The following is a 70,525-nucleotide window of genomic DNA, read 5'->3' on the forward strand; positions in this document are numbered from 1 at the left end:
GACGGCTCTTCTGCTTCCTATGTATAGAAGCCAAGGCCCAGAGAGGGAGAGAAGCTCGCCCGAGTTCACAGAGCTGGGGGTAGCAAAGACAAGGTGGGAACCCAGGCAGGTTCGACCTTTCACTAAGCACCTAGGTAAGTGCTAGGAATGCAGAGATGAATCAGACAGACCCAGTCCCTGTCCTCAGGAGCTCCTGGTCTGTTGATGGAGACAGGCACATAAACTGATGGCAGGAGAGGAACAAGGAGGCATACCCTGCGGAGGGGCAGGGAAAGCTTCCCAGAGGAGGTGGCACCTGGTCCTGGGGAGAAGGGGAACCGCATTCAGATAGTGGGCCCATGGAGGCCAGCAGGCAGGGTCATGCATGAGCAGCCCTCATAGTCTCAGCCATGACCCCATCCTGAGTCTCAAACCTTCAGCTGGCCAAGCAGGATGGCCGCCTCGGCAGTCACCTCTCCCAGACCTATTTTTAGATGCAATTGAGCATTAAAACCAAACACATTGTCAAGATAGTGGCCAACTTGGATCTCTTCCATGAACAGGCCCTCTTTGCTACACCAAAATAGAAGAAAATTGCTCTCTTTGTGGATGACATGGACTTCTGGCAGCAGCTTTGACTTCCAGTGGACGGAGGCCAGATCACGACCCAGCCCTTGGATGACCTGGGCGCATCAGTGCTTTCTACCAAATACAGCATAAAAATGCATGCAGAAAGGCGTTGCAGTTCATCTCATAAAAAGGCAGCTTCCTCCTGGGGCAGGCCATGGTGCCAGGCATGTGTGAGCAGGCTGACCTCAGAGAGGAAGCAGAGATCCTACTTGCTACAGTGAGTATGCTCAAGATAGTTTGTTATTGTAATTATTACTAAGTTGAAAGCCACTAGATCTAAGGCCTGGGAAGACTTTTTGGACCATCTTAGCAATACACAAGTTATCATAGACCCCAAGTTACTTATCATGAGCTCACCATGTGCAGATACTGCACTGAACGCTTACATTTTAGGCATTACCCCCACATAACCACTCATGAGATGGATAATTTATTATTCCATTTCATGCATGACAGTATTGAGGCTCAAAAGGGGTAAGTAATTTGTCCGACTAGTTGGTAAGTAGGTGGTTTGGAAAGTGAATTCAAATCTGTTGAACCCAAAGACTATGAGCTTAATTTCTCCATGACATTGTTCCTCTGTCTTACAGTTCATCCTCCTCTTATTCATCCCCAAAGCCCAGCTCAAATGTCACCTCCTCCAGGAAGCACACCCTGTCTGCTAGATTGGATTGGATGCTTCCTCTCTCAGAGCAGTGATCACACTAAGATGCTTTCTCTGCCAGATGGAGATCCCCTTGAGGTCAGGGACTGTGTGTGGCCATCTCTGTTAGCCTTCAAGCCCAGACCAGGCAACTCCCTCTGGAAAGGTCTGTGATGCCGACTTGGAAGGATCAACAAAGCTTTTCATTCTATAGGAAAGGAAACCGAGGTCTAAGGGGAGGGGGAGTGAGCTGCGTAGTGTGGTGATCAGAGTCTTAGATTCCATGGTCAGAGTGGCATGGATTGCAATTCACACACTGCCACATTTTACTTGACTTTATTTTGAGACAGGGTCTGGCTCTGTCGCTCAGGCTGGAGTGCAGTGGCGCGATCTTGGCTCACTGCAGCCTCGACCTCCTGGGCTCAAGCAATCCTCCCATCTCAGCCTCCCAAGTAGCCGGACCACAGGCATGTGCTACCATGCCAGCTAATTTTTTGATTTTTTTATAGAGACAGGGTTTCCCTATTTTTCTCAGGCTGGTCTTGAACTCCTGGACTCAAGCAATCCTCCTGCTTTGGCCTCCCAAATTGCTGGGATTACAGACGTGAGCCACCACACCGGGCCTCTGCCATGTTTTAGACACACTGGTATGGACAAGCTACCTGAGCTGTCGGAGCCTTCATTTTCTAATGCACTTTGTTAGGATGCAGACACACTGCTCTTATCCCAGGGTTACCGTGAATGTGGAACCAAAAATCAAGCCTTTCAAGCCCTTAGCATGGTATCTGGTGAACACTCAGGGTTCCACAAGTGATCGTTTCTATTGACATGAAAAAACAAAACCAAACCAGACTTCATTGCCACACAGACTAGGGACAAAACAGATGTGTCTCCTTGTTTTATCTACAAAAAGCCCATATCAGTGTGCCCCAGGAGTAATCTTTTTCACTTTTAAAGTTTGTGGCAAGATATATATATATATATGTATCTTTAATATATATATATCATATATATATGTATCTTTAATATATATATATCATATATATATATCCTATATGTATCTGTTATATATATCTTATATATATCTCATATATCATATATATCTTATATATAACTCATATATAACATATATCACATAAAATTTACCATTTAACCATTTAAAAACATATTTTATTGTGGTAAAATACACATAGCATAACATTCAGCATCAGAATCCTTTTCCAGTGTAGAAGTCAGTGGTGTGAAGTGCATTCACTTTCTTGTGCAGCCATCACCACCATCCACTCCAGAGCCCTCTCATCTCCTAAACGGAGATGAGTGTCCTCGTTGAACACTCACTCCCCGTCCCCAGCCCCCTAGCCCCTGGCGCCCACCATTCTACCTTCTGTGTCTGCATCTGAGGACTCTAGCGTTCCTGTGAGTGGAATCATGCAGTACTTGTCCTTTTGTGAGTGGCTTATCTCACTGACGCGGTGTTTCGAGGGTCAGCTGCGCAGTGGTATATGTCCGTACATCCTTCGTTTCCATGGCCAAGTACCATTTCACTATATGCATAGGCCGTGCCTTGTTTATTCACTCATCTGTCAATGGACACCTCTGTTGTTTCTAGGATATGACTTTGTGAATCTGCAGGGATTGATCAGCTGACTATGGCCATCATATGATCACAGGATCATATATGATCAGCTGACTCTAGTGAATCAACAAATCCCACTGAACACTGACGCTGTGCCTTGGCACAGGTGTATTCTATCTGCACTGTGTATACAGAGATACGGCACACGGTTCACAGTCCATCGGTGTGCATGTCCCAGATGTGCATGTGAATTCGTGAACATGCACATGTATGTACGTGCAGTGGACACAGTTGTCTGCGTGAGTGGACATGGGGCTGGATGGAAGGAGGGCTAGACAGCTGCTGGGGGCACCAACACTACTGGAAATGAAGCAAAAAGACCACTGCATTGGTTGGCGCTCTTTTTTTTTTTATTTTTATACTTTAAGTTCTAGGGTACATGTGCACAACGTGCAGCTTTGTTACATATGTATACATGTGCCATATTGGTGTGCTGCACCCATTAACTTGTCATTTACATTAGGTATATCTCTTAATGCTATCCCTCCCCACTCCCCCTACCCCATGACAGGCTCCAGTGTGTGATGTTCCCCACCCTGTGTCCAAGTGTTCTTCTTGTTCTATTCCCACCTATGAGTGAGAACATGCAGTGTTTGGTTTTCTGTCCTTGCGATAGTTTGCTCAGAATGACGGTTTCCACCTTCATCCATGTCCCTACAAAGGACATTAACTCATCCTTTTTTATGGCTGCATAGTGTTCCATGATGTATATATGCCACATTTTCTTAATCCAGTCTATCATTGATGGACATTTGGGTTGGTTCCAAGTCTTTTCTATTGTGAATAGTGCCACAAGAAACATACGTGCGCATGTGTCTTTATAGCAGCATGATTTATACTCCTTTGGGTATGTACCCAGTAATGGGATGGCTGGGTCAAATGGTATTTCTAGTTCTAGATCCTTGAGGAATCACCACACTGTCTTCCACAATGGTTGAACTAGTTTACAGTCCCACCAACAGTGTAAAAGTGTTCCTATTTCTCCACATCCCCTCCAGCACCTGTTGTTTCCTGACTTTTTAATGATCACCATTCTAACTGGTGTGAGACAGTATCTCATTGTGGTTTTGATTTGCATTTCTCTGATGGCCAGTGGTGATGAGCATTTTTTCATGTCTTTTGGCTGCATAAATGTCTTCTTTTGAGAAGTGTCTGTTCATATCCTTTGCCCACTTTTTGATGGGGTTGTTTGATTTTTTCTTGTAAATTTGTTTAAGTTCTTTGTAGATTCTGGATATTAGCCCTTTGTCAGATGGGTAGCTTGTAAAAATGTTCTCTCGTTCTGTAGGTTGCCTATTCACTCTGATAGTAATTTCTTTTGCTGTGCAGAAGCTCTTTAGTTTAATTGGATCCCATTTGTCAATTTTGGCTTTTGTTGCCATTGCTTTTGGTGTTTTAGTCATGAAGTCCTTGCCCATGCCTATGTCCTGAATGGTATTGCCTAGGTTTTCTTCTAGGGTTTTTATGGTTTTAGGTCTAACATTTAAGTCTTTAATCCATCTTGAATTAATTTTTATATAAGGTGTGAGGAAGGGATCCTGTTTCAGCTTTCTACATATGGCTAGCCAGTTTTCCCAGCATCATTTATTAAATAGGGAATCCTTTCCCCATTTCTTGTTTTTGTCAGGTTTGTCAAAGATCAGATGGTTGTAGATGTGTGGTGTTATTTCTGAGGCCTCTGTTCTGTTCCATTGGTCTATATCTGTTTTGGTACCAGTACCATGCTGTTTTGGTTACTGTAGCCTTGTAGTATAGTTTGAAGTCAGATAGTGTGATGCCTCCAGCTTTGTTCTTTTGGCTTAGGATTGTCTTGGCAATGCAGGCTATTTTTTGGTTCCATATGAACTTTAAAGTAGTTTTTTCCAATTCTGTGAAGAAAGTCATTGGTAGCTTGATGGAGATTGCATTGAATCTATAAATTACCTTGGGCAGTATGGCCATTTTCACAATATTGATTCTTCCTATCCATGAGCATGGAACGTTCTTCCATTTGTTTGATTGTTAAGCAGTGGTTTGTAGTTCTCCTTGAAAAGGTCCTTCACATCCCTTGTAAGTTGGATTCCTAGGTGTTTTATTCTCTTTGAAGCAATTGTGAATGGGAGTTCACTCATGATTTGGCTCTCTGTTTGTGTGTTATTGGTGTATAGGAATGCTTGTGATTTTTGCACATTGATTTTGTATCCTGAGACTTTGCTGAAGTTGCTTATCAGATTAAGGAGATTTTGGGCTGAGACGATAGGGTTTTCTAAATATACAATCATGTCATCTGCAAACAGGGATGATTTGACTTCCTCTTTTCCTAATTGAATACCCTTTCTTTCTTTCTCCTGCCTGATTGCCCTGGCCAGAACTTCCAACACTATGTTGAAGAGGAGTGGTGAGAGAGGGCATTCCTGTCTTGTTGGCACTCTTTTTGGGAAGACATGGAAGGATGCGTGGAAGGATGCTGCCAAGGTGTTTGATGAGGACAGTCAGAGCCCTAGAGTGGCCCTTCTGCAAACAGCCGGATGGAACATGTGTCAGACCGTGAGGTTTTTGTCCAGCCTCTGCCAATATTCTTCTCTTTCTTCTTCCCCTCCCCCTCCCCTTCTGCCTCTCCATCTTCTACCTCCACTTTCTCCTCCTCCTCCTTCTTTTAACAAACTTTTAAACATATAGAAACCAGTCTTATCTTCTGGGCCATATAAAAACAGGCTGTGTGCTGGATGTGGTCTGCAGGCTGCAGTTTGCAGACATCTGCCCCGGAGAATTGGCTGGCCTGGGGAATCCCTTCTGAGGAGGATGAGGTCTGTCATGTGTATGTAACATTGGGGTCTGTTACATGTATGTACTATGATGTATTTAACATGAGGATAAGTCATATTAAAAGGACAATAACCAAACATTTTTCAGAACAAATGAAAGCCATAAATAATCACATTGTGACAAAGCTGAAACACCGAAGACAGAGAATCTTTTTTTTTTTTTTTTTTCTTTGAGACAGGGTCTCGTTGTTGCCCTGGCTGGAGTGCAGTGGTGCAATCACAGCTCACTGCAACCTCTGCCTTCTGGGCTCAAGTGATCCTCCCACCTCAGCCTCCCGAGTAGCTGGGACTACAGGCTCATGCCTAATTTTTAAATCTTTCTGTAGAGACGAGATCTCCCTATATTATCCAGACTGGTCTCCAACTCCTGGGCTCAGGTGATCCTCTCGCCTCGGCCTCCCAAAGTGCTGGGATTATAGGCGTGAGCCACTGTGCCAGCCTAACGAGAGAACTGTAAAAGCTGCTAGAGAGAAAAGACCATTTGCCTAAAAGGCTGACAGTTATACTTTGGCATACTTCTGACCCCACCACAATAGGACCCGCTGGCTGAACCAATGGCAGGTGACAGAAATCAGAACCAAGGCTGTGGTGTATTTTAGATATTTCATGATCAGAATGCAACAGTGTGACAGGCCGGATGATAGATTCATAGGTTAACTACATTTTCTACTTGCTATGTGCTTGAAATATTTCATGGTCTTAAAATGTTCCTATCTAAAATATAAACAAGGCAAAAAGAGGTTAAACCGTGGGCTCTGAGGGCTGCACAACACCTAATGCACTGAAGCATCTCAGGTGTGCGTCCCCACAGGTGTGTCCTGTGCCACAGATGCTGCCTGTGGGGTTTCCACACCCCCCATCACCCCACCCTGCTGACCGTGTCTTATTGTAAGTGCCGGTAGCTCTTTGCCTGAGTCCTCCTCCTCTGCGCTCACCCAGGGCCTGCTGGAGGGGCCGGGCCGGCCACGTTTTCTAGAGCAGCCCTTGGCCAGGGATGACAGGAGTGGAGAAGGAACACCCAGCTCCCTCTCCCCTTGGTGGGCCAGGCTGCCGTGTGTCCCACACGCTACCACAGAGGTCACAGAAGGGTGGTGCCTGGGCACCCACCAGGGCAGCCTGAAGAAGGCACGTGGGCTCCTTTCCCTCCCTGTCTCGCTTCCCCATTGTCCCATAGGGCTCCCAGGGATCACCTGTCAACAAACCACTCACACTTGAATCCTTGATTCAGGCCCGGCTTGGGGCCCTGGCCCTAGACAGCGTGCGTACAAATGCTCACACGTGTGTGCCTGGCCCTCAGCTCCCGCCAGGTCTTCTTTCCCCAAGATTCCACAACATGGCATTTATTCTGCACACCTGTCGGCCCACAACAAGACTAGCATTACTGTTGAGCATAAGGAGGAAGAGGGTCCCGCGTGGTGATATAACCTGCAGGGAAAGCTGACGGTGGGCAGGAGGAGAGATGGCGAAGGGGCTCAGAAGAATGCAGGGGGCCTGGTCACGGCCGGGGGTGGGAGGCCTCGTCCCAGGCGGGCCTGGTTGCAGGCCGGGGCATTGCAGGGGGCCTGGTTGCAGGCAGAAGACTGTCGCAGGAGGCCCTGGTTGCAGCAGGGGTCGGGGGGCGTCACAGGAGGCCTGGTTGCAGGGAGGGGGCCGTCGCAGTTGTCCTGGTTGCAGAGGTGCTGGCTACAGCAGGGCATGGTCGCAGGAGTTCTGGTCGCAGGAATTCTGGTCACAGGGGGCTCTGGTCCTGGAATGACAGAAGGAAGCCAGGCATGAGGAGAAGGAGCTGGGCAGGTGCCTGGGCCAGATGAGGCCTGGCTGGGGATGCACGAATCCTGGGCACTGACTGTGGAGGGGACTCTAAAATTAGCTGGCCCATGAAGCTGAGCTGAGGAAGAAATTTACCCAAAGTTTCTGAAGCCCCTCACTGTCTCCGGGGCTCCAGTGGGCCTGAGGCAGGGTGAGGAAGGCTGCATCTGGAGGTGTGGGGGGGGGGGGTGGGGGCACACACAGCAAGGAGCATTCCTTGGTCTCTGAGTCAGCATCGGAGCAGGGCTGAACTGGAAGGAAGGCGGAGGCATAGCACAGACGCAATGGGAAATGTTTGGAAAGACTCGGTAACCTTGCAATCACGTTTCGGGTCACGAACTCTCTAAAAGCAGGCTTTGCTTCATTTCAGTGAATGTGAAAATACACAAAGGGCCTTGCTGGCCACCCTTGGCTGGAGTTGCCCCCAGCTTCCTGAGCTTCTCACATTGCCGGGCGCTGGCACAGAGCCCAGCCTTGCAGGTGGCGAGGAGGCCCTGCAGGGGCACATTCTGTCCGCACGTGTGTGGCGGGAACCTTCCATGCCTACACTCTGCCACCCAGAGACTCAGGTGTGGCCAACCAAACATGGAGCGTGGTGTCCCCTGCGCCTTTGCTTAAGGGCCAGGAGTCCCCGGGAACGCCGTCAGCCAGGGGAGAGTGGAGGAGCAGAACGGGTCTGTTTGGAAAGGGTTTCTCTCCTGAAGCAGGAGTGGGGACAGCAGCTCTGCAGTGCCTGCTGTGGCTGGGTCCTCAGACATGTCCACGTCCGTCACATCCAGGAAGCCCTCCCTAGACTGTGCCATTCACGTTCAAGGTCAGAGCATGCTGTACATCTGCCACTGCAATCTCCTCAGCAATGGCAGGAAGGTGTGTTGGGGAACAGGAGGCTTTTTCTAGTTTCACCAAGACATACATCAGGCCAGAGGGGAGGAGGATCAGATAATTGTTGTAATGACTCTGTGGGATGCATATTAAACACTCCATTTTACAGATAGGGAAACTGAGGCTCAGAGAGATTGCCAAACTTGACAGAGCCAGGGTTTGACTCTGAACGGGGGCTTACACCAACTGAAGATTCTGACAATTTCTGTAAGATGCGTCTCAGCTGAGAGTGCAGGAGCCTCAGCTGAAGGACCAGGGAAAGAAGGCTATAGAGGCACCGGGAGACCAGCACCACAGGAGGGCCTCCTGGGGTTTACAGGTTTGGAGCATGGAGTGGGAAGAGGGAAAGAGAACCCACAGGTGGATTTGAGACTTGTTTGCAGATGAGCTGAACTGGGTGGTGGCAAGAAGCTCTCCAGCAATTCTGGAGATGCCAGGTCTCAAGGCAGGGGTCAGCATTCCAAAGGAAGGCGCTCCTCATCGGGGATTGGAAGGCAGCCTCCCTGCCCTCTCCCCTCAGTGCCCCCTCAAGTGAAGCCTGCTGGTAGACACACCTGCCCGGCACCCACAGGTCAAGGCCAGCTTCTCTTTCAGGACAGATACTGGAGATGTCCGAGAAAACCCACACCGGTGCTTAGCTGAATCCGCCGGGTCCTCCAGCCATATGTTCAAACAGACACACAGGACCAGCAGACCCTAGAGTAAGACCAGTGGCCAGGAGGCAGTCTGGGGTAGACAAGAACTGTAGAGAAAACAGAGCCCACCATGCTTTCTGACAAGTTGTATTAAAAACATATTAATTACTATCCCCAGAGAGATTTCAGATTTTGCATCCATAAAACGAGAATAGGCTACTACAAAGAAAGAAGCAATCTGAGTATAAGAAGGAGTTCATGAAAAAAATAAAATAGAAGGAAAAGTCAAGGTAATCTTTCTGAATTTATATAGCCAAAGACAAAGAGGTAGAAAACTCAGAGTAATAAAATGGTAATAGCTAACAGCGTATTTTGAGTGGGTATCTATACTGTTTAATCATTTACTCTCCAAGGGAGAATGATAATGGTCTCCGTTTCACAGATGAGAAAACTGAGGAAAGAGAAATTAACTAACTTGGCAATGGTCACATAGTTAGAAAGTTTCAGAGCTGAAATTCAAATGCAGATTGTGTGGTTCCAGATTTCTGTGCTCTAAACATAATATGATATTGATTCTGGAACAATCAAGGAGGGCAACATTTGTCGAGTAGTTCAGAAAAACCCAATGAGTGATACCGCTGAAGCTGTGCTAGAGGGTAGTTTATACTTTTCAGCATATGTATTAAAGTTCTTCTTGAGAGGCAAATTAAACCCAAAGTAGAAAGTAGAAGACAAGAAATAATAAAGGTAAGAGCAGAAGTTAATGAAATAGAAAGCAAATATACAATGAAAAGGATCAACACAGCCAAATTTGGTTCTTTAAAGAGCAATAAAATTTATCACCTCCTGATAAAGCTAGAGAGAGAGAGAGAACAAATAGCAAAGTCAAAAATGAAAATAGAGACATCATTGGAGAAACTGATGACATCAAAGAAATAAAAAGAGGAAATTATAAACAACTTTATGTTGATACATTTGACTTTTTTTTTTGAGATGGAGTCTTGCTTTGTCGCCCAGGCTGGAGTGCAGTGGCGCAATCTCTGCTCTGCCTCCTGGGTTCACGTCATTCTCCTGCCTCAGCCTCCCGAGTAGCTGGGACTACAGGCGCCGCCAGCACGTCCGGCTAATCTTTTTGTATTTTTAGTAGAGACAGGGTTTCACTGTGTTAGCCAGGATGGTCTCAATCTCCTGAACTTGTGATCCGCCCACTTCGGCCTCCCAAAGTGCTGGGATTACAGGTGTGAGCCACTGCATCCAGCCTACATTTGACATTTTAGATGAAATAAACACATTCCCAGAGAAATACAACTTACCTAAACAGACACAAGAAGAAATGGAAAATCTAAATAGTCCTATAACTATTCAAACAATTAAGTCCATAATTTAAACCATTCCACAAAGAAGATTCTAAGAACAGATATCAATTCTATTGCCATTTAAGAAAGAAAGAATGCCAAACTTATATAAACTCTCCCACAGAACAGAAAATAAATCTACCCTCTTAACAAAATTTTAAGTATACAATACCATATAGCTGACTATAGAAAGCATGTTGAACAATAGATCACTAGAACTTACTTATCTTGTGTAACTGTAATTTTATAACCATTGAACAGCAATTCCTCATATCTCTCTCTTCCCATCCCATGGTAACCACCATTATATTGTCTACTTCTATACTTTTAACTGTTTTAGATGCCTCATATAAGAGGAAGCATGCAGTATTTGTCCTTCTGTGGCTGACTTGTTTCACTTAGCATAATGTTTTCCAGATATATCCACAAGAGAAGGAATTTTATATACATAAAACAAAGAGTTCATTTCTACAGTATATAAAAGAACTCCTGCCGCACAGTAAGAAGAACGCAACTCAACAGAATAATGGGCAAGACTCAAACAGGTACTGCTCCAGAGAGGACATCTAAATTACCAATAAATACAGTACTTGAGAAGTTGCCAGACCTCCCTCATTAAGAATCATGGAATTGCAAATTGAAATCCGTGAGTTACCGCTGCATGCCCACAAAATGCCTCGCATCCAAGAATGGCAACATCAAGTGTTGGTGAGGATGTGGAGCAACAGGAACTCACACACACTGCTGTTGGGAGTGCAAGATAGTTAAACTACTTTAAAAGTTTGCATTCCTACCAAAACTGAATATATGTATACTATATGGCCCATCAGCTTCAGTCCTAGAAATACGCCCAACAGAGATGCTTCCACAAGTCACAAGACACATGTATGAGGATGTTATGTCATGATGTGCCATAGCCCCAAGTTAGAAACACCCCAAGTGGCCATCAATGGGAGACCAGGTAAAGGAATTGCCATATGTTCCCAGAGCAGATACTATACAATGGTGGACATTGGTAGCCTTCAGCTGTACACATCAACATGGATGAATCTCACAAATGTAATGTTGAGCAGAAGCCAGATGCAAGTGAGTACATCAGTGTAATTTCATGTGAAAAATGCAGGCAGCATGCAACTGTGCTTAGCAACGCATGCTTAGGTGGCAAAACTATAAAGGGAAGGAGGTGATCACCTCAAGAGGCAGGACATCAGTGACCTTTGTGGGAAGAGGGCTGTTGATGGGATGGGCTGGAGGGAAGTTCTGGGGAGTCAGGACTTGGGGGCTGGTCATGTGGGGTTTGCTTTTTGATAGTGCATTGGACTGTTTAGATTTGTGGCACATTGTTATATGTGCCACACTTGACAGTAAAAAATGATTTTGAAAAAATAAAAGTGTTTCAAGCATGTCTGTCAGCTCCCAGAAAACCCACCCCATGTGTGCTGTGCCCATGCACACATGCATGAACTCATGTGAGCTGTGAGTGTACATACTCACATGTGCTGTGGCACGCACACATGCATCTGTGTGTGCAAATTCATGTGAGCTGGAAGTGTATACACTTACATGTGCTATGCCATGCACATGTATCTGAGTGTGTGTACTCATGTGAGCTATGTTTGCACACTCACACCTACTGTGCCATGCATACATGCATCTGGGTGTGCACACACGTGAGCTGTGAGTTCACATACTCATGTGTGCTGTGGACATCCTTCTGACATTTGCCTGGCCTGGGTTTGAAGGGCCAGGCTTGCTGGTCTGGGAGGATTTGCAGAGAAACCTAACAGTCCAATGCACTATCACAAAACAAACCCCAGATGACCAGCACCCAAGTCTTGACTCCCCAGAACGTCCCTCCAGCCCATCCCGTCAGCAGCCCTCTCCCCAAAGATCACTGACGTCCTGCCTCTTGAGGTGATCGCCTCCTTCCCTGGCATTTTTGGGCAGACACAGGAGGTCAAGAACGTGATCTGAGCTCAGGTGTCAGGGCCTGTCCCCTGCAAAATGTGAACAGTTGTCAAAGGAGAACAGTCGGTTAGGGAGTGTTTTGCAGATGGCCGACCTCCGAACTCTCCTCTGGACCCCAGAAGGCAAAAGGGAGCTCTTTGGGGACAGGAGGATGAGTGCGGATTGTGGCCACTGTGTGGGGTGATGATAAAACATCAGAGGAGAGGACTTGGGCAGCTCAGGAAGAGGGCAGCTCTCAGTTGGTGAGAGGTGAGATAAGGGCTCCTCTCCTCTAAGGAGCCACGGAGGGTGGCTCCAAAGCCCAGGGAGGAGGGGTCCCTTCTGAAGTGAGAGGAGGGAGTGGGACAGAGGCAGGAACTGGCAAGGTGAGGAGGAGAGGGGATTTCCCCTTGAAGGCTCTCCTGCCTGGGGTGTCCCTGGAGCCTAGAGAGGTCCTGGGAGAGGGGCTCAGTGGTGGCTGCATTGGGTGCAGGGGCTCAGGGGCGGCTGCCTGGGTGCAGTGCTCAGTGACGGCTGCATGGGTGCAGGGCTCAGTGGCGGCTGTGTGGGTGCAGGGCTTAGTGGCGCTGCATGGGTGCAGGGGCTCAGTGGCTGCTGTGTGAGTGTAGGGCTCAGTGATGGCTGTGTGGGTGCAGGGCTTAGTGGCGGCTGCATGGGTGCAGGGGCTCAGTGGCGGCTGCGTGGTTGCAGGGCTCAGTGATGGCTGCGTGGGTGCAGGGCTCAGTGATGGCTGTGTGGGTGCAGGGCTTAGTGGCGGCTGCATGGGTGCAGGGGCTCAGTGGCGGCTGCGTGGTTGCAGGGCTCAGTGATGGCTGCGTGGTTGCAGGGCTCAGTGATGGCCGTGTGGGTGCAGGGCAGCACGTGGGCTGCTCCTTTGGAGGGGATATCTGCAGAGTGAAGATTGCTCCTCCACTTTCAGAGAGGATCCTGAGGCTCAGAGGATCAGTAGCTATGAGGAGAGTGGGGCCATTTTCCTCTCACCCCCACGTCTTGTCCCTGCATCTTCCCATCCCTGACATCCTGGCCTTCCTGGATATTGGATTTTGGGGTTTGCTTGGAGTGACACGGCAACATGGGCCCCAGAGTTATAGAGCTGAGATGAACTTTCAAGCCCACGAGTCCCATTCACTGAGCACCTGCTCTGCCCCGGCACTGGGGTTGGCTCTGGGGACATGGCTGTGGCTTAAGCAAAGTTCATGAGCTCCTGGAGCCAGTGTTTCTAAGAGGTGGGGAAGCAAGGAGCAGTCAACATCCAGAGGAACAAGGAAATAAGACAGAAACCAGAGACCACGAGGGCTCTAAAGGGTCCCCAGGCCCTCAGTGTGGGCAGGGTGGGGGTTCCCGGAGGGAGTGAAGTTGGAGGCCAGCTTGAAGAGTGGGTGCAGTTCCTGCGGCTGCTGTTAACATAGGACCATGAACCTCACCGACTAACACAGCACACACTCCTTCTCTCACAGTCCTGGAGGCCAGAGTCTACAGTCAGTCTGTCCAGGGTAAAGTCAAGGAGTCAGTGGGGTGGCTCCTTCTGGGGGCTCTGAAGGGACCATTTCCTTTCTTTCCTTGCCTTTCCAGCTTCTGGAAGTCCTCTGCATTCTCAGCCTCTCCCCACAGAGCCCCCACCTGTCGCTCCATCATCCCACTTTCTAACTTCTGCTGACCCTTTCTGCGTCCCTGTTATAAGGACCCTTGTGTCACATCAGGCCCACCCTACAATCAAGATCATGTCCCCACTTTAGAGTCTGCCTTGATCACATGTGCTAAGTCCCTTTTGCCATACAAGATATTCCGGGGCTCCGAGGGTCATGACATGGATGCCTTTGGGGGCCATTCTTCGGCCCATCATAGAGGGAATGGGCAGTAGGAATGAAGCAGGTGTGGGTGACAGCCCCGGGTACTCCTCTTCTCCTTCAACTCTGACCCATTCTGAAATTTCCAACTGTGCTCATCTGTTCTGAACACACTCACCCAGAGGGAGCAGGCAGGGACTCTGGAAGGAAGATGTGTGACCCACGAGTGAGCAGTGGGAGGCAGGGGCTGCCCTCCTGGAGGCACTGGCTGGGCCCCACGTCAGGGCAGTGGAGGTCTGTCCTGCAGAAGTTGCACCACAGCTGCCTGAAGGGACAGACGGGAGCCTGATGCTGGTCACCTGGAGCCCAGCCACTGGCTCACGTGTGACCTGGAACAGGTCCTCGCCCTCTCCAGGCCTCAGTTTCTGCCTCTGTCACATGGGGTGTTGGGACATGGGGACCTGTGCCTGTGAGATTCCAGGTGTTCACTGAGGACCCAGCCTGGGGCAGGGTGCTCCTCCTGGCAGGCGCTGGCCTTGTGAGCACCCTGTTTACATCTTCATGGGACACGCGGAGGGGTGGGTGGCGGCCCAGCAGCTGGGGCTGCACAGGAGCCAGAGGGTTGCACAATGGCGGGGCAGCAGCCGGCAGCCTCTGCAAAGGTTGTTTTTTTACCGAGTGCAGCTGGAAGGGCAGCCAGGGAGGCGGCTCCTCCCGGAGGGAACAGTCAGGTCTCGGGGGCTGGGAGGACAGAGGTCTCAACCTCCCACTACGACAGGGCCAGCCAGGGTGGGCGAGAGGGTGACCCCCCTCAGGGGAGGGCTGAGTGCCACTGTCCCTCTTCCTCTGGAGGTGGCAGCCACAGGCATCCTGGATGCAGAAGCCCAGAGCTGAAGGCCCCCACAGAGGTCAGTTCAAGGGTGTCAGAACTGGGACCACAGCCCGGGCCCGCTCACTCCCAAGCTCAGAGACCCCCGTCCCACCTCCCTGCTGCACAGATGGGCATCCGGAGGCCACCCCGCTGCACAGATGGGCATCCGGAGGCCACCCCGCTGCACAGATGGGCATCCGGAGGCCACCCCGCTGCACAGATGGGCATCCGGAGGCCCAGGGCAGGGAGAAGGAAGGTGGTGGGTGGCAACATCTCGGGGGCACATTCTGGCCTGGAGTGTGAGTAGGATCCTCCTCACGAATTCAGTGCTCACACAGCCAGTTTATATCCTTCAATGGAACCCAAACTGTTAAGGAAACATTATCGGCCAGGCACGTTGGCTCACACCTGTAATCCCAGCAGTTTGGGAGGCCGAGGCAGGCGGATCACAAGGTCACCTGGCAATATGGTAAAACCCCGTCCCTACTAAAAATACAAAAATTAGCTGGGCGTGGTGGCGGGCACCTGTAGTCCCAGCTACTTGGGAGGCTGAGGCAGGAGAATTGCTTGAAACAGGGAGGTGGAGGTTGCAGTAAGCAGAGATCACACCACTGGGCGACAGAGTGAAACTCCATCTCAAAAAAAAAAAAAAAAAAAGAAAGAAAGAAAGAAAACAACATTATCTCCATTTGACAGGTGGAGGAACCGAGACTCAGAGGCTCAGAGGGTCATCTGAGCTTAGCCTCCTGACCTCACAGCCCTGCTGTGTTCCTCAGGCCCCTGCAAGGGATCTTGGGACTCCAAAGCCAAGCTGCAAGGTGAACGCGACCCAGACAGCGACAGGAGAGCACAGCCCATCTGTGAGTGAGCGGGTGGGTTTGTGATCCGCTCTCCCCTGAGCCAGAGCATGGCCCATCTGTGAGTGAGCGGGTGGATTTGGGATTTGTGATCCGCTCTCCCCTGAGGCATTTGCAGGGCAGACACAAGGGGTTGAGAAGGTGGTCTGAGCTGGGGTATCAAGACTTGTCCCCCGCAAGGTGGGAACAGTCGTCAAGGGAGAAGTGGCTTCATGTGGTGGACACTGATGCAGGGACAGTGTGAATGGGAGAATCTCCAGACCCAGTTCCCCCAGAACCCACAGGACCCCAGAAATCACTACAATGACCGCTGACCCTTCCGATTTGGGAGAGTTGTGGGAATGGGGGTCGTGGTTTCCCTGGGGGCCCTCAACGCTCCCCCAAGTGCTCACCTCTCCAATAATTGGTAAGGTCACAGCTCTCCATGTCCTCTTCCTGACCTCAGCCCCCCAACACCCAATAGGCTCCTCTCAGCCAGGGCCCAAAGACTGAGGGGCAACGGCCTACTCTCCAGGGCCACTGTGTGTGTGGAGAGCCCAGGCTGCAGGTGGGAGTGAGAGCAGGGCCTGGAGGGTGGACATGGCTGCCTGAGCCTGGCAGGTGGATGGAAGCCTAGACAGGGCCAGAATGGCTCGGGGCCTGGTGGGGGTGGCCCACTCTGGGTGGAGCAGAGGGTTGGGGGCAAGTTCACAGCTCCCAGTGCTCCACTTCCAGCTACTCTGGGTGGTGGCCCTGGACCTCCTGCTCATTGAAATTGCTCTCTGCCTCAGTTTCCCCATTGCTGGGTGGGTGGCAGGGAGAGTGAAATAGATGTGAGAAAGGGTTCTTCATGTGACCAGACATGCACAGTGGGGCTTAGTGGGAGCTCCCCATAAGCTAGGTGGCTTCCCAAGTGCTGCACCTGTCACCTCACGTCCCAGGGCATCCAGGAGGTCAGCGCAGCAGAGCCAGCCTTCCTGCTGGACAGAGGCAGAGGCCAAGGCAGGGAGGGGGACATCTCTTGCCCAAGACCATGAAGCTGGAAGTAAGTGGAGGAGCCAGGACTTGAGCCGGGCTGCCTGACTCGGAGCCGGCCCTCCACAGTGCCACATGACCCTGAGACCTGGTGTGCCCTAATGCTCGGCTGTCATAGAAACTCTTTAAAGGCCCGTGTCTTTGCAGGTATGCCCAGTCATGTGTTAGATGGATCCCCAGGAAGAACCCTGGCCAGTGGTGGGTACGCTGCCCCAGTGGCCTGCTGGCTGAGAACCGTGTGCTTGTAAACTTTATTTTCCATACAGTAGAGAAACATACAGTACAAGCAACACTGGGAATCCGTTTTACAGCAAAGCTCACAAATGCCCCTTGAGACACACTTGTTCCCTGGATGAGTGGGTGATGCCCAGGAGCCCGCTTGCCTCTGGGCGGCACTTCCATGCGAGCGGCTGCTGCATCCCAGAGCTGCGTGGGAAGGGGAAGCCGGCTCAGTCCTCACATCCCGTAGCTCCACGTCCACTGTCCTCTGCATGCCGCCCCATGACTGCCTTGGGGAGGAGAAGCTTCCCCAGGCAGCAGCCAACTTTCCACGTGCTCCCCGCGGCCTCCTGCCTGCCTGGGGAGGAAAACCTCACGGCAGGGCGGGGCTCAGCTCTGCAGCCAGGGGGCATTCACTCAGTGCCTGCTCCGGGCTGGATCCCCCCACCTTGAAGGGATCAGATGTGACCTGTCCTCCAGGGACCCCAGGCTGGCAGGTAGCACCCCTGGCCCTACAGCTTGGTAAGTCCTGGGGCAGAGGGAAGCTGGAGCCTCAGGTCAGGTGGGCGTTTGTCGGGGGGAAGAAGCTTGGCAGCCCAGACCTGCAGTAGGAGTGGCAGGAGCAGGGGATACTGCAGACGGTGTTCACAGGGGCAGAGGCGGGAAGCGAGGAGAGGAGGGGACCTCCATGGAAGGCAGTTTTGTGACTATCCCGAGAACTTGGAAGTGACTTTCAGGAGCATCTGTACAAGGGGACGTTGGGCTTCCCTCCCTGGCACTAGGATGTGGATCAACACTCCCCAGGCAGAAATTTGGGCCCCTGGCCAAGCCCAGCCTCCGCTCTGCCCCGGACAGCCAGGAGGAGCGTGCCGCCCTGCTGAGGACCGACGTTGGTCCTTCGTCCTGATCTTGGGGAGCGGTGCCCCCCGTTGTCTGCAGGCTCTGGCGCTTGGCGCTGGAGGAATGCACCCCTCACATGACCACCTCGGGTGCGATGCTGAAGAGGAGGTCGTCGTTCCCCCGCCGCACCTCCAGTAGGAGAGGAGACTCGGTCAGCACGGCCTCCTGCAGCTCACTCGAGTCCACTAGAGGACGCCCGTTGACCTTGACGATGATGTCACCATCTTGGATGCCGCCTCTGCCAACAGGAGAGATGGGGTCACCACCCACAGCCTCCCCAGTTACAGCCTTCCCAGGCGCGACCCAGAGCGAGGCATAGTCGGGGTCAATGACAATATTTCAACAGAAGTCATTTCAATAGGAAAGAACAGTACCCTGGCCCCAAAGCTCTCACACCAGAAGAAAACCAATGTCACACGACAGGCAAACGACCTTTCAAACTGCTTCTCCCCTGCATCAGAAGGGTGGGTTCAAGCTCCCGCTGCAGCCCTCCTAGCTGGGCCAGGCACTCTGTCCCCTTGTGCCTCAGTTTTCATGTCTACCATCCTATGTGGAAACACACTTTGCAAATTATAAAGGCCCAGGAGTAGGTTCTGCTGTTACTGCACTTACGAAGACGTCTATATGAGAGGCAGAGCTCGCGGGGCCAGCCTTCTCTCGGCATGAGGCTCACTGAGACCTCCCCACTGCCGGGAAGGAAGGTGATGGTACTGTGCTCAGCTGTGTGGGCACCAGCATCAGGACCCACACATGCCAGCTGTGTGACCTGGAAGAGTAACTTCTCTAAACCTCAGTCCCTCCATCTGTAAAATGGGTGAGGGCAGGAGCCTGCACATCCCTGGCTGCAGTGAGGATTAACTGAGATGTGTGTGGAAAATTTCACCCAATTTCAACAATTTTTACTGCAGGTCTGCTGCAGGCAGGACAAGTGTGCCGTCTGTGCTCATCACAGAAGGTCACGTGGGGCCCCCCACCTTCAAGCCCAGCCTCTGAGGATGCACAGTACAGTCAGCCCTTGAACAACATGGGTTTGAACTGTGTGGGTCCACTTATACGCGGATTTTTCCCACTGCAGATGAAGACGGAGGCTAAGGAGGGGAGGCGACTGGTTCAGAGCCCTTCTTGGGGGTGGGTCAGCCATGCCAGCATGCGGTAGTGTCGCGCTGCACACCTGCCTCAGCCTATTGTGTTGCAACACTTAACATTTCTCTAGTACTGGAAGACTTCAAAGAAAGCAATGCTTTGTCCATTTCATCTGCAAAGTCTCCTGGGGGTAGAAATCCCAGCACTTTGGGAGGCCGAGGCAGGTGGAACGCCTGAGGTCAGGAGTTCAAGACCAGCCTGGCCCCCATGGTGAAACCCCGTCTCTACTAAAAATACAAAAAAATTTAGCAAGGTATGGTGGTGGGCACCTGTAATCCGAGCTACTCAGAAGGCTGAGGCAGGAGAGTCGCTTGAGCCCAGGAGGTGGAGGTTGCAGTGAGCTGAGATCATGACACTGCACTCCAGCCTGGGCAACAAGAGTGAGACTCTGTCTCAAAAAAAAAAAAAAAAAAAAAAAAGAATAGGCTGAATTATCTCCATTTTACAACGAGGAAGCTGAGTCCCAGAAAGACCCAGGACCCAGGCTGGTCCCCAGCTGGTGAAAGAGTCTGGCTTGGAGTGCGTTCTTAGCCCAACAGGGACTCTTCATCCTCTGCTTCTCAAAGGAAATGACATTGTGGACTCAGGGCGCACACAGTCAGGGCTCTAGGGACCGTTCAGCTCTCCAGCCTCCTCTGGCTAAGCAGACACACTAGAATCCACCTGCCTCTTCCCGGTCACTTTGCTGGGAAGCTCAAGGTCACATGAGGTCAGTGGGGCAGCCCCAGCCCAGACCTCACGCGTGCCCCATACGTCGAGCGATCTCCCTGGCAGAGCCTACCTCTGAGAAGGTGAATTTGGCGCAACCTCTTGCACGTAAATTCCACTGCTGACCTCTGGGAAGTCCGGGTTGCTGGCCTTCAGCTCATCCACCAGGCTGGAAAGAGTCTGCCGTCAAGGCCCCTCCTCTGAGCCTTTGCCCAGCTCCTTGGTATGAAGCTGCCCCTCCCTCCCTCCAGCACCAGGCCAGAAGAGGAGCCTCCTCTGGGCCCCCATACTGCCCTGTCCCACCACTGGCCACTCTGTGTCCCCTACCAGATGTGCTTCTCAAGAGAAACGTGGTAGCAATAGCTGGTTAGAAGCGTGAAGAGAGGAGAGAGAGTGGGTGGACAGGTGGAAGGAGGGGCAGGAGGACGGATGGATGGACGGATGGATGGATGGATGGATGGATGGATGGATGGATGGATGCACAGGTGAAGGAATGATGCTGGATGGGTGGATAGAAGGAGAAATGGACAGACAGGCAATGCTGAGTCATGGAATGGACAGACAATGCTGAGTCATGGAACGGACAGACAATGCTGAGTCATGGAACGGACAGACAATGCTGAGTCATGGAACTGACAGACAATGCTGAGTTATGGAATGGACAGACAATGCTGAGTCAAGGAATGAACAGACAATTCTGAGTCATGGAACGGACAGACAGAAGACTGGACAGAGGTGGGATGGACAGACAGATAAAAGAGACAGAAAGAAAACAAAAGATAAATCGGCATACTGGACATTGATTATAGTTTTTTTCAAATGTCACCCCTAGATTAGCAGAGTTGGTGAAACAGGAGGAATGACAGCTTTAGGGACTGTGTGGTTTGAGGAAATGGTCACTTGAGCATTCTCGAGTTCTTCCTAGGCTCCCGATGCAGTGACCTCTTGCTTCTTCAAACCTTGAAGCTCAAGTTTGCATTTCCAGCCTCCCTTCTATCCTACCCCCGCTTCCTCTCCCCCAGCCCCTTCTTTCTTGCACTCATTCAGCATTTCCAGGCACCTGCTCTGCAGTGGACCTGCTTTTGGGGCAGAGTGGAGGAATGAGTAGGTCACAGTCCTTGCTCCCAAGGAGCTGATAGCTGAAGAGGCAGGATGGGGTGGGGCAGTCCCACCACAGGTGATTCCGACACAGCAGGATGAGTTCAAGGCTGGAGACGAAGGCCAGGGCTCTGTGTGCTACGAGGAGGCACCTTCTGCCACTTGAGTGTCCTGGGAATGCAGAATGGTGTTCCCCCAAATTCGTGTACACCCAGAGCCTCAGAATGTGACCTTGTTTGGAAATAGGACCTTTATAAATGTCATTAGTTGAAGATCTTGAGAAGAGAACTTCTTGGTTTAGAGTGGGCCCTAACTCCAAAGATGGACGTTTTCATAAGAGAAACGAGAGAGAGATGTGCACACAGATACTCAGAGAGAGAGAAGGTCAAGCGAAGACAGAGGCAGAGACTGCAGGGAGACAGCCACAAGCCAAGGATGCCTGGAGCCAGCAGAAGCTGGAAGAGGCAAGGAAGTAGCTTTCCCTGGAGCCTCAGAGGCAGAGTACAGCCCTGCCGACCCCTTGACTTCAGATCCCCGACCTCCTGAACTGAGAGGGAACACATTCCTGCTGTTTTAAGCCACCTGGCTTATAGTAATTTGTTATAGCAGCCACGGAAAGAGATGGTGTCTTGAAAAAGCAGAAGGAATCTATAAGGCAAAGAGGGAAAGGTCCAAGCAGAAGGACTGGCCTGAGCAACGGTCAGAGGCCTGAGTGCATCGGCCTGTCTGGGCACCTGCAAGGAGCCAAACACAGCCAGCCAGGGTCTGGAGGGAGGACCAGGGTGAGGGATGAGATGAAGGGGTAGCAGGGGATGGCACTCTTCAGACACTTGCCTTGGTGTGATCGTCCGCATCCGTATGCCAATGAAGCGCTTCTTCCAGTCTAGAAATGAAACACGGCGAGACTCCATTAGGGCTGCTGTGAAAAGCCACCACCCTCCCTCAGGGGGCAGGCAGAGGACAGAAGTTCTCCTGCACGACCAGGAAGCAGCAGGTGTCATTCTGCCTGAGCTGGCCCAGTCCCCCTGCGGTCCAGGAAAGCTGCCCTCTCCTGACCGTCTTCATGGAGCTGAGGGGTATTCTAGCTCTAGCGTGGCTCGCCCCACAGGTGGCTTCATGTCCACCACATCCTGCATCCAACCACGTGAGCTCCGACATCTGCTCTCCCAGCTGAGCTCCAACCCAACCCCAGTGGCCAGTGGGGCTCTCCTTTCTGGCTTCCATACTGCTGCTTCCCCAAATGTTCCCTGCTTGGAACTGAACTCATCACCTCCCACTGGTATTCCCCAAAACAATACTCGCTGCTAATGTCCAGTGAGTACTAACCATGTGCCAGGCCCTGTGGCTGGGGCACTGCACACACAACTCACTGAGATAGTGTCTCCGTCCCCCAAGCTGCTCCAATCTGGGACTTAGCAGGTGTCTCAGACCCAGAAATAAACAAGAGTCAATAAATTTAGAATTTTCGTTTTATATAAGAGTTCTGACCACAATTAGAAATCAATAATAGGTATCTAGAAAATTCCCAAATACTTGGAAACTAAATAATACACTCTAAATTACTCATCTTCAAATAAGTAAAAAGAGAAATTAGAAATTACGTTCAACCGAATAAAAATGAATGTATAATATATTAAAATTTGTAGGTTGTAGAGGTAGTTAGAGGGAAATTAATAGTACTAAAGTGTCTATATTAGAAAATAAGAAAAGTCTCAAATCAATAACCTCAGTTTCCATCTTAAAAACTATAAAAAGACCAAATAAAACCTAGAATAACCAGAAGAAAAAAAATAATTAAGAGTCTGAATCAATAATAAAGTTGAGTGTGAATTAAAGCTGAGAGTGTGACTCAATAATAAAGGTAAGAGTGTGAATCAATGAAGCTGAGAGTGTGACTCAATAATAAAGCTGAGAGTGTGACTCAATAAAGCTGAGTGTGAGTCAATAATAAAGCTGATAGTGTGAATCAATAATAAACCTGATAGTGCAAATCAATAATAAAGCTGAGTGTGAATCAATAATAAAGCTGAGAGTGTGACTCAATAATAAAGATGAGTGTGAATCAATAATGAAGAGGAGTGTGACTCAATAGTACAGTTGAGTGTGAATCAATAATAAAGCTGAGTGTGACTCAATAATAAAGATGACTGTGAATCAATAATAAAGCTGAGTGTGAATCAATAAAGATGAGTGTGAATCAATAATAAAGCTGAGTGTGAATCAATAATAAAGATGAATGTGAATCAATAATAAAGATGAGTGTGAATCAATAAAGATGAGTGTGAATCAATAATAAAGCTGAGTGTGAATCAATAATAAAGCTGAGCATGAATCAATAATAAAGCTGAGTGTGAATCAATAAAGCTGAGTGTGAATCAATAATAAAGCTGAGTGTGAATCAATAATAAAGATGAGTGTGAATCAAAAATAAGGCTGAGAGTGTGAATCAATAATAAAGCTGAGTGTGAATCAATAAAGCTGAGTGTGAATCAATAATAAAGATGACTGTGAATCAATAATAAAGCTGAGTGTGAATCAATAATAAAGATGACTGTGAATCAATAATAAAGCTGAGAGTGTGAATCAATAATAAAGCTGAGTGTGAACCAATAATAAAGATGACTGTGAATCAATAATAAAGCTGAGAGTGTGAATCAATAAAGGTGGGTGTGAATCAATAATAAAGGTAAGAGTGCGAGTCAACAATAGAGTGTGAATCTAATAAGAGTGTGAATCAATAATAAAGCTGAGAGTGTGAATCAATAATAAAGATGGTGTGAATCAATAATAAAGATAAGAGTGTGAATAAATGAAGAGTATAAATCAATGAAATAAAGATAATGTAAATCAAAGACACACAATAGTGAAAATAAAAAATAAAGCTGATTCTTTAAGATCAATAAAACTGATAAATCTTTAGCGAGATTGATCATTACAAAAAGACACAGTTATCAATATCACGAATTACAGAGGTGACATCACTACAGATTCTACAGACATTAAAAGAATAATAAGAGAATATTGTGAACAACTTGATATTAATGAATTTAATCACTTAGACAAAAGAAGCAAATTTCTTGAAATTTCCAAACCACCAAAGCTCATTCAAGAAGAAGTAGATAACGCAAATAGCACTACATCTATTAAAGAAATTGAATTTGGAGTTAAAAATCTTCCTACAAAAAAAACTTCAAGCCCAAAAGATCTCACTGGAGAATTCTACCAGATGTTTAAGGAAGAAATAGTACTAATTCTATACAAACTCCTCCAGAAAACTGAAAATGAGTGGCTACTTCTAACCTCATTATCCGGATACAAAAACCAGAAGAGAAAACTAGACCAATATCCCTCATGAAGATAGATACAAAAATTCTTTAAACAAATCAAATCCAAAAATACATTTAAAAGGATAATACAGCCGGGCATAGTGGCTCATGCCTGTAATCCCAGCACTTTGAGAGGCCAAGGCAGGTGGATCACCTGAAGTCAGGAGTTTGAGACCAGCCTGGCCAACATGGTGAAACCCCATCTCTACTAAAAATACAAAAATTAGCTGGGCATGATGGTGGGCACCTATAATCCCAGCTACATGGGAGGCTGAGGCAGAAGAATCACTTGAGCCTGGGAGGTAGAGGTTGCAGTGAGCCAAGATCACACCACTGCACTCCACCAGCCTGGGCAACAGAGTGAGACTCCATCTCAAAAAAACAAAACAAAACAAAAAAAAAACAAGGATAATACATCACAAATAAGTGGTAAGTGAGGTTCATCCCAGGAATGCAAACTTGGTTTAACATTTAAAAATCAACCAATGCAATTTACCACATTAACAGACTAGAAAGGAAAACCATATGTTCATCTCCAGAGATGCACAAAAAGCCTCTGACAAAATGTAACATCTATTCCCAATAAAAACCAGAAATAGAAGGGAACTTTTCAACCTGATAAAGGATACTTATGCAAATTTTTAGCTAGCATTGTACTTAATGGTGAAAGACTGAGTGTTTTCTCCCCAAGATCAGGAACGGGACAAGGATGTCCACTCTTACCCCGTTCATTCAATATTTTACTGGAAGTTCTAGCCAGGCAAGAAAAAAAAAGGCATTCAGATTAGAAAGGAAGAAGTAAAACTGTCATCTATGTAGTAAATCTGATGGCATCTACAAAAAAAAAGTTTCTAGAAGCAGTAAGTGAGTTATCGAGCTTACAGGATATCTTATGGTGAACATCCAAAAATCATTTTAATTGGAATATTCTCTTAAGCAACCACCAGAAACTGAAATTTAAAAGAATACATCATTTATAATAGCATCAAAATTAAGAAATACTTAAGAATAAATCTGATGAAAAATGCCCAAAAACCAGCACACTGAAAACTATAAAACATTGCAGAGAGAAGTTAAAGAAGATATAAATAAATGGAGAGGTAGTCTGTATTCATGGATCAGAAGAGTTACCATTGTTAAAATGCCAAATTTCCCCAAATTGATCTGTAAATTCAATGCAATCCCAATCAGATCATCGGCAGGCTTTATTTTTCTTTTTGTAGAAATTGACAAGCTTATTCTGAAATTCATATAGAAATGCAAAGGGTCTGAGGAGCCCAGGCAACTTGGAAAAGGAAGAATAAAGTCGGGGGACTCACACTGTCTGCCTTTTAGACCTACCGTGAGGCCACAGTAATCGAGCCAGTGCGGTACTGAATATTGGCCTAAAGACACATAGCTGGAATGGCACATGGTCATTCTCTTTTGGACAACGGTGTGAAGGCACTTCAGTAGAGAACAGTCTTTCAACGAATGGTGCTAGAACAATTGAATTTCCAAGGCAAAAATAACAAAAATCCCCAAACCTCGATCTATACTTTGCACTATTTAAAAATATACTAATTCAAAATGCATCGCAGTCCTAAATCTGAAACCTCAAAAAGTAAAACTTCTAGAAGAAATTGTAGGAGAAAAATCTTTCTGATCTTGGGTTAGCAAAGACTTCTTAGATACAACACCAAATGCATGACAAATTAAAAAAAAAAAAAAAACAGACTTCATCAAAATTTACAAAACTTCTGCTCTTTAAAGACACTGTTCAGAGAATGAAAAAGACAAGCCACAGACTGGGAGAAAATATTTGCAATTTGCTTATCTGATAAAGGGCTCCTATCCAGAATGTAGGAAGAACTCTCACAACCTACTAGTAAGAACACAAATAACCTAAATGTTTTTAATGGGCCAAATATTTAAACACACCAAAGATGAACAGCTGATGAATAAGCCACGTGGGAGATGGAGTCAGAGCTGGCTGGGAGGCCTGACCCATGGGTCCAGTGGGCCCTGGAGGGCTTTGGATTTGACCTTGAATCACCAGACGTGATCTGCCGTTAGTTTTGAAAGGGCCTCTCTGGCTGTGGGAGGGTCTGTGGGGGACGGGGCAGCATCCAGAAGAGCCCAGAGAGGTAATGGTCCAGGGCAGCAAGTGCCCCAGCGCTGGACCCGGAGGTGGAGGTGGAGGCGGAGCAGCGACAAGGCCCGGGGTGGATGCGTCCTGAAGGCTGGGCCAATGGACTCGCTGACAGTGGATGAAGCATGTGGGAAGTCCAGAGGGACAGAGGGACAAGGCTGACATAACTGAGTGGGGACGGCAGGTGGGGCTGCAGGAGCAGGGGGGTCTTGACAGGTGCTCTGAGTGGGAACTGCCCGTGGACATTGGTGGTTCCGTCCCACAAGCAGCTGCGCGTCTGAGCCTGGAGTGGGAGGGGCCAGGCTGGAGGCGTAAATCCGGGGGATCACTCTCTAGGTGGCTTCTAAATCCAGGGGATGGGATCCTCGACAGGACCTGCACAGCCCACCTGGGACATCGGCCCTTCCCGCTCCCACTGCCTGGGAGTCCCCTGCAATCTCCAGAGCCTGTCCCGCTCCCTTCCCACAGTCTCTGCTGGAGGTGGGTCACCTCCTCAGAGAGGTCTCCTGCCCTGTCATGCAGCCCTCACCCTCGAGGCCCCAGCCCTGCCCCAGCCTCCTCCCAGCACCCCTCACTCTGATCTGTGGCATCTGGGGGCGTTTTTGTGGCCCCTCTCCCTGCTAGAAGGAAAGCGGGCGGGCAGGACCTCTGGCTCACAGGAGTCCAAGACACAGAGTCGGCACTTGAACAATGGCTGTGGTCCCCTCTGACTTAGACCCACTGTGCAGGTGGGAAAGCAGAGGCCTGGTAATGCCCCTGGACCAGAGCTGGGGAAAGCGTGACTCACTGTGCTCAGGATAGGGGACTCTGAAGCCTCTTCTCCTTGAACTTGAGAGGTGAGCAGGACACACACCAAGTATGGGGCCACCAGGCTCCCTGCCCGTCCTGCTCCCGGCCCTGCTCCTGCCAGGTGGCTGGGCTGCCTTCCCCAGCCTTTTCCACTATTGGGAAGGACCCAGGACTCTACCCAGCACAGGGGCCTGAGACCCAGGACTCTACCCAGCACAGGGGCCTGAGACCAGGGGACCTTATGGCTTCTGAGACCAGGGGACCTTATGGCTTCTGAGACCAGGGAACCTTTTGGCTTCTGAGACCAAGGGACCCTGTGACCTCTGAGGCTGGGGAACCCTGTGAACTCTGAGACCAGGGAAACTTTTGGTTTTTGAGACTAGGGGACCCTGTGACTTCTGAGACTGAGGAACCCTGCGGCCTCTGAGATCGGGGAATCCTGTGATGTCAGAGATCTGGGAACTCTGTGATGTCTGAGACCAGGGAAAGCGCATGCCCTTGTCCCTGTCCCCTCCCTTCCCTACAGCTCTCCCTTGGCTTGTGGGTCACAGGATAAACGAGGGGTTTACCCCCCAGGCCAGAGGTCTCCCACCTATGAACTGCACTGTCCCCCACAGTCCACAGAGGGGCAGATGCCCACAAACGGCCCCACTCCATGAATCGAACACCCCACACCACCCCATGTGGGGCTACGCTCTGGTCCTAAGGCTGGCTGGACCCCAAGCCCACCTGGGACTCCCCCAACATGCATGGTGGCCACTCTTTACCCTGAAAGCCCCTCAGAGGCCTCTGCACCCCACCTCCAGACGAGAAGAATAAATGCATTTAACATCTCCTTGATTTAATAAAAAGATGGTTCATTTCAAAGAACTTTAGATTAACTGGGTTTGGATCATTGGATTTTATTAAATAAAAAAGAAAAGCAAGTACAAACACCAGTCAACTTCAGAAGGATTTTAAAATTGCAAGTGTGCCATGCAGCTAAGGTTTATCAGGCTCCTCAGTTCGTCTGCGCTGTCCTTGGGGAGGGGACACAGCTCTGAGGACAGGGGATATTTCCCAGGGGGTCTGGGATGAGGTCAGCACTAACTGGGACAGCCCCTGTACAACAAAGGAGCAAACCCAGGCCCCGGGGGGATCCTGTCTCAGGAGAAAGAGAGAGGCAAGAAGGGAAGAGGACACTATCATCCACTTCCAAGGAAAGTCACCTCACAGCTCAGTGTGTGCAAAGAGCAGCTCCGCTAATTTCCAGTAAGGAGGCCGAAGTCAAAGGTACCCATGGAGAATGGGATAATTCAACAGGAAAGACTCGGTCATTAGGAAAAGGAGCACGCTAGGACAGGTCTGGGTGCACCCCTGAATCTAGTTCTGAGCTTCGTAGAAGCCAACAGGAAAAGGGCTCAAGAGATTAGATGGTCCCCACTGTTCAAGAGAAGACGACTTCAGCTTCTTTGGGAAAGACAGGCTCTGCCTGGCTCCAGATTGTCTTCCCATAACGGACACAGAAGAACAATGGCGGCATCCTCAACAGCAGCTCTTCATGTGACCAGCCCTCATGGCACCGGCCTTGGCTGCACTGGGGTCCATGTGCTTGGCTGATGGGGTCATGGAGGAGGGGGCAAACATGAGGAAGCCCCCTGCTCTCAATGAACTGCCAGTGAGGGGGCTGGGAGGAGACAGCAAAGCAACATGGAAGTGTGAGTTGCTGAGTCAGGCCTGGGCATTGGCCAGGAGGTGGGCACAGGAGACACAATGGCAGGAGGGAGAAGCTCACTAGGGCTGAAGAGAAGGTGGGGAGGCAGAGGCCCCCAGGAAAGGCCCTGCGATCAGAAGCATGGCCTTACTCTGGAAGGTGACTGTGACTGCGACTGCCCACTTAAGGAGGCAATGGGCGTGTTCTCACTTGGGAGAGTTGCCTAGTGCCCTGGCGAGACCTCTCCCAGATGGGTGCTCATGGCAATCTAGGAGTGGGCAGGGTGGGCTGGGCATCTCTTTTGGATGGGGTGAGGAAATGGGGGCGAGGAAATGGGTGCTTAGAGGAGAGTGACTTCCAAAGACAGGGTATTGGACTTTGCTCCCCTGGCATAGAGGATACCGTGTGATCTGCATGGGCCACAGGCTGGAAGAAGGAGTACTCAGGCGTGGATAGATGGATGGAAGAATAGATGGATACGGATAGAGGGACAGGTGGGTAGATGGATGGATGGATGGATGGATGGATGGATGGGTGGATAGGTAGACAGGTGAATGAGTGGGTGGATGGATGGATGGGTGGAAGGAAGGAGTGAAGGAAAAAATAAAGGAAGGAAGAAATGGTGGCCAGGTGGATGAATGGGTGGATAGGTGGGTGGATGAGTGGATGAATGGATGAGTAGATGGATGGATGGATGGGTAAACGGATGGATGGTGGATGGATGGATGGGTGGATGAATGGATGATGGATGGAAGAATTGGTGGTTGGAAGGATAAATGAGTGGTTGGGTGGATGGATGGATATAGGATGGATGGATGATGGATAGGTGGATGGATGGAAGAATGGATGAATGGCTGGGTGGGTGGGTGAGTGGGTGGATAGATGGGTGGATGGATGATGGATAGGTGGATAGATGAATGGGTGAATGGCTGGGTGGATGGGTGGATGGATAGATGGGTGGATGGATGGATGGATGGATGGATGGTAAATGGGTGGATGGAAAGATAGGTGGGTGGATGGATGGGTAGATGGGTGGAAAGGTATGGGTGGATGGATGGTGGATGGATGGATGGATGAGTGGGTGGATGAATGGATGATTGGATGGATGGATGGATGGATGGATAGGTGGGTGGATGGATGGGTGAGTGGATGGATGGGTGTGTGGGTGGATGGGTGGGTGGGTGGATGGATGGGTGTGTGGATGGATGGGTGTGTGGGTGGATGGGTGGGTGGGTGGATGGATGGGTGGCTGGGTGGGCGGATGGATGGATGAATGAGTGAATGGATGGGTGAATGGATAGATAGATGGATGGGTGGGTGGATGGGTGGATAAGTGGATGGATGGATGAATGGATGAATGGCTGGCTGGGTGGGTGGGTGGGTGGTTAGATGGGTGAATGGAGGATGGCTAGGTCGATAGATGAATGGGTGAATGGCTGGGTGGATGGATGGATGGATAGATGGGTGGATGGATGGATAAGTGAATGGGTGGATGGATGGATGGATGGATGGATGGATGGATGGATGGATGGATGGTAAATGGGTGGATGGAAAGATGGGTGGATGAATGGGTGGGTGGATGGATGGGTAGATGGGTAGAAAGGTGTGGGTGGATGGATGGTGAATGGATGGATGGATGGGTGGGTAGGTGGGTGGATGTGTGGATGAGTGGGTGGATGAATGGATGATTGGATGGATGGGTGAATGGATGATTGGATGGATGGGTGGGTGGGCGAATGGATAGATGGATGGATGGGTGGGGGGATAGATGGGTGGGTGGATGGATGGATGAATGGATGGATGGATGGATGGATGGATGGATGGGTGTGTGGGTGGATGGGTGGGTGAGTGGATGGATGGATGGGTGGGTGGGTGGATGGATGGACAGATGGATGAGTGAATGGATGGGTGAATGGATAGATAGATGGACGGGTGGGTGAATGGATGGATGGATGGATAGATGGATGGATGGATGGATGGATGGATGGATGGGTGAACGGATGGGTGGATAGGTGGGTGGATGGATGGACGGATGGATGGATGGACGGATGGATGGATGGATGGATGGGTGAATGGATGGGTGGATAGGTGGATAGGTGGATGGATGGGTGGGTGGGTGGATGGATGGACAGATGGTTGAGTGAATGGATGGGTGAATGGATAGATAGATGGACAGGTGGGTGAATGGATGGATGGACGGATGGATGGATGGATGGATGGATGGATGGACGGATGGATGGATGGGTGAATGGATGGGTGGATAGGTGGGTGGGTGGATGGATGGATGGATGGATGGACGGATGGATGGATGGATGGACGGATGGACGGATGGATGGATGAATGGATGGGTGAGTGGATGGGTGGATAGGTGGGTAGGTGGATGGATGGATGGGCAGAAGGAAAGAAACACCTGACAAATAAGGAGCAGCCCAAATGAAAGGAGCCCAGGGAGTCCAGGAAGCTGGTGGTGGGAGCTGAGCTCGGAGATCCCCAGCCAAAAGGAGACAGCCTTGGAGGGGCAGGGGGTGAAGCTGACCATGAATTGATGATAGGCAGGGGGAAGATCCTGAAAAAGGCTGAGGATAAGCTGTCCTGGGGGTCTCACAGCTTTGGGGTGGGCAGACAGGACCTGTCCAGTAGTGAGCAAGGTTCACCCAGCACCTCCGGTAGATCTTGGTCCCAGGGCTGGGATGTTAAGTGGCTGTAGCCCTGGGAGAGTACCCCCTGCTTCTGGCCCCCTCCAGGTGAGCTCTTTACCTTTGGTCTGCTTGTCTTGGAACTCTGTGAGGAACCGTGTGATGCGGTCCGAGGGGATGGCAAAGGAGATGCCAGCCGTGACCTTGAGCGTGTTGATGCCAATGACCTCGCCATCCTGGGCAGGGAGGTAAGAGCAGGCATCAGTTGGGGGAACCCAGGCAAACCCCTGCCCACAAAGCACTGTGTCCACAGCTCTGTTTCTAGAGGCTGACTCCGGCTGTCAATCCCCCTACAGCCCCCAACTCCCCTGAAAAGGTCACTCTCAGGATCACAACTGAGTCAGTGACCCTACCTCTCCAAATCCTGGAGATCCCCCTTCCCCATCCCTGGAGAGTATTTCCAGGGAAGCTTGCAGCTCAGGCCTGCCCCCAGGCTCTGGCCACTCTGCCTCTAAGAAGCATGGCCACTGGGCCAAGGACACTGCCAAGCCACGTTTGGAGGGACCGAGAGAGGGAGGAACATGGTAAGGCCTGTCGGGGACAGAGACCCTGTCTATCCCTTCCTTCCAGAAGTGGGGGGCTGGCAGGTGGGGCCAGGGGAGCTCCTTGACCCCCCATCCCTCTCTTTGGAGCCCCTCCAAACCTGCCCTGTCCCCCATGAGGCTGGTGCCACTTGGGCAGGATCTGACCTGACCCCTGGGGACCTCACACTCAGGCACACTCCTGGAAAGGAGCCCCACCCCACAGCCTGGTATATACCCCTAGCCCTGCCCTCCCTGTCGGGGCCTGGCCAGCTCACCAGGGAACTGTCTGGGGCCTGGAGCAGAGCTTTGCGTCAAGGCACCCTTTGTCCTCCTGGTCCCTGGAAGCTCAGGAGGCAGGAAGAGCATCCGAGTGTGAGATCCAGTAGATTGAGTTCTGTGTCCACCCTCGGCCCTCTGTGCCCATCTCTACTGCCTGGACCACACGGAGCAGCCTCCTGGGCCTGGCTTTCTGGCCTCCAGCCTAAAGCCTAAACCACACACACGAGCTTCCTTGAAACCAGGGCATGCCCTCAGCCCTGCCGAAAGCCTGGGAGACATCTTGGGCACACAGGGCCTGAGGCAGCAGGACATGGGCCACCAGCCCCTTTCATTGTCCCCTTGTCTGATCTCCCCCTCCCTAAGCCTCTGAGAGCCTCCCGCAATGCTCATGTTGTGCCTTCTCCCTGGGATTTCTTCCTCCTGTACCCAGTCCTCCTCAGTCTCAACGGCCGTTGTATAATGCTCTCACCTCCAGGAAGCCCTCCCTGATTTCACATCAGCTGCCAGGCCTTCCTGCCCAGCGTCCCTCCAGAGCCATCTCATGTGGCTCACATGGTGCTGGGGTTTGTTCACATCTGGACACCTCCCCCACCACAGACAGGAGCTTCAGGGGTGGGACTGTCTGATCCTTCAGGGCCTAGGAGCTCTGAACTGAGCTTCCTGGTTTATTCTGGAAAAATCTCACCCGGGATGAGGCTGAGCTTGACTTTGAGGCTCAAGACACAACTGGGATGGGGAGAATGAGGTCATCCTGTGTGTACACCCAGGGCACAGAGGGCTGGGGTGAGCAGCCCCACACCAGCTCCCCTGACAGGCACACGGCCCTGGACTGAGCTGCTGCTCGTGGGTGAGTCCTCATTCCTGGTGGCCACTAGCATCCCTGAGGCGCCTGGGGCAGCCTTGGTCTTTCCTCCTTCCAGGCCTCCGGCCCAGCTGCACTCCTGACTGTTGGTGTAAATGTCCTGGGACCATATTGTGGTGCCTGTCCCGCCTCAAGGCTGAGCGCCCCCATATGAGAAGAGCCCCAGAAACCTGAGAGATTTTGGCTCTAGGGGACACTTACCAAGTTCACCAGTGGTCCCCCGGAGTTCCCGTACTGCAAGGGGAGGAAACAGCATTAGCTGTGCCTGATCCCGCCTGAGGTTTCCTGGAGCCCCTTCTTCCAGATCCACCTCTAACCAGCGCAGAGAAGCATAAGCAGGTCTCATCCTCAGCAGCATCGGAAGGCCTCAGTGCTGCCCCCATTTCACAGATAAGAAGGCCGAGGCCCACAAAGGCCATGTGGATGGCTGCCTGATGACCGAGGTCTGACTGTTACTGTTCTCTGCACAAACCATACGCTTCAGCAACTACACCCTCGAGGCCAGGCAGCACCGCCTGGTGCAAGGAGAATGGGAGTGTTACTTCCCATCCTGCTGGCCTGGGGGGCCCTCTACAAAGACTCGGATTCCAGCCAAGCACCTGAGCTGCGGCAAAGCTGGATGGACATGATCTGGGGCATCTGGGTGAAGTGCTTTGTGAATGCTAAATGTGCCACCAACATAATCACAATAATAATGAAAAGCAATGTTGGCCAGGGTGTGTAAGCTGGGCAAAGGTGTTTCCGGGCTGTGGCCGTGCCTCTGTTTCTCTGAAAGGCTGCCCGAGCGAGGACAGCAGCCTCTGACTCCCAGCGTGCCTGGCACCCTGGGGTGGAAGTCACTGGGTTAGGGCTCCACCGAACGTAAAGAGAGAACTTTCTAGCAAGTAGATGTGTCGAGTGCCACAGTGGCTCTGGGGACGGGGGCAAGCCGAGTCAGAGACTACCTCGAGGTTGAGGTCTTCGGCACAGATGGCAGCTGCCCCGGCCTCCTGTCCCTGGGACTCACGTTGATGATGGCGTCCGTCTGGATATAGTCCATGTCGGAGTCCCGGAGGCCCAGCTCCCTGCCCTCCCGCTGGGCAGTGCTGACGATGCCCGTTGTCACTGTGTTCTGCAGGGCAAAGGGACTGCCGATGGCCACCACAAACTCCCCAGGCCGCAGGTCGGCCGAGTGACCCAGCAACAACACAGGGAGCTTTTTCTAGGAGAGAGAAAGAGGAGACATAGAGAGGGAGGCTTAGCCGTCTGCCTTCAGAGGGGACTGGAGTCAGATCCTGGCAGGGAGCTCCCAGGGAAGGCATGCACATCTGTGCAAAGCCACTAGGACTGTGAAGGCTCAGGCAGGTCACCAGTGCAGACCAAGACCAGGGCAGTCCTGTGTTGAGACCCAGGGCTGGAGTACACGGAACAGAGGCTCAGCTGTGCCAGGGACCAAAGGTTCCCCCAGGGCAGGCATGGGTGCTCATCATGGGTGGTGCACAGAGGGTGCAGCTGAGCACAGCCTCCAAGGTCGTTGAGCCCAATGATCTGATGGTCACATGTCCTCTAAAACTCTGGTAAAAGCTGCAGACACCTGGTAAAAACTACTACACCATATGCACCACACACAAACTGATGCATTTGATGGAGAGAGATCTGCAGGCCCCTGGAACCCAGCTAAGGACTCTGACATCCTTGATGCAGTTCCATCTCATCTCCCAATAGAGACACACGGGGGACTCAGGCCTGGAGAAATGAAGCCACTAGCCGAGCTCTGCCCCCCGCCATGCACACTGAGACACCTGCACACTCCTCTTCTGCTTTTGTGCGGGGCCAGCGGAGCCTGTCTGTCTGATTATCTGACTCTGCAACTAGCCTGGGAGCAGGGAGAGCAGCCGGGCTCTGTGTTCCAGAAGCTGCGTGGTGCACACTCTGAGAAGGTAATCCTGGATGCTTGTTAGAAGGTGCCGAAGCGCACACACACACTTGATAAATGGGGGAAGGCAGTTCTGTGCTTGTACCCACATCAACTTCCTGGTTCTGGTTTTGCACCCGTTACCTAAGATGTCACCGTTGAGGGAGGCTGGCGGAAAGTCTCCTGGGACCTTGCTACACTACCCTGTAGCTTCCCGTGGGTCTGCGATCGGTCAGGTCCCACGAGCCTCACCCCAACTCAGGAGATCAGTGGGGCAGGATCCCATGCCTCTGACCCTCTGGACGGCTCCCCTCCACCAGGCCACTGGTCCTTCTCATCGTTTCAGTCCTCTTTCCTTTTACTATACACCATCATGTCAAATAAGAAAGTTTCTCCTTGCAGCTTTCAATACGAGGAGAAAGCTGTCAATAATGGGGGCGATGTGGAGCCCCACACAGGACTACGGGAGCCCTTGGTGGGCGGGTGCTGGTGTGGGAAGGGCTCAGGCTGCTCCTCTATTCTCTGTGCTCAAGAAGCTTCAGTCAATGGCAGAGAGAATCCCAGGTGGTGGAACCAGGCCTGCACATTGGAAGGCGAGGACCCGGAGAGATGACATTTTCCATTGCTGACCGGCCGAAGAGGCAGAAATAACAACGTCTGAAATCTTTGGGAGGCTGTGAGCTGGGGAGGGTCAGCCCATCCTCCCTGCACCCAAGCAGAGTGCACAGGTGAGGCCGTGAGCTGGGGAGGGTAAGTCCATCCTCTCTGCACCCAAAGAGGGTGCACAGGTGAGGCCGTGAGCTGGGGAGGGTCAGTCCATCCCCTCTGCACCCAAACAGGGTGCACAGGTGAGGCCGTGAGCTGGGGAGGGTCAGCCCATCCTCCCTGCACCCAAGCAGGTTGCACAGGTGAGGCCGTGAGCTGGGGAGGGTCAGTCCATCCTCTCTGCACCCAAAGAGGGTGCACAGGTGAGGCCGTGAGCTGGGGAGGGTCAGCCCATCCTCCCTGCACCCAAGCAGGTTGCACAGGTGAGGCCGTGAGCTGGGGAGGGTCAGTCCATCCTCTCTGCACCCAAAGAGGGTGCACAGGTGAGGCCGTGAGCTGGGGAGGGTCAGCCCATCCTCCCTGCACCCAAGCAGGTTGCACAGGTGAGGCCGTGAGCTGGGGAGGGTCAGTCCATCCTCTCTGCACCCAAAGAGGGTGCACAGGTGAGGCCGTGAGCTGGGGAGGGTCAGTCCATCCTCCCCGCACCCAAGCAGGTTGCACAGGTGAGGCCGTGAGCTGGGGAGGGTCAGTTCATCCTCTCTGCACCCAAAGAGGGTGCACAGGTGAGGCCATGAGCTGGGGAGGGTCAGTCCATCCTCTCTGCACCCAAAGAGGGTGCACAGGTGAGGCCGTGAGCTGGGGAGGGTCAGCCCATCCTCCCTGCACCCAAGCAGGTTGCACAGGTGAGGCCATGAGCTGGGGAGAGTCAGTCCATCCTCTCTGCACCCAAAGAGGGTGCACAGGTGAGGCTGTGAGCTGGGGAGGGTCAGCCCACCCTCCCTGCACCCAAGGAGGGCGCACAGGTGAAGGTCAGGAGCCTTCCCCATGGCTCGATTTAACGCCTAGGGGCTAGGAGGGCGTTTCCCACCTCAGGTCATGGCCATAGGTGCTGACCAGGCCCTGCAGGACATGAATCACACTAGCTCTGCTGGCACCCATTTGCCACAGGTGGCTGGTGGGGCATCCTGCTCAGGCCCACCTGGACACCACCCCACCAGTCCTGCCAGCATTCTGCCACAGCCGCCGGAAGGGGAGAGACAGACCTGCCCCTAGTCTCGCTTTCCTCTTCCCACAGGGGTCCTTGAGAAGGGGTTGCAAACTGGCCCAAGGCCCAAACACCGCCCGTTGCCTGTTTTGTGAATCAAGCTTTACTGGAACACAGCCACACCCACCTGTGCAGCCTAAGGCTGCATTCTTGCCACAGCAGAGATGCGTGGTTGTGACAGAGACCACAGGGCTTGCAAAGATAAAACATTTACCATTTGGCTTCATGGAAAATTTGTTGGCTGGGCACCATGGCTCACGCCTGTAATCCCAACACTTTGGGAGGCCAAGGCAGGAGGATTGCTTGAGCCCAGGAGTTCTAGACAGCCTGGGCAATAACGCGAGACCCTGTCTCTACCAAAAATTTAAAAAATAGCCAGATGTGGTGGTGCGTGCCTGTAGTCCCAGCTATTCGGAAGGCCAAGGTGGGAAGATCCCTTGAGCCCAGGAGTTTGAGGCTGCAGTGAGCTGTGATTGTGCCACCGCACTCCAGCCTAGGCAACAGAGCGAGACCCTGAAAAAAAAGAGAGAGAGAGAGAGAGAGAGGCAGGGAGGAGTGAGGGAGAGAAGAAGGAAGGAAGGAAGGAAAGAAGGAAGGAAGGAAGGAAGTAAGGAAAGAAGGAAGGAAGAAAAAACTTGGGGGCTGGGTGCAGTGGCTCATTCCTGTAATCCTAGCACTTTGGGAGGCCAAGGCGGGGGATCACCTGAGGTCAGGAGTTCAAGACCAGCCTCGCCAACATGGTGAAACCCATCTCTACTAAAAATACAAAAATTAGCTGAGGGTGGTGGCATGCACCTGTAGTCACAGCTACTCGGGAGACTGAGACAGGGGAATTACTTGAACCTGGGAGGTGGATGTTGCAGTGAGCCGAGATCCTGCTACTGCACTCTAGCCTGGGCGACAGAGCAAGAACCCGTCTCAAAAAAAAAAAAAAAAAAAAAAAAAGGCTGGGCATGGTGGCTCATGCCTGTAATCCCAGCACGTTGGGAGGCCAAGGCGGGTGGATCACCTGTGGTTGGGAGTTCAAGACCAGCCTGACCAACATGGAGAAACCCCGTCTCTACTAAAAATACAAAAAAATTGGCCGGTGTGGTGGTAGCACATGCCTGTGATCCCAGCTACTCGGGAGGCTGAGGCAGGAGAATCGCTTGAACCCTGGGAGGCAGAGGTTGTGGTGAGACGAGATCATGCCATTGCACTCCAGCCTGGGCAACAAGGGCGAAACCCCGTTTCAAAAAAAAGAAAAGAAAATTTGCCAACTCCTGTCCATGAGCACACCCCTCAGTGGGTTTCCTTGTCTTTAAAATGGAGGTGATGCCCCCAGACTCAATCGCGACCGTGAAAGGGCTGAAAAGCAGGAAAGGGTCCCCATTAGGGGAACTCCTTGGAACCATTAAATCTCCTCTGCCTTGATGGGCCAAGAGGAAACCCCCTTGCAAAAGACTTCATCACAAATGCTGTAAACGTTCATTCAGAAAGAGAGGAAGCCAAATTCAAACCAGCCAAGGTGAACTTCCCAGCCCGAGGGAAGCTCCGGGTCCAACGCTGGTGTGAGACATGGGACTCAGTGACCTTGCGTCATGGGGAGCCACAGGTAACTCGACTGTGGTCCCCAGGGTCACATAAGCATGGCATCGGGCAAGACAAGAACAAGCTGGAGGGAGGCTGGGGTCCTAGCTGAGCGGACCGGCCCTGCTCCAGTGCGTTGTGATCTTGGGCGAGTTACCGAACTTGCAAGCCTCAGTTTCCCCATCTGAAATCCCAAGATAATGAGGTCCCTGATATGGTTTGGCTCTGTGTCTCCACCCAAATCTCATGTCAAATTGTAATCCCCACGTGTTGGGAGAGGGGCCTGAGGTGATGGGATCATGGGGGCAGACTTCCCCCATGCTGTTCTCGTGGTAGTGAGTTCTCACGAGATCTGATGGTTTAAAAATGTGTGGCATGTCCCCCTTCACTCTCTCTCTCTCTCTCAGGCTCTGCCATGAGAAGACGTGCCTGTTTCCCCTTTGCTTTCCGTCATGATTGTAAGTCTCCTGAGGCCTCCCAGTCATGCTTCCTGTATAGCCTACAGAACTGTGAGTCAACGAACCCTCTTTTCTTCATAAATGACCCAGTCTCAGGTAGTTCTTTAGAGCAGTGTGAAAACAGACTCATACAGGCCCTTTCCTCCCAGGCCTGTGGTGAGAATTAGAGGAGTGCAGTCAGTGCCTGGCTGAGAGCAGGCCTTCCAGAAACAGCCGGTGGAGGAACAAGAGGCTTCTGGGGGCCTCAGTGCAGTCCTCTTCTGGATCAGCTGGTGGGAGGTACAGACGTGAAGGTGGAGGGATGGGGTCCCTGTCCCAAGTGTTCCCCACGGCAGCCCACTGGCCTCCACGCCCACACCCAGACGCCATCTTATGGGGCAGGTGCATCCCCAGTAGTGGGCCCAGGTGGGACAGTGAAGAGCCTCCGTGGGGTGTGATATGGGACCACAGCCCACCCACTGTGGGCCACACGCTTCCTAGCTCTGCCCTGCACCTAGCGGCTTGGGGAGCGCAGGGCAAGGGGTCCAAAGACCTGGGCTCCAGGTCTTTTCCGAGCCGTGACCCTGGGCCAGCTGCCAGTCCTCCCTGGGCCCAGTTTCCTCCCCCTGGCCGATGGAAGGTGGGGCTAGCTTGCCTCTGCGGTCCGGCGTCTGGGAAGAGGCCGCCATGCCCAGCCCCAGGGGCTTCCACCCCTCCACCCACGCCCACCCACCTTGGGATGGATCTTGATGGTGGCAATGTCCGACTTCTTGTCGATGTCTTTGATGGTGGCCTCATAGGAGTCCCCATTCTGTAGCTGCACCTTGAGCTGCTGCCTGCCTGGGGCAGCGCTGTTGCTGGACACCACGTGGGCATTGGTGATGATCAGGCCGGCCTCTGACATGATGAAGCCAGAGCCGCTGGACAGGGGCACGTTGCGGCCAAACAGCGGGTGTCTGCAGCCAGGGAGACACAGGTGGGCATTTAGGGTGGGGCTAGGACACGGGGGAGTCAGGCGCAGTGGCGGGGCTGGTCAGCGAGGAGCAGAGCCAGTGTGCGGCTGACAGAACACAGGTCTGGAGTCCCTCAAGCTCCCATTTGAATCCTGGCCCTGTGACCTGGCCAAGTCACCGGCGCCTGCACCCATTCACAGCCATAAAGAAGTGATGATGATCACCTCTGGCTGCAATTTGCTGAGATGAGACGGGCTGCCTGCAACATGTCAGATGACTCCCAGCTTGCACTCGCCATCCTGACTACGGAGCGTGGAGCCAGTCAGACCAAGATGCTAATCCCAAGTCCAGGCCCCACTTATTATCTGCCTGACCATGGGCAGGTCAGTGAAGCTCTCTGAGCCTTGGTCTCCCCATTTGGGAAATGGGACAACAACACCTCCTCCGCCGAGTGGTGATGCCTGGGCTCTAAAATGCCTCTCAACAAACAGGACAATAATTGGCCCTAGGGGAAAAGCCCCATTGCACACACAGCATCCTCCAGGGCTGCAGCAGGTACCCAGGAAGGGAGGCTCCCCAGAGGCTGGGGCAGATTCCTGATCATCTCGACAGGGTGAGTGCTGGGAGGGCTGGGAAGGCTTATTCCCACCTCCCTCCACCCCCACCCCCAGGCTAGCTGCCTAAAGCCCCAAATGTGGCAGTGCTGGCAGCAGGCAGATGCAGGACCCGAGCCCTAGACACCCCGAGGGCAGGGGTGCACAGGCACAGATGAGGCCAGCCTGGGCCCTGCCCTCTGTGAATGGAGTGGAGCTGGCCTGGGTCTGCATTGGTGTTCGCCGATGGGCACCAATCCCCAGTTCTCACCCGAGCTCTCTGAGTAGAAACCACAGCCCCACATCCAGCAGGGGAGGAGGCTGAATGCCAGACACAGCCTGGGACCTCCTCCAGGGTGGGAACCTTCGGGACCCCAGCGTGGGGCCCAGCCCAGAGCAGGTACTCACTCCCTGAGGCTGCTTAGTAGAGATGAGCAAGGAAAATGTGCGAGGGACAAAGCATGGAGGGATGGGAATGTCTGGCACATGCAGGCAGGTGACAGCAAGAGACAAAGCATGGAGGGATGGGAGCGTCCGGCACGTGCAGGGAGGTGACAGTCTCTGCAAAGTACAGGAGCTTCGCTATGACCCACAGGACCAGGGATGGCAGCGAATGCCACCCTGTGCTCCCTCTGAGGCAGAAAGGCCATTGAATGCTCATGGGCACCCTGCAAGGGGGGTGCTGTGGTGAGCTGTGTCCCTGCCAAGAGATACGGCCAAGTCCTAACCCCACAGACCTGTGAATGTGACTTTGTTTGGAAACAGGGTCTTTGCAGGTGTCATGAAGTTACGGTGACATCAGAGTGTGTCTGTGGTGTCTTTAAGGGAGGGAAGTCCAGACTCAGAGAGGGGAAGGCCACGAGATGATGGAGACAGAGAGCAGAGAGAGGGGTCTAAGGGCCGAGGCGTACCGAGGACTGCGGAAAACACTAGAGCCAGTAGAGGGGCCTGGGACACTCCCCCCACATCCCCCAGAAGAAAGCAGCCCTGCTTGATTAGGACCTTGACACCTTGATTAGGACTTCCGGCCTCCAGAACCATGGGGGCAAACATCTCCGTCATTTTAAGCCATGCAGTCTGTGGTACTTTGTTACGGCAGCCACGAGAAACTACTGTTGTCCCTATAACTCTCAGGTGTTCGTGGTGGGAAAACTGAGTCCCGAGACGCTGAACTACTTGCCTAGGTCAGGTGGGCGGGCAAAGGGCAAAGCAGGGGTCTGCCCCAGGCAGCCTGGGCATCTGGCCACTCGGCCACCTCGCACGGTGACCCCAGCATCGGTCCACTCACGTCCGCAGCCAGCTTCTGCCACACCCACTCCGTGTGTGCCCCAGAGTAGGAACTGCACCTGTTTTGCCTGCAGAAGCCCCAAGGTGCCTCCCAGGGCCAGGCACCTGCGGGGCCTGCAGAAAATGCCCACGGCTGCCCACTAGCCTCCCTGCCCACACCCAGACCTCAGGTCAGGGGTCACAGCCGGGAGGCCTGTGCCGGACAAGCATCTGTCTCATTTTGTCTGCTGGGTCTCATCCACCCACTCAGGGCATCAGCCACTGGAGGCTCTGAGGGTGGAAATGGCCTCCCAGCTGGGCTGGAGTCAGTAATTAGCTGGTTCAGAGCCTGGTGGCTGGGGCCTTCCAGAAAGATGATGCCCCCATCCCTACCTCCTGCAAGGCCAGCAACGTGCCACTTAGCGCATCCAGTTATAATTTCCTCAATGACACGTCTCAGGGCCCGGGGCCCGAGGGAAGGGCAGTGAGGGGTCAGTGTGCTGTCAAAGGGGCAGTGAGAGGTCCATCAGCATGGGGTTCTGGACAGGGTGGCAACCGGGGCTGTGGGTCCTGCATGGGTGGTGCCTCCAGGGCTGTTTTGAGAAACATGGGCTACACAGCCCACAGCCCAGGGAGCTCCCAGCAGGGGTGGAGGATGTGACGCTGAGGTGCTATGTGCCCGTCACGCCCTCTCACACCCCCGTTCAAAGAGCACGGCCTCTGCTGGAGAGCCCGGGATGGGGAGGGCAGAGGGGCCGTGACGCCTAGTGACAGGGGCTTGGACCAGACAAGCGCCGAGCCAGCCAGCAGGGAGGTGGTGCTGGAGCAGGAATCACTCCTGGGATCTCCCAATGAACCACCAGATGCTCAGTCCCTAGGGCCGGGCCTAGGGCAGTGGAGCCTCGTCACAGGGTGGCTGGAGGCCTCAGGGAAAGTGCCGTGAAAACAAGCAAGTCCCTGGAGCCCTGGCCTGCAGCCTCTGGTGACTGCTCATTGCCGGCTCCTTGTCCGCCTGGACCCGCCGTCTGATCCCTATCAGGACAGAACGAGGCTCGGTTCCGGGGCCTCCTCATCAGGCTGTTTGCCGCCTCTGTGCACACCCAGGGGCCAAAGGGCCAGGAAAGGTGGATGGGAGAAACACTCTAAACCTCAGAAGAGTCATTCAGTCTGCTTCCACGGGATGTAAGTCAACCTGGGACGAGCCCTCAGGATTCAGTGTGAGCGATCAGACATTGGGCAGTTTGCACAGCAGGAGGTTCCTAAGGCAGGGCTCTCCCAAACCAGCTCAGAGGGTCCCTGTGATGGGGGAGGTGGGAGAGGTTGGGGATGATGGCAGGGACCGGGGCAGGCCCTGTGGGAAGAAGGGGAGGAGGCTTTGCCTGTGCATCTGCAAGGAGAGGTCTTGCTCAGGGTGAGGCCACACGGTACACACCACTTCCTCTACGGGGCTGGGACATCCTGCTTCCCTACTGACCAGCTCTACTCATTCATTCATTCTTTTACTCATCCATTGTACGCTCACTCATTCCCTCCCTCACTCATTCATTCTGCCACTTCCTCACTCACTCATTCCTCCTCTCACTCATCCGTGCACTGGTTCGTGTGTTCACTCACCCATCCCTCATTCCTCCCTGCTCCGCCCACACGGGCCTCGGTGCTTGCTGAGCTGCCCCCACTGTCCTGCATCCACTGGCCCAGCTCCTGGGGTGCCCACTCCAGGCTGAGCTTGTGAGGCCTCCCGAGCCCCCGGTTCCCACTGCCCCGAGCCCTGCTCTCTGCCTGCCGTGCCTCTGCTCCTTGCACACACACCTGCTGTCTCCTGGTGTCTCCTCCACTGGGTTCTGCCTGTGTCTACTTTACTGCACGGCTCCTCAGGACAACCAACACATTGCAGGTATCCAATAGCATGGGCAGCAGCATGAAGGGACAAAGACCCACAACTGTGACCTTCTTGGTGCCTACAGCTCCAGCAGGTGCGGAGTCACTTCAGTGAGGATGTCCTTCCCCAGGGGCACACAGGCAGCCAGGAGATGTGACTGAGGTCAGCCTGACCCCAGGCCACTCCAGTTTCTGTGGCCCAGGCTGCAGAATCAAGCCTGGTTTGGGCCCCAGCAGCTGGCGGGCGTACCAGGGGACACCGGGAGGCAGAGAGGGGTGAGGGGTCTTCACCCACCTCAGGAAGAGCTCTATGTGGACCACGGCTGGTGCGATCTTCTCCACCACATCGGCAATGAAGTTAAACTTGTAGCGCGGGCTGCTCAGCTGGTGGAGACCTGCGCTGGCGAGAAGGGCCAGGTGCGTCAGTGAGACCCCGATGCTGCCAGCTCCCAGAGGCCTATGCCCGGCGGGCAGGAGGAGGAGGCTCTTCCTGAGACCCCTGTCCTGGTTCAGAGCCAGCCTCAGCCCACGCTGAGCCCGCTGGGGACCCCCTACCGCACAGCAGTGCAGTGACACCAGGCATTTGGGAAGGGGTTCGCTCACCCCTAGAACGGTTAAAAAGGCTTCCATGTGCTGGGCTTCCCCCTCACTGGACCCTGCCAGGCTGGCCAGGAGGCTCAGAGAGAGGTTAGGACATTGCCCTGGGCCACATGGGAGTGAGGCTGGGGCCAGATCTCGGGTCAGTCCCCCTGGGCCTTGTCTGTTCCCTCATGCTACAGCAATACCCTTACAGGAGAGAACTGGCCCTCTCCTCATGGGCTCCAGCCGATCCCTCCGAGCCCTGGGGCTACAGCAGTGTCCAGGCGGGGGTGTAGTGGAAGACCCCCAGGTGACCCTTCTGAGCTACCTAGGCCCGGACACAGTGTGGCCCCTCTGGGCCAAAAGAGCTGCCAATTTCTGAGTCCACAGGGCCCTACATCTGTGTCTAACTTGGCCACACCCCAGCCCGACTTGCTAGATGGTTCACGAACTTCCCTGGACCCTTCCCGGGCTCAGATTCCTGCTGCCGTCAGCAGTGGGGGCTATGGCTGCCAGGACCACAGGCCTGAGGCATGCAGTGGCACGGGGCCCACAGCCTTCGGAGTTCCCTGCACGGGCCTGTGCCGGGATCTCTCCATTTCCCACCATCTGGAACCCACGCTGCTCAGCCTCGCTCGTGGCTCCCGGGCCCTGCAATGAGCAACTGGGCTGGGGGTTGCACACACCAGGGGTTCGGCTGGGCCTTGCTGCTTTCTAGCTGTGTGGCCTCAACTCCTTATCTGAAAAACGGGACTGAATATGCCCTCCTACCACATCTGTGGGAACTGAGTGTGGAGGACTGCAAACTTCGAGTCCCTGCCCCGGGGGGCTACCCACCCACCCAGCCACTTTGGCGATGGGGAGCAAAGAGGGCTCAGTCCATAATGTCAGCTTTGCAGCCCACGTTCCTCTTGATCTCTGAAAAGTGGCCGAGCATGGGGACCGAGGGAAAATCTGGTTTTCTGGATCGTCCAAAGGCACGAAGGTACCATGGTGGATGCCACTGTGGGGGCAGGGCCCGGGCCGCGGTCCGTGCTCCAGGAATCATCACGGGGCAAACACAATCCCCAGGCACATCCCAATTCATTCCCCCAACTCTCCAGGGGCAGCCGGGGGAAGGAAACTTTTCCTCCATTTTAAAGGTGGGGACACTGAGGCTCTGTAAGAAGAACCCCCCTGCCCAAGAACTCACGGCTGGGAGGGGAGAACCAGGATCTGAACGCAGGCTGCAGGGCTCCTCTCCCTGGGTGCCCCACCTCTGCCCTGAGGCTCCCCAAGGCCCCGAAGAGCCCTTTAGCCTGAGCTGGGACCAGGGGGGTTGGCTCGAGCTCTGCTGTTGGGTCTCCCAGACTTCTGATATCTGCCTCTCAACCGGCCCGCAGGCTCCAACCACACTAGCCCTCGTCCACTTCAGTCAGCCTGAATCAAAGGCTGCCTGTCTGGGGTGGCTAGAGCCTGGCTGGGAGACGCCGGCCACTGTGAGGCTCCTCATAGATCAAACTACTGCGGCAAAGCGGGGGTCTCAGGTTCAGAGGTCACATTAACAAGCACCCCAGGGGCAGGGCCTGCTGTGGGCCCAGGGCTTTCTCTGCCCACGTTTGCTTCCATGAGAGATGCGCTGCCCTGCTCAACACCTACAAAGCGGGCGGCTGCCTTGGTGAGGTGAAGCTGCCATGCGGCCCCAGTGGGCAGCCCAGGCCTGTCCGCTCCTCCTCCCTGCCCCTGGGAACTTGAGTTCATTTTCTAGCCCCCAAGTAGAGATGAAGGACACCAGCCACAAAGCCTGCTTCCCTGGTGAGGTTTGGAGCTGGTTTGGAGCTCTCACAAGATGCCCTCAGACCAACAATTTCCATGACCCAGAGGGATCCCAGGGCAACCCCCAGGCCCAGGCCCTCCTCCCTCCAGGAGGGAGGACTCAGCCGGTCTGCTGCTCCCCTGTGTGCCCTGGGGCCTGAGGCTGGCGGCCCATGTGCCTCGCCTGAGGAGAAGCGCCAAGGCATGGGTACAGCCCCCAGTTGGGACCGTATCACCTCTCCCACCGTGTGGCCTTTGTCGGGCCGCTGACTCCAGTTTCTGCTCATCATCCACCTCTCTACATCTCCCCCTGCACGACCTCTCTCTACTCTCCCTAACAAGATGCTCTGGTTGGTCCTGGGCCCGGCCCTAATCCTGCCTCCTCCAGGCAGCCCCCCAGCAGCCCCAGTTGGACCGAATCGGCTGCTGCTCACAGCCTTATTCAAGCCATGCGTGCAGGGTGCCTCTTGTGTGCCCAACCGTGAAAGCTGCTGGAGACACAGTGGTTCAGCTGGGGGCAAGGGTCAAGTCAGTGACCGACCAGAGACAGCACAGCATCGCCACGGATGAGGCAGAGAGGAGCCCGGCATGGGGTGGGTGAGTGCAGAGGTGCCCTGACCCAGGCCTGGAAGAGCCCACAGGCAGGGGCACAGCACATGGAAAGCCATAGGCTGAGCCCGCATTGCCTGTGCAGGCAGCCACGGCAGACAGGGACCTGGGCCCAGCAGAAGGAGGAATGGCAGCACCTCTCCTCCCACAGGTGATTAGAAAAGGCTGCCTTCCTGTGTGTCTCCATCCTGGACACAGACACTCCAACACCCAGGGCCGGAAAGCTCTCTGGGCCCCAACCTGTCCACCCACTGCTTGCCAGAGCCCAGCCCCTGGACCCCCTCAAGCGCCTGGGCTGCTGGGCCCCTGAGCTCTGACGCAGCAGCCTGAAGATCTGCACAGCACTGCTGCCTCCACTGGAAGGACTTTCTCCCCAGTGTGGTCTCCCAGAGGTCACTTAAAATAGGTGACACTCGATTTTATAGGGGATGATTTGTTTTTAAACCCTCTGTAAAATATTCCTTAAGTAAAAGCCTTGCAGGAAACATCAAAATTCTACTACATCGTGGTTATTTGGGGTTGGGGTAAAGTTACAGTGACTTTTCTTCATTTTTCAAAGAGAAAATAAAACAGGGAGGGAGAGCAAGGCCTGAGACAGAAGGGCCGTGGGGCTGGGCTGGGAGGTGGCCCATTTCCCACAGAGTCTCCAAAGAGAAGCCCGCACGTGCCCACCCCACACCCCAGGCTCCTTTGGGACAGAGACCATCTGGTTCGCTTCCACACCCCAGTGGTAACCAGCACAGGGTGAGACAGCCGCTGAGACATTTCAGAAGGAAGGGATGGAGGGGGAGGAGGGACAGAGAGAGGAGGGGAGGAAGACAGAGAGAAGGGAGAGAAGTTCAAGGGGGCCCTTCTTGATGCTCTCTGAGCCAGCACACAGTAGGTCTGCAAAGAGCACCCTGAAGAAAGAATGTGGGTCAGCTGATTAACCAAGTCTCCAAGCAGCCTCACAAAAGCAGCAGCACTGGCCCATTTTATGGCCCAGGAGACTGAGGCTCAGAGGCAAAGATCAATCACTGAGGAAGGGCAGGCCTGGTGCTGGCCCAGGTCTGCTGGATTTCAGGGTCTAGGCGACCCCAGAGCCTGGGGCACCCCTGCAGGGCCCCACCAGGTCCTGTCCCTTTAAGCGGACCTCGGTGGGTGGTGGGGTGGGGGCAGGGGTCCCCGTGCCCCAGCTCCTCCTCCCAACTCGCAGATGAATCAGCCATGAATCAGGGGGAAGGGAGGACGCGGTTCCCACTGCCTCTTTCCACAGGAAAACCGTGGGCCCCACGGCTGGGAAGCAGACTCTGTTTATTTGGGGTTTTTTGACAACCTCCACCCCCACCCCATCCCCGAGCCAAAAGTTCTGAAGTCAACAGTCAGTCTCAACCAGATTCAGCCGTTAGCCTTTTTTTTTTTTTTTCCTCAATAAACTGGAATCTAAAGCCCTGGAAGTTTCAGTCAGGAAGACCCTGACACAGAGCAAAGCAATCAAGGCCCAAGGCTAGGTGTCCAGTGTCACCTCCCAGGAGAGGAAGGGGCGCAGCAGGGCAGGGGAGACAAGTAGGGTGCCAGGGCTCCAGCTCCAACAGCCCTGCCTGATGGAACTCCCAGGAGTCCTGGGGGACTGTGGCCAACCCTGAGAGAGGACCACGTGCTGGCTCTGGACAGTCATAACTGCCATGGAACAGATGGCGACACTGAGGCCCAGATACCCCGTGGGGATACCTTGTGTTTGTACACTGCGTAACTCCAGGCCCTTACTGACAAATATCAGAGTGGCCAGCTTCCCTGCAGTTGTGCAGTGCACAACCTGCGCAACTGTATGCATCAGTCCCTCTAGCACATAATGTGCAGAGCTGGGACCGACACCCAGTTCTGTTCCTCCATCTCTAAGGTCCCTACCCCTTCTTTTATTGCCCTCTGCAATTAGCAGACCCCTCTGCCACCCAGTGGTCAGCTGTGAGCTGGGGATGGAGGAGCCATGAGTGGATAGCCATGGGTCCCAGGCTGTGCCCATCTGTCCATAACGGTGACCATGGTCTACAGACCAGATGGCAACCTCTTAGCAGGACATTCAAGGCCTGGGGTGTCCTGGTCCCATTGACATCTGCAGCCTCACGTGCTGCCACTGTCCCCTGTGGACCTCGGCTCTGGTTCCTGTGCATGCAGGCTCCTAAGTGTCACTGTGCCTTTGCACATGTGGTTCCCTCCTCCAGGAATATGCCCTTCCTGTCATTTCTCAGAGCCCAGGCCAGCAGCGCCTCCTCTGAGGAGCCTACCCTGACTCTGCAAGCGCGGTGATTCACCTCTCCTTCTGGGCCCAACAGCACCTCGTACCCTTCCCAAATCTGGTCCCTTGGGAGTGTGCCTGTGGCCTGCACCCCTGCGCCTGGGCTGGACTTGGCCCGCAGCAGTGGGAAGGAAGCGAATGAGGGAGCAAATGAATGCTCTTCAGAGACAGAGGAGCCATTCCAGGGGCCTCCTCGACAGCCCCCAGCCCCCAGCCCCGCCCACCACTAAAGGGGCTGCCTCCTGGGTCTAATTAATTCCCAGGGCAGCTTCCTTTGTTTTTCCTCCTCTGGAAAACTTGTCTGTCCCCTAGTGAACTGTGCCCCCCTGAGCCATGTCCCCAAGTGAACCGTGCCCCCACAAGCCTCAGGTCCAGCTGTGGCTCCCCGTGGGGTGGATGCTGTCGTCTGCCACCCTCAAGCCCAGAAACCTGTTCATGTGGAACACAGGCGGGACGAGGGCTGCAGCCCAGGCCCAGAGCAACCCGCTGCCTCTCCCTCCACAGGCCACACCTCGCAGGCGGGACCTGATTTGGGCATGGGACGTCAGGCTGGGCTCCGAAGTTTGTGATCTCATTGAATTCTTGCAGCAATTCTGCAAGACAGGAACTGAGTCCATTTTACAGGCAAGGAAACAAGGCTTAGAGAGGTCATGGGACCTGCCCAAGGTGCAGAGCCAGGCCCCGCAAGCCCTGACCTGGGCGCTTCCCCTGCTCCTTGCTGGCCCTTGGCAAATGTGACAACCTGTCCAGCCCCAGGAGAGCTCAACCTAGACCCGAGCTCAATGTGGGGCCAGCCTGACTCCTCTGGCTGTGAAACTCCACACCCAGCTGGGCCACAGCCAGCCTCTGGGAGGAGGAGGAGGTGCTGCCGCCAGCCTGCCTGTGATTTACCAAGAAGACTGGTCTTTGTGCACAGTGCCATGGGTCAGGCACTTCCATGCCACTGAAGGCAAGGAAGACAGCCACTGGCCCTCCTCTTACAGGAAGCCCTCCCTGCCTTGACCGGGGCCAATGAAACTCCCTCCAGCAGGGCCAGCACATGGCAGCACCTCCACAAACACCACCTTCCAGCTCCTCCCCTTCCTCGACCCCTCTCCCTCACTCTCACTAACTCCACTTCTGTAAGACTCGTCCACCTGCTATCCTTTCTTCACATCAACTTCTATGAGCCCGGCACCATGCAAAGCACACTCAGTCCATCATCTCGTTTGTCCAGTGACCAGTGAGGAGGGTCCCACTGTTATCCATTTCACAGATGAAGAAACTGAGGTGCAAAGAGCTTCAGAGACTTCTGGGGCAGAGCTGGGACTCCGCCCTGAGCAGCCAGACATGAGGGACAGAACTGGGTCCCAGTCCTGGTGCTCTGCCCATTATGTGCTGGAGCAAGGTAATGCACACAGGTGGGCAGGCTGTACATTGCACAATTCCAGGGAGTCACCTGCTACCCCTGCACTAGACCTGGCTTTCAGCTTGGGGAGCATATGGACGTGTCCTCGCCATGTCTTTGCTGCACCAAAGACAGGGGTCTATGATTTTAAACCCTGTCTCACCCACTAGTCCACAAACACCCTCATCAAAACCAAGCAAGGCAGTCACTTCCCCAAGGTGCTAGGGGCCTGCCTGGTATTCAGAGCACTGGCTGGGGAACCAGGGAAACTGGGCTCAGGGCAGAACCATCCATCCCTACCTGAGTGACCAAGGGCAGCTTCCTACAGCTCCCTGAACCCTTTCTCATACAGAACCAGGACATCAATACCCCAATGATGTGTTGAAGCCTTTGTGGGCCTGGAACACTGCCCAGTGTCACACCGTTGACGCTTATAAAACCTGGTGGCCTCCCTCCCTCAAAGCAAGCCTGGGCGGAAGGTGTTCAGACCACCTGGCAGGCCCTGGTGAGCCTGTGGGAGGCCAAGGGTGCACAGGCCCCCTTGTACCCACCTCTCCACAACTAGATGCCCCCATCTCCAGAAAGCCCTCCTGATCTAGCCCTCTCTCCACTCTGAAGGTGGTTTCTTCCTCTTCTGGGCTCCATGCATTGTCATTGGTCCCTCACAATGCAGGATGGGGGTTTCACAGGGGTCTGCGGCTGTGGTGATGTGGGCAGGAGGCAGTGGTCGGGGGCACCAAGCCTGCGAGCCTGCCAGGAGGCTATGCTTAGTCCTGAGGCCGTGGGAGCCATGGCCCAGATTTTGGCAGGGATGGTCCGGGTCTCGCCAAGTCCCTTCAGGCTGCTGTGTGGGGCTGCATGGGAGGGCAGAGGCCTGTCGGGGGAAGACCACAGGCTGGCAGATGGGGTGAGGGTGCATTTGCTAGGCCAAGCCCTGGCAGGAAGGGCAGCTGCACAGCGCCCTGGTCTCAGCTCCAGTCCGGCTGGACTCCTGGCTCCTGGCAGCCTTGGCGAAAGCTCTTGGCCAAGCAGCTCTGCCGGCAGTTCCAAGTCCTCCAGTGCCGCCAGATGCTGTGGCTCAGCCCTGCAGCCCCAGCGGGAGTGGGCGGGGCAGAAGGGGAGGCGTCATCTTGCCTGAGTGGTCCCAGATGCTGAACTCCAAGGCATGTGCAGCCCCAGGAAGCTGCTAAGAGGATTACAAATCAAAAGCCAACCCAAGTTCTTCAATAAATACAACCGGGAGATGCCGTCAGAACCTGCTTGGGGTTGCACAATAAAAGCCGGTGATTAAATGCCACCTTGTAAACTGCTCCGGGGCTTTACATTGTGAGCGCATGGCAGGCTCCAAGTCCTGTTTATCTGCAGCCAGAGGAGAGGCTGCATGGCCTCAGAGCTCTGGTTACGCGCAAAGGGAAACCCTTCTCCAAACAGGCCCTCAGAAACGCATTTATCCCCGCTTTTACCACCCCATGGATGGACATTTATCCGCTCTGTGCAACTGCGCTGCCTTAACGTGGACCTGAGAAGATGCAAGGGCTCCCTTGAGAAGGGGTGAGCCCCCGTCACTGGAGGTATGCAAGAAGGGCCCAGAGGGTTATAGGAGATTCACACACCACATGGGCTCTCGTCTCATTTCATGTCATCTACGGAGGCCACGCACTGGCCCAGGCCCCTGCCCTGCAAGGCTCCGAGCCTGGAGGAGATGGGGATCATGCAGAGAAGTTGACCCACAGTCACAGCTGTGTGCAGGGCCCACCGGAGACCCTGGGTGTGCTCACCAGGCAATAAAGGATGACCTGGGCACAGTGGCCAGGGCAAGCGGCTCAGGGGCGGTGGGACATCCGGGTGAAGGCAGGATGAGGAACCCACCACGCGAAGGCAAGGGAAGGAAACGCCGGGCGTGGGCACTGTGCGTGCAAAGGCCTCGAGGTGGGAAAGAGACCGGTGAGGCCGCGAGGCCGGAGCACAGGGGATGAGGAGACGGTGGGAGACGGCACCGAGGGTGATGTGGGCCAGATGGCAGGCACAGGGCCCTGTGAGTCAAGGTAAGTGTTGGGATGCCTTGCAAGGAAGCCTACTGGTGACGGGCAGGACAGATTGACCAAGGTGATCCTGGCTGCTGTGTGAGAAGTGATGGAAAGGAGGATGGAGGGGGGAAGTCAGAGCGCCCCAGGAGATGTTTTGTGGATGAGCTGAGAGGACTCCCGGTGCACAGGAGAAGGAGTAAGGGGTGGAGGGGAGTCAGGGGCAGAGGGCAATGAGGGGTGGAGAGGAGTAAGGGGTGGAGGGGAGTCAGGGGCAGAGGGCAATGAGGGGTGGAGAGGAGTAAGGGCCCCCATCCACACAGCTGGGCTGCAATGGGCAGGCCCAGGAAAGGTACCCCCATACCAAGTCCCAAACTGATGAGCCACCGTGACAGTGCAGCAGGCGTTGAGGGGAGTGAAGGGAAGAGGGGGATGAGGGGCGGAGGGAGAGAGGGGATCGAGGCTCCCCACTGAACATCCTGGTGCTCCTTTCAGTGGGGCTGGGAAGAGTGGAGCCGGAGGCGGCTCCGCAGGCATCTCCACGTGACTGTAACTCAGGAGAGACCTGGGGGCTGGAGATAGGGCCCGAAGTCCCAGCACCTGGGGAGGACTTAATGGCAGATGAGCTTACTGGGGCCGGGGGGCAGGGGAGGGTGGCGAGAAGGGACCAAGGAGACCTTCCTGCCTAGAGGGTGTGAGAAGGTGGAGGAGCTGACATGGGCAGGGGAGAGGAGAGCACAAGGAACCTCAGCCCACAGGAGGCTGCCCTCACCAGGCAGGACTTCCTCCCAGAAATGCCCGGCAGCGCCTGGCACACCATTAAGTGTGACCGGCACCCAGCAACTTCCGGCTGGGACCTTGGGAGGGCAGAAGGCCGGCTACGCTGCTGGAATACTCCATGGAGGCTGAGCCTGATGGAGGTGGGGGCCCAGGCCTGACCCGACTCCCAGCCTCAGGGGCCCTGCCACCCCTTGCAGAGGAAAAGCCAGGAGCCCCACAGAGCATAGCCTTCAAAGCCAGCCAGACCCAGGCCAGGCCCAGCTGGGTCACTTCCTGACCATGTGACCTCAGAGCAGTCCCTCACCCTTCTTGGCCTCCGGCAGCACATCTGTGGTGCCTGGCAAAGGACCAGGGTTGCCGTGGGAAATGAGACAGGGCTGGGGAGAGGCCGGGCACCCAAGGCCTCCACAGGGAGTGGACTCTGCGTGTCACCCTGCCGAAAGCTGGCTGTCCCAGGTCCCCATGCAGCAAGCTACAGTGGCAGGGCTGCACACCACCCACAGTGTGAACGGCGCCCTGGAGATGGCCAGCAGCCTCCCGCCTGCACTCTCTGCGTCCCCTCCCCACCAGGCCCCAGCTCCCCACCTGGCTCCTTGGGCTCTGGTGGCGACAGGGCTCTCAGGTCCTGTGCAGGTCTCTGCCTTGCCCACGCCCTCCCCGTCCTCCCCATCCTTCCCCGGGCAGCTCCCAGTCCTCCTCCACAGCTTGGCACAGAAGCGCCTCCTCTGGAGAGCCTCTCCTGACCTTGCTGGGTGAGACAGATGTGGATCGGTTGCCACAGTGATAACAACATATGAAACAACGTGGTCTGGGGGTCACCCATCAGGCAAGGGGTGTGTGCCTTTGTGCCTGGCAGCAGCTCTCCTGCAGGTGCTGCTGTCGTCCCCGCTTCTCAGTTGAGGAAACTCAGGGTGAGAAAGTGGTCTAAGGTCACCTCATAGGGAAGAGATGTGCTGGGACCACAGACCCCGGAGCACTGAGGCCTCAGCCCATGACCCCACACTCGCGGCTGCCTCCCGGCCTTCTGAGCTCCCCATGCACCTGTCTCTGGGGATAAGACTATTTTCCTCCTTGCACCCTCCCTTCTGTCCCCTCGATGGTCTGTGAGGCTTGAGGGCACCAACAGGGTCTGCTACATGGCTGTGCCCTGTCACCAGCCTGGGGCCAGCTGGGCACACAGAGAAAGCGCCTCATGACACGAACTCCAGGAGTCAGTGTCTCAGAACACCCAGGCTGCCTCCAGCTCCCTGCCAGCCCTGAGCCCTGCAGCCCTATTCTCATAGTGCCTTCCACAGTGGGGAGCGGGGTGGGGAGGTGGCCCCCATCCACACAGCTGGGCTGCAATGGGCAGGCCCAGGAAAGGTACCCCAGCACCAAGCCCCAAACTGATGAGCCACCGTGACAGTGCAGCAGGCGTTGAGTCAATGACAACGTCTCCGAGACCCCGCAGCCCCACACTCGCACCCCTCAGCCTCCTGGGCAGTCTCAACACAAGCCGGACCTCATCACCCTCACCCCCATGACGGTTTGAACAGGTTCCCTCCGAAACAGAGGTGTTGCCAATATGATGATATGAAAAGGTGGGGTGTTAGGAGGTGATGAGGTCACAAGGTTCCTCCTTTCGAGCATGGGCTGAAGTTCCTTATGAGAGGCTACAGGCTGCATTCCACCTTGTCCCTGCCTGCACTTCTGCCGTGTGAAGACGCAGCTTCCTCCCTTCCGCAGAGTGCAGCCCTCACTAGACAACCCAGCCTGCTGGCACCTTGGTCTTGAACTTCCCAGCCTCCAGAGCTGCGAGAAATACATCTCTGTCCTGTATAAACTGCCCAGTCTCAGGTGTTGTACCAGCACAAGGTGGACTGGGACTCCCTGCCAAACCCTGCAGTGGCTCTTCCACATAATCCTAGCTAATCCCGAATGATGCTTCCCACACGGGGCTCCCAGGAACCCCAGCGTGCTTGGAGGAGGTCACATGTGTTCTGCCAGAACAGAAGAGCTCGCTGTTGAAATTCTCTGGGGAAGCCCTGGGTTTTATCAATTGAGGACACTGCAGGTTTTCTCAGAACCTCTGATAGATTGCGCCTGTGAGTCTCCACTACAGGAATAGAGCGCTCAGTTCCCCAACCTTTTTAGACCATGGAAACACTTGGAATTGTGTTCAGCGGACCGCAGAAAAATCAGGAAGCCCTCTGCAGGCTTCCCAGGTGCCCTGGCAGTTGGTGCTCCCCATGGTGCTCCTGAGGCTCCACGGAGCCTGTTCTGGCAGCTACTGTATCTCTCCCTGCCACCTGCAAGCTGATGGCACACAGGACCCTGACTCCTATCCATGAACCTGGGGCCTGTCGCCGGTCTTCAGTGAGCCCCTGTCCGGCCACAGCAGAGTTTGCCTTCCTAAGAGGCACCCCAAACAGGGAAAAAGGTACAGCAGGTTTTCCAGCATTTTCCTCCACGCAGAGTCAACCTGCACGGTGAGATGCAACCCAGAGCCGACTGCCTCAGGGGAGGCTGTTCTACGGTCTGACCCCGACATTCTCTCCCCCAAGCAGCCTCTCCCTGGGGCGCCCTAAGCAGTTCAGGAACCTGCACCCCGACCCTTCCCACACAGTCCGGTGGAGACATGCACTTAACCACAGTCTCAAGGAAAGAAGGCATCACGCAAGAGGGCACCCGGGCTGGAGATTTAGGGCAGGAAAGAGTGCCTTTCACTGAATACCCGGACAGAGCAGGGGTCCAAGGACCACGGGAATGGGCACAAGACATCAGTTCTGAAGAGACCAGAGCTGGAAACAGTCCTAGATGAGGCCCCTCGGGTGGCCAGGAGACCACCGGGTTTCCCTTTCGACTCTAATTGTGTGACCTTGGGGACAGCGGTTTACCTTTCCGGGCCTCAGTTTCTTCATCTGAAAGACCAGAGGGCTGGTGGGATGATTTCTGAAGGGCCACCCGGTGGTGCCCAGGGAAGGGCGACCTGGAGCTCGGCCTTAACTCCCGGCCTTAGTTTCCCCAAGAGAAAGAAGCTTCACTTCCTCCCTGGCCCCCGAGCGCTTACCCAACGGGCAGGCGCCCTTCTGCAGCTGGCGCACGGGCGTCCCGGAGAGCTGCAGCGCACGGCGGCTGGCCGCCTGCAGCGCGCACACGTTGGCATAGGTGTGCCCGTCGGTGCCACACACGGCGTGCGACCAGCGGCAGCGGCACAGGCCGCGCACGCACTCCAGGCTCTCCCCGCAAGGCGAGTCCAGGGGGCCGCCACAGGGCTCGCCCTCGCTGGCGGCGCACACCAGGCAGCAGTTGCAGAGGTCGGGCACGTAGCCGCCGGGGCAGCGGGGGCTGGGACACCGCGACACGTCGCAGCGCGCGGGACACGGCGCCGCAGGGGGCTCCCGGGCCAGCGCCAGCGCGGCCAACGCGGCCAGGAGCAGCGCTCGCGCCTGCATGGCGGCCAGGCCGGCGGCGGGTGGCAGCGCGGGAGACCGGGCGGGGGCCGGCGGGGACAACGAGGCCGCTGCGGGGCCGGGCGCCGGGCGCCTACGGATGGGACTGGGGCGGACGCGCGGTCACATGCGCCGGTGGCTCAGGCTGGCGGGCGTCGGGGCGGCAGGGGCATCCCCAGGGCGCAGGGAGCGAAGTGACTTCAGCTCCCTCCAGCCTGACGGTCCGCGGGCGGCGGGCCCAGCGCCTTTAAAGGCGACCGCCCAGCCCGCCCTCGCTGGAAGGGGCGGCCCGGCCCCTCCGCCAGCCCCGCCCAGGCCCCGACAGGGCCCCGCCTGGCCTTCCGGGCCTGGACCCACCCGGCAGGCCTTGGGACTCCGGTCTGCCTGGTCGGGAAAACCCGAGGCTACAGACACGCAGGGGTCCTTTCTGGTGGAGACCCCCGGGCCCAGCCTATCCCAGAAACCTTGGGGGATGCGTTCTCCCCGCTCTGGAGGGTTCTCTCTGGGTCCAGTCTCCTCTGTGCCTCAGTTTCCTCCTCCAGGAAAGGGGAATTGACAGCATTCCTCAACCTCACAGGGTCGTTGGAAGAACCACAGAGGCCATGGCTGAGCAGTGTTCCCGAGTGAGTCCTCGCTGTCCACGGAACAGGAAGCTGTTTCCATTCTCACCATTGCTCCTGCATTCTCTGCAGGGCCCCTTCAGACCCAGGTCCCATCACGAGGGTCAGAGTGTGGTGATAGCGCGTCAGCTGATGGGGTGAAATCTGCAGAGTCGGGAGAGAGGGCAGAACCCCCCTTGGAGGTGAATGTCAAGCCTGGAGAGGATCTGGACGTGCAGCAGCGGGATGGGAAGGGGGAGCTGGCCGTCACCTGGGCAGAGGCTGGCAAGCAAAAGCAGGTCCGGGCAGCAGCAGGAGATAACCCCGCGTGCACAGCCTGGAGCTGCGGTCTTCACACTGTGTGTGTCCCTAGTCCCCTGGGCTGCCTGGCGAAGCCTGGGAGTCCTTTTCAGAAAGATGTCGTCAAGTACATTTAAATGCATAAAACAAAGACCATGGGGTCACAAAGGGGAACAATTCTATCAAAACACAGTTATCAAAATACATGAAACAATTCATGACAGCGTGGCCTATGGGCTTCTTTATCAGCATGTTAATTACAAGTTCTGGTCAGTCTGTCGTCTGATACCACTGGACATTTCGCAGCAGACCTGGGCAGAGGGCTGCCACTGGAGACACCTTCAGTGAGGGCGGTGACATGGGGATGTAAACACTGCTTCTACTAGCCGTGGAGCCACAGGCCCTGCTGGCTGGGGTCAACTACACCCCCAAAGGAATGAATGCAGGACTTCAGTTGGAGTTGTTGGGGTAAATAAAGATGTTTTTCCATCCAGGTTCACAGATACCCAAGTTGAGAATGGGGAGGGGTACCTCTGGTCCAGAGGAGGGAGGGGGAGCTGGAGGTTAAAGGGCCTCAGGGAAGGGGAAGGTGGAGGGGCCTGATCCCTGAGGGCCCAGGGTCCTCAAAGGCCTGGGGAGGCGTCGACTAGGGAGCGGCCCCATCAGACAGGGTGTCTGGGGAGGATGAGGTGGGAGGAGGCGGGGCCCCAAGTGTGAGCCCCCATAGGACCCAGAGAGAGTGAAAGGTTGAAGGGTCCCAGGGGACGGGGAGAGAAGGGACCTGGGGCTTCTCCTCCTAAAAGGCCGTTTGACAAGGGGCAATAGCACCTGCGTTTCTGCCTCTACAAACCTCAAGTGCATTTTGCTTTGAAGATGTGGAGAATTTCAGGCCATTTCTTGGAATGACCCAGAATGCTAGGAGTTGGGGACCTCAGAGCTGGGCTGAACCTCCCTCAACCTTGGCCAGGGCTCCCGGTTCATGTCTCTGCAGGGTGGGCTTGCCTAAGGGGCAAGGAGAATTTTTCATGTGCCCAGGATGCTTGCCCCTCGAGTAAGCCTTGGTGGGGTACTGTGGCCCAGAGCTGGCTTTTTGGGGGACCTGTGTTTTCTTGCAGACACCTGGCCCTGAAGATCAACACTTTTCCATCCCTGGATCCTTCAGTGCGCAGAAAACTAAGTCCCTGGGAAGGGCCCAAGAGCTCATTTCCCCTAAGCTTTTCATCTACAATGGAGAAACTGAGTCTCTGAGAGGGTCCAGGACCAGCTGCTGCAGCAGGTCAGAGTTTGCACAGCCTGCCACAGTTTCCAAGGAACCACAGCTGCCGATGTGTAGGCCCTGAGGCTGCTGGAGTGCTCTGCATACACTTGACTCAGTCTTCACGAGGCCCCTGAGAGGTGGGCGTTAGGATCCTTAGAACAGGGCTAGGGGAGTGGAAGGTCAGAGCTTCTGGCAGGTGGGCCTCAGATCTCGGCCTGTCCTTAGGTCGAGTCCTTGCTCCTCCCTGGAGACCATGCTGCCCCCAACGGTCACCATCTTGACCACCTTGCAGTGGGGATTTAGTCCCCTTGTACAGAGAGGGAAACTGAGGCCCGGAGTGAAAAGACCCTTCTCTGCTCTGCAGCTAGGATGCAGTTCCCTGGGGTGGCCTTTGTTCTTCCCTGAATTGGGCAGGCGGGGCTCACAGTGGCTGCCTTGAGCTTGGCGGGAGCCCAGCGCTGTCCTTAGGAGAGCCGCGCCCCCTGCTGCTCCCGCCCTGCACTGCCTCTCGCTCAGTAAACCTCGGGGCCTCCCAGCCCCGACCATGAACACCTGACTTAGGGGCCAGGCGTAGGAGAGGATTCCCCAAGGGCCTGGGACCCACCTGGGAGGTTCCTCTAAGTCTCTGGCTTCCCGGCACAGGACCGCCTCTGTCGTCAGCCCAGAGCTCCAGATTCAGGCTCCGCCAGGCCAACGTGTGCAGGCGCAGGGCCGGCCCTCTGGCCCGTGTTATCTCAGCTCGTTCTTCAACAACGCCAGGAAGCTTGTTTAATTTACGAACACCCCTCCTTCTTTCATTTCTACTTACTCCCCTTTGTCACCCTGCCCGAAATATTGATAGTTCTTTACAAACAAGCATAAGATGAGATGTTGCTTATCCTCAGTGGAATGGAATTCACTCCCTCCAGGCTGGGCCTGGGCTGGGCCAGGGTCTGCCTCTCTCCAGGGTACTCTTGTCCCATGTCAGAACCCCATGGCCCCATCCCATCCCTCCATCTCTGCCCAGAGCTGGACAGCAGCACCCATCCTGGGTCTGCAGAGGAGCCCTCCAAGCTGTGGGCAGGCTCGGCCCTTTGGCTTGACCCCTGCCCAAGTCCAGGCTTCGTGTCAGATGAGGTCACCACTTACACCACTCCAGGGACCTCAAAGACCATCGTCAGCTGTGATAAGACGCGGTGGCTATGTGAGTGGGTGACTCAGAGGGTGGGCTCTGCTCAGGCTGATGGGTGGGGAGTGGGCGTAGGTTATGACATGGGCTACCCTTTCCGCACCTCCCAACACTGACATCAGCTCTGCCGTCCTTGGGTTCTTCTATAAGCTCTGGGAACAACCCCTCAAGGGGGAATGCCAGTTACAACCATTTTATAGGTACAGAAAGCCGAGCTAGGGGAGTTTAAATGACTTGCCCAAGGCCCCTCAGCCTTTTGGTGATGGACCCAGGCTTAGGAAAATTTGGATCTGACCCCAAAGTGGATGTTCTTCCCCCAGAGCCACACTGCTGTTCCATACCCATTTTATGGAAGGAAAAACTGAGGCCCACAAAGGGAAAGTGGGTGGCTGAGACAACCAGGCTAACTGATACTAGTAGGTCGCATTGATTGAGCCTCTGCGATGTACTGTGTACTAGGGACTGTGCAGGTGTCTAGCCCTTACCACACCCTCTGAAGGAGGTCTTACTATTGCCGTGCCCATTGCACAGATAAAGAAAGCAAGGCACAGAGAGGCTCAACAGCTCATCGCTGTGTCCAAGATCACACAGTGAGTGAGCTGCAGCATTGGATTGGAACCCAGGCAGAGGGACTCATCTTGTACAGAAGCGACGTGGAGGCTCACAGGAGGAAGGCTGGGAGGAGGGGGAAGGAGCAGGGAGATGGCTTCGAGGGCCTGGAACCCGCCCTGGCTGATGAAATGAAATGATGAATCGGGGTCATGCAGCTGGGCAAGGGTCCCCTTTTTCTTTTTCACGTGGCGCTCCTCCTTTGGCTTTCTGAAGCCCGAACCCCTCTTGGAAATCACCCTGACTCCACCCAGCCCTGCCAGGAGGGGTTGAATGTGAACACCCTGGACCACAGCAGCCTCTGCCTCCTGGGAGGGGATGTCCTGTCCAGGGAGGCGGCTCTCCCAGGACCGCCAGCCCTACCTGCCCGCAGACGGTGCTGCTGTCCTGGAGGCCGCTCGGCCTCTGTCCACCTTCTGAGGGGCCACTGGCCAGGGGTCATCTGAGGCCTCCATCCTCCAGTGGGAGCTGGGGTGAGGTAATGGCCTAAATTGTGGTTCTGGCCACCTGGGTGTCAGGAATAGGGAAGCTGTCCGGGGTGAGTAGGGGGACACTGCTCTGTGGGGTAAGGCTGGGATGCTTGAGCTGCCTCCATAGGGTCCCAGGGGCCTGGGGGACTGAAGAGGGCCGGGAAGGTGGGGCTTCCACCCTGAGGGGCAAGGAGGCCTCTGGTGACCCTCGGGCTCCTGCGGGGAAACAGCTGCTCCTCAGGTGCCCCCTCCACAGTGTGAGTGCTGAGCCCGTTCCCGCTGCTCCCTGACCAGGTGTGGTTGAATCCTGTGACCATTCCCATGTCCGAGGGAAGAACGCAGAGGCTCCAAAAGGTGAAGCGACACCTCACCCCTCACCCCTAAATGCCACCACCTCTAAGACACTCTCGGGCAAAATGCCCCACAGCTCACACCCATGCACAGCCGTCTCTATCTGAAACACACACAAACCTCCACCCACTATCGCCTCCGCCCTCACCCAACCCGACCCCCTCCCTCTCAAGCCCTGGGAGTCAGCCCGACCCTGGTCCTAGAGACTCCATGGGTGGGGACAGCAGTGCATCCGGCCTCCCTGTTCCCAGGACCACCACTGCAGGGACTTCCTCCTCCATCCCTCCCGGGTCCTGACTCCCACGCCCAGCTCCAGCATCATCCGAAACTGCTCCACCTTCCCAGACCCTGGTTTCCGGCACACCTCGTCCCATGCTACCTGGCCACGTGAGCCTCCATTTCCAGCACACCCCATCCCATGCTACCTGGCCACGTGGGCCTCCATTCTGCTAAGCAAATGGGCAACAGCAGCTGTTCTACCTGCTGGGGCGAAGCCTCCTCCTTCCCAAGGAGAAAGCGGCTGGGGCTGCGGACGCGCAGTGGGGCAGGGTGTACCCCGTCAGGAAACCGGGATTTCCTGTGGTGCCTCTTCCTATTCACACATCCAGCAAGAAAAAGTCTTAAATAAAATATATAAAAATAATATATAATATATACTATCTTAATGTAAACTATCTTATTGTATATAGTATATAGATAATTTGTGTAACATATATATATACAACTGCTTTTTTGTGAGATAATTCACGAACTATACAATTCATGCTTGTAAAGTGTGAGATTCAGCAGTGTTTGCTACACCCACACATGTGCCACCATCACTGGCATCAATTTTAAAACATTCTCACCACCCCAGAAAGAAACCCCATCCCCAGGAGTAGCTGATCCTTGACCCCGCTGCCTCCTGCTGCTGTGGGCCTCGCTGTCTCCGCCCTCCTGCTCCTGCCCAACTCGGGCAGCGTTCCCTGTTCCGTGCTGGGCCAGCCTGGCCTCGCATCCCTCCTCCAGGATGCACCTCCTTCCACGTGTTCTGAGCTTTTATTTGAGATAATTATAGAATAATAGACACATGAGAGTGACAAAGAATGCGATGCGCCTTCCCCAGGGTCCCCAGATGCTCACGTCCTGTGACATCTGCTTTACCGCTCTGGCTGTGTCCCTCCACCTCTCTCTGTCTCCTTCCATCCCTCAATCACTCTCTGTCTCTCCGTGTCTCTCTGTCTCTATCTCTGTGTCTCTATGTCTCTCTATGTGTCTGTCTGCATGTCTTTGTTTCTCACTGTGTCTCTGTCTTTCTGTCTCTGTCTCTGTATGTTTCTGTCTCTCTGTATCCCTCTGTATCTCTATGTCTCTATGTCTCTCTATGTGTCTTTCTCTGTGTCTCTGTGTATCTCTCTCTGTCTCTGTTCTCTCTTTGTCTCTGTGTGTCTCTGTGTCTTTATGTCTCTGTCTCTGTGTCTCTATGTCTCTCTCTGTGTCTCTGTGTGTCTCTGTGTCTCTGTCTTTCTCTGTGTCTCTATGTCTCTCTGTGTCTCTGTGTGTTTCTCTCTGTGTCTCTGTCTCTGTGTGTCTCTCTGTGTCTCTGTGTCTCTCTGTGTCTGTTCTCCCTCTGTCTCTGTGTCTCTGTGTGTCTCTCTCTGTCTCTGTTCTCTCTTTGTCTCTGTGTGTCTCTGTGTCTTTATGTGTCTCTGTCTCTGTGTCTCTATATCTCTCTGTGTGTCTCTGTTCTCTCTGTCTCTGTGTCTCTGTGTGTCTCTGTCTCTGTGTCTCTATGTCTCTCTCTGTGTCTCTGTGTGTCTCTCTCTGTGTCTCTATGTCTCTCTCTGTGTCTCTATGTCTCTCTCTGTGTCTCTATGTCTCTGCATGTGTGTGTCGCTTCGTCTCTCACATGTCTGTCTGTCTCCCACGTGTGCACACACTTTTTCCCGGGCTGTGTCAGGGTGCGGTGCAGACACTGGTGCCCTCCAGCCATGAACCGCTCAGCGCCGTCCTGAGCACCACACACCCCTCCACACCTGCACCACGAAGGTCAAAGTCAGGCTCGTGTCTGCATCTGGGGGACCCTGACCTAAGCCAGGGCCTGAGGAGAGAGGTCAGACAGGTCAGGCTGGGAGCCTGGCACAGGAGGGATGGAGGTGACATTTGGAATTGAGAAATCCCCTCACCTTCCTGCAATCTCGGCCGTCACTGAGATGCCCTGGCTAGTGACGCTGCAATCCAGGCTCACTCGGCAGAACTGAGCGGCCACCCTGCCGGGAACCCAGCTCAGGACCCTGAGAGAGCCTCTGCCCTGGGAGACAACCACCCCGCAGGCCTCGCGCTGCAGACTGCAGTCCATGTCCTCCAGCTGTGGCTGAGAGCGGGGGCTCTGCTTGCCCCTTCCCCATGGCTGCACCTTCCCGGCAGTGCCTGTCCTGTGGGCTGCATGAGGCCTGACGAGCGGCCCGGGGCCAACAGGGGCTGGTGGGAGCCTGTGCAGGGAGGGAGCCCAGGGCCCAGGAGACAGGATCACCTGCTCAGGGTCACAGCGGGTCGGCAGAAGGGCGGGGCTGACCCTGGGGTCCTGGACTTCTGCCAGAGTGCCCGTAACCCTGGGCCCTGTTGCCCTGGACTGGATGCAGGTTTGGGTGGAATTCTCTTCCCAGGCCCAGCTGTGGGTGCTGGTGGTGGCACTGACCATGCCACCCGCCAGCACTTGCATGTCCTAAACGTCCCACTGCTGGGAATAGGCATGGCAGGGACAGGCCAGGACGGAGGGAAGGCCTCAAATCGCTCCTTCTGGCCAAGTGTGGGGTGGCAGCGGGTGGTGAAAGTGGGGGTGGGTGGGCTAGAGCGGGGTCAGGCACAGGATGCAGGTCCTGGCAAAGGTTTGGATGTGACGCCAAGTGTGGCAGGGGTGCGGGGGGCTGCATGGGTGGAGGGGCAAGGGCAGTGGTGGGGAGCAGCTGGGGTTGAGAGGCGGTGGTGGCCCCACCAGGGTTGTGTCCGCAGAGGGCACTTTTGTGGCATCTGGATGTGCAGAGATAATGTCCCTTTAATCTTAAATATCTCCGTGTGGATACGTACGATGACAAACCCTTCAAGAGGTGACACTCAGCGGCTGTGGAGGAGCCCCCGGGCAGCCCCGGAGGGTGGAAAAGAGTGTGTTCCTGGTTCCTGCAGGGCTGTGGTGTGCTCCCTCCAGCTGTGGCAAGGGTCCCTATAATTTTCCTGCAGTTGGCAGGAAGCTCCAGCCATGCAGCCGCGGTGGATTCCCTGCCCCCAAAGGGGTCCCCCTGCTTCACCCCTGCCCCATCTGTGGGTCTCTGGGTCAGCGCAGACCTTGTGGTATCTTTGTGCAGACTGAGCACTTCCACTCCTGCTACAGCCACTGGCGGTCAGTGACATCACCCCAAGGCGTCCGCTTCCCAGCACCCCTGCCCACAGGCCTGGCCCTGGCGGTGGAGTAGAGGGCTCTGGAGCCTCCCCTCTCCATCTGCTGTGGCTCCCCGGTTCCCCAGGCTGCTGCAGCGACACACCGGCCTTCGCCAGCCTGCAGGCCTGCACCCTGCGGTGCCCTTTCCCCTTCCGTGAGAATATCCTGTCAATATCCAGGTTAGGCGTCGCTGCCCCCAGGCTGGGGAGGCCCTGGCTCTAGACGAACACTGCCCCTGGGCCTCCCCTACGAGGCTTGCAGCCTGGACTAAAGCTGGTGACATTGTCAGTGAAGGCTAAATCCATATTTTCTTTGAGATCTGCTAGCGGGAGTGTTGGTTCCCATGGCAGGAGTGCTTCCAACAGGGGCCACAGAAATGGTCCCATCAATCAGAAGACGAATGTGCCACCCGGCCAGTTGGGCCCCTCATTCCGCTGAACAAATGGGCCCAGAGGGTGATTCCACAGACTGGGGCGATGGCTCCTGATTCCCTGGGAAGAAATCGGGGTGCGGTTTCTACTGCACAGTGAGGCAGGGAGGGCCGTGTCTAGGAACTGGGGATTTCCTGCCGTGCCTCTTTGTACTCACGTGTTCGGTGAGAAAAGTTAATGAAAATGTAGCACAACTTCAAAGAAAGGTGGGACCCCAGAGACTCAGACCCTCCAGAAATAGGTGCTCAGCTGTGTCCATAAGCAGTGCATTTCGCCACAGCGATTGGAGGGATTGTCCACGGAAGGACTGGAAGGACGGCGTCCACGCACTTGGCCCCTCAGGCCTCGGTCTGGGTGGAGTGAGGGTCCCTCGTCGTGCACCTGCCTCGTATCCCTGTCAGGAAGTAGCAGCGACTCAGATGCAGGCACCATGAGAGAAGCCATGTGGACGCGTGGACAATCTGAGAGCATCTTCAGGAGCAAGCCCCCACCTCACCCTATCCGGGGTTCTCTGACCCCAGGCTGGGTGCCTTACAGAATAGGGGATGGGGGAGGTGGCCAGAGAGAGAGAGAGAGATTGCAGAGCCACCGAGAGCTGAGTGTGCACCCAGGCCCAGCGGCTCCCGGAATCTACTCCGAGGAAATGTAATCAAGGCTGCTCGCAAGTACTCAGCGGCAGGAAGCTCCCCCGGCAGGTTTACAAGGCCTACAAGGCCGGAGAACTGGAACCACTTAAGCGCCTGGTGGGGATGTTTGAGGAAGCTCTGTCGACTGTCTCTCCCTTTCCGTCTCTGGCTCATTCCCAAGTTGGGAAAAATAACAATTACTTTTATGCAACTGTTTATTATTAGTAGCATTATTAGTCATCATCTATCGTAACAGAAAGTGCACATTCTCAGGCCAGGCGCAGTGGCTCATGCCTGTAATCCCAGCACTTTGAGAGGCCGAGGCAGGTGGATCACTTGAGTCCAGGAGTTCGAGACCAACCTGGGCAACATAGCGAGACCCTGTCTCTACTAAGAATACAAAAAGTTAGCCTTGTGTAGTGGCGTGCGCCTGTGGTCCCAGCTACTCTGGAGCCTGGAGGTCAAGGCTTCAGTGAGCCAAGATCACACCACTAAACTCCAGCCTGGGTGACAGAGTGAGCCCTGTCTCAAAAAAATAAACAAACAAAAATATACATTCTCATTGTGGGTAATTTAGAAAGTAGCAGAGTATGCAGACGTTTAAAAAGTCACCCTCTGTAGTAGGTGGGTTGCTGGCCCTGAGAAAGATACGTCCATATCCCAGCCCCCAGGTATTTTGCAAACACCTTATGACCATGTTTGCACAAAGTGTCTTTGCAGATGTGATCAAGTTGAGATCATCCTGGATTAGCCAGAAGGCCCTGAGTTTACTGATGATCGTCCTTATGAGAGACACACAGAGCAGGAGCAGGAGAGGGAGGAGGGGGCTCCGTGAAGACAGAGGTAGGGACTGGAGTGACATGGCCACAAGCCAAGGAACATCTGGAGCCACCAGAAACTGGCAGAGGCAGGAGGATCCTCCTCCGGAGGCTTTGGGGGGCACACAGCCCTGCCCACGCCTTGATTTAGGATTTCTGGCCTCCAGAGAACTGTGAGGGGGCACATTTCTGTTGCTTTAACCCACCCACCACATGTGGTCATTTGCCATGGTAGCCACCAAAAACCACCCCAGGAAACTGCACCTGAATCTCCAGTCAGCATGGGGCCTTGTGACATCTGGGCTGCTCTCCTCTGGACTTGAGTCTTGGGCTGTGTTTGTGTGTGTGTGTGCAAGTGTGTGTGTGAGTGTGCGTTACATAGTTAAGATCACACTAACAGACCTTGCAGCATCTTCCTTTGAAAAATCATAATTTCATAAGAGTGTTCTTTTTGTTAAATAATTTTTACAGAAAATCCTTCTGATTTATTTTATAAAATGTGGAAGATACAGGCATATACAGTCAAGGAATGAAAGTTATGTTTGGCCAGGAGCAGTGCCTCACGCCTGTGGTCCCAGCACTTTGGGAGGCCGAGGTGGGTGGACCATGAGTTTGGGGGTTCAAGACCAGCCTGGCCAAGATGGTGAAACCCTGTCTCTACTAAAAATACAAAAATTAGCTGGGCGTGGTGGTGGGCACCTGTAATCCCTGCTACTCGAGAGGCTGAGGCAGAGAATTGCTTGAATCCGGGAGGCGGAGGTTGCAGTGAGCTGAAATCGAGCCACTGCACTCTAGCCTGGGTGACAGAGTGAGACTCCGTCTCAAAATATATATATATATATATATTTAATTATGCCAGTCAAAAATAATCATCATTTTTGTGTTTTTCTTCTAGATTTGCACATGGATCAAAACCTTCTCGGGAAATGTAAAATGGTACATCCACTGTGGAAAATGCTTTGGTGGTTTCTTAACAATCCAAAACACCCACACGTGACCCAGCTCTTGGCTCCTGGGTGATTGTCCCAGGGAAATAAAGACACAGGTACACAAACACCTGTACAGAGCTGTTCACTGCAGCTTTATTCGTAACAGCCAGAAACTGTCAACAACCAGACGTACTAGATGAGTTATTACACAGTCACAGACCGCACTGTCCACCGTGGCCACAGCTCGACTATAAAAAGGAGCAAACGGCCGATGGCCCAGCAAGGGGGCTGCACTGCAAACACATTACACTGAGGGGAAAAGCCAATCTCAGAATGTCACCTACTGTGTGACTCCATGTATATGATCTTGAATTGACAAACCCATAAGGATGAAGTTCAGACTTACAGTTGCTGGGGTGGGCAGGGAGGTGGTTCTGGCCACCACAGGGCAGCCGAGGGAGGGCTTTGTGGGGGTCACACTGCTGTGTCTTGACGGTGGTGGTGCTTACAGGAATCCATGCACGTGATAAAATGACACGGAACTAAGGACACGCATTGTACACACATCAATTTCCTGGCTTCCATACTTTATTATAGTCACATAAGATCGCTGGGAGAAGGGTGCACGAGACCTCTCTTCCTATCTTTGCAAAGTCTTGTAAATCTATAATTATTTCAAAAGAAAAGCAAAAAACACCTTCTGCCTGAAAGATGGAAACCACTCTGGGTATTTAAGACTGGTGATTAATTTAGGGTATTGTCACATAGGTGATGGAGGGACAGAAAAGCCACTCAGAGGACACTGAGGCACAGAGCAGGGGGCTGTTACCCCACCAGGACTGGAGCAGCAGAGGCAGGAGGTAGGAATGCTGGAGCCCTGGGCTGGGGTTCCTTGGCTAGAGCTCAGGTCACAAAGGGAGTGTGTATTAGTCTGTTTTCACTGCGGATAAAGACATACCCGAGGCTGGGCAATTTACAAAGAAAGAGGTTTAATTGGACTTACAGTTCCCTGTGGCTGGGGAACCCTCACAATCATGGCGGAAGGCAAGGAAAAGCAAGTCACATCTTACATGGATGCCAGCAAGCAAAATGAGCTAGTGCAGGAACCCTCCTCCCACTTACAATAACCATCAGATCTCATGAGACTTACTATCACGAGAACAGCATGGGAAAGACCTACCCCCATGATTCAATTACCTCCCACCAGGTCCCTACCACAACACAGGGGAATTCAAGATGAGACTTGGGTGGGGACACAGCCAACCTATATCAGAGTGTATGTAGGAGTGCATGTGTGTGCACATACACAACGGGAGAAACCCCCTGGCGTCTCCTCTCCTCTCACCTGGGGCCCTCCCATCAGCTGAGCCCAGCAGGAGGCTGGTTGGAAAGGGAGCCTGGGAAATATTTTCTTCCCAAGACACAGAACAGACTAGGGAAGAGTAGAGAAAGGGGTAGAGAACCTGAAGGCAAATGAACAGCAGGGTATGTGCATGAGGCACACTTATTTTTGTCACCGTGCTCACGCTATAGTGGAATGTTCTACTTATTTGACTTATTATTTGTTTTGAGACAGAGTTTCGTTTTTGTTGCCCAGGCTGGAGTGCAATGGCACGATCTTGGCTCACTGCAGTCTCTGCCTCCCAGGTTCAAGCAATTCTCCTGCCTCAGCCTTCTGAGTTGCCAGGATGACAGGCATGCACCACCACGCCCTGCTTTTTGTATTTTTAGTAGACATGGGGTTTCACCATGTTGGTCAGGCTGGTTCTGAACTCCTGACCTTAAATTATCCTCCCGCCTTGGCCTCCCAAAGTGCTGGGATTACAGGTGTAAGCCACCATGCCCGGCCATTGACTTATAAATAAAAGATGAATTCTCCTTTTATTAAACCTCTTTTGGCCAGGCGTGGTGGCTCACGCCTGTAATCCCAGCACTTTGGGAGGCCAAGGGGGGGCAGATCACTTGAGGTCAGGAGTTCAAGACCAGCCTGACCAACATGGTGAAACCCCATGCCTACTAAAAATACAAAAATTAGCCAAGCGTGGTGGCACATGCCTATAATCCCAGCTACTTGGGAGGCTGAGGCAGGAGAATCGCTTGAACCTGAGAGGCAGAGGTTGCAGTGAGCTGAGATTGTGTCACTGCACAACAGTGCACGACAGAGTAGAAATCTGTCTCAAAAAAAACAAAAAACAAACAAACAAAAAACTTCTTTGGAACACATGCTTTGAACAGATCCACACCAGCCAACGGGTGTGGGCTTATGCTCTGTTCAGTCAGCCCCATCACTGAGTGCTGGGATTACCAACCCTGTGATGAACTGTCTTGGGCGTAAACGGTTGAGGGGCCTCTGCAGGGACTTCGTTAGGACGTAGATAAGAATAAGGTGAGGATAAGAGTCTTCACAGGCCCATGAATATCAACTCTTTTTTTTAATTATTATTATACTTTAAGTTTTAGGGTACATGTGCACAATGTGCAGGTTAGTTACATATGTATACATGTGCCGTGCTGGTGTGCTGCACCCATTAACTCATCATTTAGCATTAGGTATATCTCCCAGTGCTATCCCTCCCCCCTGCCCCCACCCCACAACAGTCCCCAGAGTGTGATGTTCCCCTTCCTGTGTCCATGTATTCTCATTGTTCAATTCCCATCTATGAGTGAGAACATGCGGTGTTTGGTTTTTTGTCCTTGCGATAGTTTACCGAGAATGATGATTTCCAATTTCATCCATGTCCCTACAAAGGGCGTGAACTCATCATTTTTTATGGCTGCATAGTATTCCATGGTGTATATGTGCCACATTTTCTTAATCCAGTCTATCATTGTTGGACATTTGGGTTGGTTCCAAGTCTTTGCTATTGTGAATAGTGCTGCAATAAACATACGTGTGCATGTGTCTTTATAGCAGGATGATTTATAGTCCTTTGGGTATATACCCAGTAATGAGATGGCTGGGTCAAATGGTATTTCTAGTTCTAGATCCCTGAAGAATCGCCACACTGACTTCCACAATGGTTGAACTAGTTTA

The 70,525-nt window shown here is 54.0% G+C and overlaps 1 protein-coding gene across 2 annotated transcripts; it reads right to left on the minus strand.

Moving 5' to 3' along the window:
- Positions 1-17,102: 17,102 nt before the first annotated feature.
- Positions 17,103-56,737, minus strand: HTRA3 (HtrA serine peptidase 3). Of its 2 annotated transcripts, XM_024246526.3 has the most exons (9): positions 56,136-56,737; positions 43,934-44,033; positions 39,682-39,904; positions 34,245-34,439; positions 33,440-33,472; positions 31,635-31,749; positions 21,773-21,821; positions 19,914-20,009; positions 17,103-18,227 (listed from the first exon to the last, which is right to left on the minus strand). In XM_024246526.3, exons 1-9 carry the CDS (start codon positions 56,518-56,520, stop codon positions 18,062-18,064), a joined length of 1,362 nt encoding a protein of 453 aa, XP_024102294.1. In that variant the 5' UTR covers positions 56,521-56,737; the 3' UTR covers positions 17,103-18,061. The 2 variants fall into 2 exon arrangements, with proteins under 2 accessions (XP_024102294.1, XP_024102295.1); XM_024246527.3 differs by lacking the exons at positions 17,103-18,227; positions 19,914-20,009; positions 21,773-21,821 and adding an exon at positions 28,058-28,850.
- Positions 56,738-70,525: the final 13,788 nt, after the last annotated feature.

Source organism: Pongo abelii, chromosome 3 (assembly GCF_028885655.2).
Source record: "Pongo abelii isolate AG06213 chromosome 3, NHGRI_mPonAbe1-v2.0_pri, whole genome shotgun sequence".
Lineage (NCBI taxonomy): Eukaryota > Metazoa > Chordata > Mammalia > Primates > Hominidae > Pongo > Pongo abelii.

Bases quoted from the DNA above. Each gene is read 5' to 3' on its own strand.
- HTRA3 (XM_024246526.3), bottom strand. From the start codon at position 56,520: ATGCAGGCGCGAGCGCTGCTCCTGGCCGCGTTGGCCGCGCTGGCGCTG. The intron at 34,440-39,681 runs GTGGGTGGGCGT...TCTCTCTCCTAG, and splicing joins CCATCAAGATCCATCCCAAG to AAAAAGCTCCCTGTGTTGTT. The intron at 31,750-33,439 runs GTAAGTGTCCCC...CTCCCTGCCCAG, and splicing joins GGGGACCACTGGTGAACTTG to GATGGCGAGGTCATTGGCAT.